The 72,089-nt window shown below is 41.5% G+C and overlaps 2 protein-coding genes and 1 long non-coding RNA gene across 3 annotated transcripts; all 3 read right to left on the bottom strand.

The window, feature by feature from the left end:
- Positions 1-7,715: 7,715 nt before the first annotated feature.
- LOC125248900 (olfactory receptor 1-like) lies at positions 7,716-9,601 on the bottom strand. The gene has a single exon (XM_048161063.1). The coding sequence runs from the start codon at positions 9,298-9,300 to the stop codon at positions 8,347-8,349; it is 954 nt and encodes a 317-aa protein (XP_048017020.1). The 5' UTR covers positions 9,301-9,601; the 3' UTR covers positions 7,716-8,346.
- Positions 9,602-14,429: 4,828 nt separating this feature from the next.
- Positions 14,430-17,538, bottom strand: LOC125249569 (olfactory receptor 1-like). The gene has a single exon (XM_048161884.1). The coding sequence runs from the start codon at positions 17,260-17,262 to the stop codon at positions 16,312-16,314; it is 951 nt and encodes a 316-aa protein (XP_048017841.1). The 5' UTR covers positions 17,263-17,538; the 3' UTR covers positions 14,430-16,311.
- Positions 17,539-64,178: 46,640 nt separating this feature from the next.
- On the bottom strand, positions 64,179-67,736 carry LOC125249751. Its single transcript, XR_007180626.1, has 4 exons — positions 67,565-67,736; positions 66,725-66,859; positions 66,195-66,322; positions 64,179-64,311 (listed from the first exon to the last, which is right to left on the bottom strand). It is a non-coding gene; the product is annotated as an uncharacterized LOC125249751 (long non-coding RNA).
- Positions 67,737-72,089: the final 4,353 nt, after the last annotated feature.

The following is a 72,089-nucleotide window of genomic DNA, read 5'->3' on the forward strand; positions in this document are numbered from 1 at the left end:
AGAGAGCTTACCAAAAAAAGAACATGAGGGAATAAATCTTCAGGAGAGAGTATGCCTAAAATAACAAACAGAACTGGTGTTACGTTCACCGTCTCGTCCAGGTTGTTTGACTGTCACGTGTTCCTTTGTGTTTTGCTCCCGCCACTCATTATTCACCATGGACACTGATTTCATCCCCAGCTGTTTCTTATTAGTGTGTGTACTTAAGTTCCTCCCTGTCTTCAGTCCAGTGTCCGGTATTGTTTTATGTTACAAGTGTTTCCGTGTATCCTGACTGCTTTATTAAACTACGTTATTGTTCCTACTCCTGCCTTCATCGTCTTCTCTGGGATACCACTGTAACAGAATACCGGACCCAAAAACGAAAGATGGATTTCTGCGGTAGATTCACGCTAGTGGCACAGAATAACCACGATTTTTGTTTATTCACCAAGGAATTCATCAGTGTTGCACTCTCCTGCCCCTTCGACGACGAAACCCTGAAGTCGTTGTTCTGGATTGGGGCCAACTGCCATCATCCCCTGGACCTCCCAGACACCTCCGGACTCAGCTGGATGGAAGCCATCATCAGGTGTCTGGAGAGCGTTCGTCCCCGATCCAGAGCACAGCCAGACCCAGAGCCCGTACTTTCCCCACGGACCGCGGAGTACTCGTGCGAGCCCCCCGCAGACGGAGAGTTACCACCGGCAGCTACAGGTCAGCCAGATCCCGAGACCCCGAGGACAGAGGTGACCAGCGCCCAGGAAGTGGAACTCCACCAGACGTCTGACCAGGGGTGTGAGCCCACGACATCTGCGGACGAGGGAGATTCGACTACGGAGAGGGAGGACTGGCTGATTGACTTCAGCGATGAGTCATCTTCATCCTCGTTACTTACCAGAGACATTATTATGGACTGTGCTCTATTTACAGATTTTCCATCTACTGTTCGCTCAGCCAGTCCTCCTACACCATCGCTGCTGGATATCGTCTGCCCTGCGCCGTCTCCGGGGAACCCCTGTGACGTCGAGCCGCAGGTCACACTCCCACCAGCAGCACATAAGCCAGAGGTTCCGGTGGCTCTGCCTCCAGCTGCCGTCCTCTACGCTCCATCTCGGCCCGTCGACCTGCCGGCTCTGTCCAGGCTCCTCCCAGCTACGGTTCCGCCGGAGACCCTCCGACTGACGGCTCCTCCGGCCTCCCTCATCCGGCCGGCTCCCCCTTGGTCAGTCGTCCCTCCTCTTCCACCACGGACTTTCGAGACGTCGAGGACTCTCCGTCCCTCCACCCCTTCGGCTACAGAGGGCTCCTCCTTCCCCTCGGAGTCGCCTCTATCCTCGGTCGAGCCGACGTCACCGCAGCCCTCGGGATCTCCAGCTACACCTCCGCTGATCGTCGCCTGTACATCGCCGCAGTCTCCTAGGCCAGCGACGTTGCGGGAGTTCGCCAGCTCTCCGTCTGCGCACCAGAATCCACCTGCCGAGTCTCCGTCGGTCATCCCCCAGATGCCTTCAGTCCGCCCTTCAGCATCTGGACTCCGCCCTCCATCTATTCACATCTATACATCTATCACTCATTATTCACCATGGACACTGATTTCATCCCCAGCTGTTTCTTATTAGTGTGTGTACTTAAGTTCCTCCCTGTCTTCAGTCCAGTGTCCGGTATTGTTTTATGTTACAAGTGTTTCCGTGTATCCTGACTGCTTTATTAAACTACGTTATTGTTCCTACTCCTGCCTTCATCGTCTTCTCTGGGATACCACCGTAACAACTGGAGCTAACTAAGGTTTAAAGAATCTACTTACCCTGCTCAAAAACAAAGATGAAAAACAACAACACAAACTTCCCTGAGCTCCCTCTTTAAACAATAAACAGGAGAAAACAATTGTACACAAAAATAAAAAGGCACTCTCTCCCTACGATTCCCAGGTAACCCAATAATAATTAAGAGTTAAATGATACAATACCTTCTAGTTACCCACACATGGATAGACCTGAAAGCAGGCTAAAGAATGATGCTAGCACACAGCAAAAGTATAGGCCCACACCTAACTCAAAACTGTTAGCACTCAGTCACACACAGTATACACAGGCAGACAATTCAATTTCCACTCTGAGGCTGGGGAGAAGTGTTGCTCAGCACAGGATCTTCAGAATGCACCATATATACAGCTCTGCTCAGACTCAGGCATGCTCACAACGAGTTGCAGCTGGTGGCAATTAACCTGAGTAAGAGAGTGAGGGAGAGAAATAGAGCACAACACAGCACAGGACACACACAGGGATATGACAGTGTGACACCAAAACACTCTGGGACGTAACAGAAGTGACACGTGGAATGTTGGGTGAATGCGATACTCAGGTGGTAGTTGGAGTTTGTAGGTGACCGGGTTGATCTGCTCAAGGATGGTGAATGGGCCAATGAACCTGGGACTCAGCTTACGGCATGGTTGGCATAGACGGATGTCCCTGGTGGACAGCCAGACCTTCTGTCCAGGTTGGTAGACGGGAGCTTCGGAGCGATGAAGGTCGGCTGTCAGTCTACGCCGACAAAGGGCACGTTGAAGCTGGTGATGTGCTGAGTCCCAGACCCTCTCGCTCTCTCGGAACCAGTAGTCGACCGCTGGTACATTCGATGGTTCCCATGACCAGGGGAACAGTGGGGGTTGGTATCCGTGCACGCACTGGAAAGGTGTAAGACCGTTGGATGGTTGGCGTAGGGAGTTCTGTGCGTACTCGGCCCAACCCAGGTACTGGCTCCAAGAGTCCTGGTGGCCATGACAAAAAGTACGGAGGTAGCGACCAATCTCCTGGATCTTCCTTTCCATCTGCCCGTTCATCTGAGGATGGTATCCCGAAGATAGACTGACGGCCACACCTAGGAGTGAGAAGAAAGCCTTCCAGACTCTTGAAATGAACTGAGGTCCTCGGTCGGAAACAATGACATTGGGGATTCCGAAGTAGCGGAAGATGTGGTTGAACATCAGTTCAGCAGTCTCCATAGCAGTTAGGTAGTCCCTTCAAAGGAATCAGATGACAAGATTTAGAAAATCTGTCCACTACCACAAATATACACGTACAGTCATTGGAAGCAGGAAGATCCGTAATGAAGTCTACTCCTAGGTGTGACCATGGACAGTTGGGAACGGGCAGCAGAAGGAGAGAAAACCAGGAACCAGAAGAGGAGTGGTGGTGAGCACTTTTCGTGCTCCTTTTGCACAATTCAGTGTCCTGAATTGAAGAGCATATTCGTTAACAGACATCTTTCCTTGCTTTAGATTATAAAGCTTCTCACCGATAGAAGAATCCCAGGAGGACTTTCCGAACACCTCTTTGAAATGACCGACGAAGCTGGAATAGGACTGGATAGCTGGATGATTTTGGGACCAGAAGGAATCGGCCCATTGAAGTGCTTTGCTGCTCAGCTGCGATATGATAAAAGCAACTTTAGATTGCTCGGTGGGAAACATGTGCGGTTGCATCTCCAGGACCAGCGAGCATTGGAGGAGGAATCCGTTGCAATCCTCCGCCGAACCAGAGTACCGGTTTGGCCATGGGACTGGCATACAACAGTGGAGAAGGAGTGATGGCGGGTGGCGTCGGAGTGGTCGCTGGATGCACGGTGAGTGTTCGACGTAATGCATCGACCAGGTCTTGGAATGGATCGGGTTGACTCATACTTGCGTCTACGGTGTTGGTCCGGTCTTCTGTTACAGTACAGATGGCTCGGAGACAGAAGATCACAATTTAGTTATTGGACACAAGCAGAGGTAACTTGGGAACACAGGAGACAGGAGACAGGTAAGTCCTCGAGGTAAGCATTCAGGATAAGTCCTTAGTTGCGAACGAGACCGGATGGTGAGTGACTGTGTGTGAGTGTCTTTTATGTGTGGGTTGATTGATGATGTGATTGCGTGCAGGTGTGAGTGATTAGTATTCAGGAGAGGGAGTGCGTTGCGATTGGTTGATGTTGGAGCCTGGCGTGTCTGTGACAAGAAAAAGGGGAAATGTCATTAATTAAGTGCTTTAAACCAACCTTTATTGGACATTAATTGCATTAGTATTACTTATTCCTTACTATACAGTATGGGGGGGAGTGTGCACTAATCAATATACAATTTGTACAGTATAAAAACCATTTTCCCTATAGAGAGTCCCTGTAAACCACATATGCCAACATGTCCTGTATATGTATGTGTTCTTAATGCATTTATAAACATTTTACGGAACACTGAATATAAATGCAATTAATGTCCAATAAAGGTTACACTTAATTAATGGCATTTTCCCATTTTCTGTGACCTAATCTAAAGTGAGAACTAGTTACGGTTAATATTGTTAACAAATCATATAAAACATCTAACTCTTCACATATGACCTAATTAAACAATAATAGTTTGGTTAATTACAGTGACCATGAATTAAAGAATATAGCCTATATTAACTACATTAATTAATTAATATAGTTAATTATTAATACACTACAATGTAGAGAGTAGAGACAATATATTAACTATAAACTAACTATAAATAGTTTGCAAATGATATCAAAAAAATTATTACTTTATCACTGTATTATAAAGTGTTACCCATAACTTGACATTTTTGCAAAAATAAAAAAATAAAAAAGAAAGGAAAAAAAAAGTGAAATACATTTATTTGAATTTTCCCTCTGTCACGATCACGTCTGTTCCTGTCACATCCCGGACTACATTTCCCATGATCCTCCATTGCTCTTCACCTGCACTCACTTCACAATCACTCCACACTAATCACCACACCCAGCTGCCACACATTACCTGGACTATAAAGGACTCACACACACCACCTCACCGCGAAGTCTTGATTACCCAGTGTATCATCTCCGAGCGTTTATATTCCTGTCTGCCTGTCTGTTACCGTTGCTGCCTGTTCCTGTTTCTTGACCCGTTGCTGCCTGTCCTGACCCTTGCCTGGTATACCGTTCTGTGTATGATATCCGCTTGCCTCGATCTACTGCCTGTACCCTGACTACGATTCTGCCTGTTCCTTGCTGTTCCTGTTTGCCCCTGATCGACCCAGCCTGTACGACTATGCTCACTTTGAATAAAAGCTTGCACATGGATCTCTGCCTGAGTCCCGCTTCGTTACAGAAGACTTCGCCGCCACCACGATCCAGCAGCTTTCCCAGAGAGCATTTGCACGGTATGGACATTATGCAACTATTATTATGGAGTACGCAGGGCACGCGTTCGTTAGAGGAATATGTGCAGGAATATCTAGACATTGCTTACCTCTCTGATCTTCCGGACTGTGCACTGATTGACTTTTTTTGTGATGGCGTCAACCAGCCTCTCCAGAATAAATTAAGACGAGAGGGACCGCGTTCGTCACTTAGCAGCTTCATAGACTATGCTTTATTGACTGTTGGCTCTCTGTTTACTGTGGGTGTCGCGGAGGAATGCGACACCTCGCTTAATCATGTAATGGCTGCCGCGCCAAAGGACACTCACAAGATGGCGGCTCCCATAACAGCAACACCAGTCAACGTCTCCGCTGATCGCCCAGAGCAACGTCACGTCTCCGCTGATCGCCCAGAGTCACGTCACGTCTCCGCTGATCGCCCAGAGTCACGTCATGTCTCCGCTGATCGCCCAGAGTCACGTCACGTCGCTGGTCCTGCCCGAGAGCGGAGAGGATTGCGATCCAGCACGAATGATCCTCCACTGACTACAGCACGAGCAGCTGGCATTCCGAAACTCTCAAGCCAGCCGGCCGCTTCGCTCTCAAGCCAGCCGGCCGCTTCGCACTCAAGTCAGCCGGCCGCTTCGCTCTCAAGCCCGGTGGCCGCTTCGCACTCAAGCCCGGTGGCCGCTTCGCACTCAAGTCAGCTGGCCGCTTCGCTCTCAAGCCCGGTGGCCGCTTCGCACTCAAGCCCGGTGGCCGCTTTGCTCTCAAGCCCGGTGGCCGCTTCGCACTCAAGCCGGCGGTCGCTTCGCACTTAAGCCCGGCGGCCGCTACGCTCTCAACTTCGTCTGTTTCAACGCTCTCAACTTCGTCTGTTTCAACGCTCTCAACTTCGTCTGTTTCAACGCTCTCAACTTCGTCTGTTTCAACGCTCTCAACTTCGTCTGTTTCAACGCTCTCAACTTCGTCTGTTTCAACGCTCTCAAGTTCGCCGGTTACTATGGACTCATGTTCACTGGTTGCGACGCACTCAGACGCCCTGGACGCGAAGGACAAAAGGGCTGCTTTGCCAGTGCTCACGGGCAAGATGGCCACCACTGAGTCCGCTCCAGAACCCGCTCCAACCAGTGAACCATCGCCTCACCCTCAGAAAAGGAGGAGGAGGAGGAGGAGAAAGGCATCCTCCTCTCCTCAAGATGCGGACGCCCTTCAAGAGGCCGCTGTGGGCCTGGAGACCACTCCAGAGGTCTCTCCTGCTCTTGCCCTGCCGGCGCCACCTGTGCTTCTTGCCCTGCCGGCGCCACCTGTGCTCCTTGCCCTGCCTGCGCCACCTGTGCTTCTTGCCCTGCCTGCGCCACCTGTGCTTCTTGCCTTGCCTGCGCCACCTGTGCTTCTTGCCCTGCCTGCGCCACCTGTGCTTCTTGCCCTGCCTGCGCCACCTGTGCTTCTTGCCTTGCTGGCGTCGCCCAAACGCCTTGCTCTGCCAGCGCCACCTGAACTCCTTGCTCTGCCAGCACCACCCAAGCTCCTTACCCTGCCAGCGCCACCCGAGCTCCTTGCCCATGAACCCGCCAGGGCCTCTGTGGATTTCCCCAAGAACTTTTTGGGGGGGGGCAGTATACCTAGGGGTGGGAAGCTTGTGGGTGGGGACCCTGCTCGGCCACTGCCGTCATCGGCCTTTGAACTATTTTGGCCATTAATGAACTCTGACCCGCCGTGGTCATTCACGGACTCTGTCTCGCCGTGGCTGCCCAAGCCACCTGACCTGCCGTGGCTGCCTGAGCCACCTGACCTGCTGTGGCTGCCCAAGCCACCTGACCCGCCTGACCTCCCGTGGTTGCTCAAGTCACCTGACCTGCCGAGGTTACCCAAGCCACCTGATCCCCCATGGCCTTCTGACACTCCGGACTCACCATGGCTGCCCGGGGCACCTGACCCGCCATGGCTGCCCGTAACACCTGACCCGCCATGGCAGCCCGGGAACCTGCATTGGAGACTCCGTTCCTGTCCGCCACTAGAGCTCCAATGCACCCACCCCCCCTCCCTATTGGTGTCATCTACGCCGCGAGGACGCGCCTTCCGGGAGGGGGCGTTATGTCACGATCACGTCTGTTCCTGTCACATCCCGGACTACATTTCCCATGATCCTCCATTGCTCTTCACCTGCACTCACTTCACAATCACTCCACACTAATCACCACACCCAGCTGCCACACATTACCTGGACTATAAAGGACTCACACACACACCACCTCACCGCGAAGTCTTGATTACCCAGTGTATCATCTCCGAGCGTTTATATTCCTGTCTGCCTGTCTGTTACCGTTGCTGCCTGTTCCTGTTTCTTGACCCGTTGCTGCCTGTCCTGACCTTGCCTGGTATACCGTTCTGTGTATGATATCCGCCTGCCTCGATCTACTGCCTGTACCCTGACTACGATTCTGCCTGTTCCTTGCTGTTCCTGTTTGCCCCTGATCGACCCAGCCTGTACGACTATGCTCACTTTGAATAAAAGCTTGCACATGGATCTCTGCCTGAGTCCCGCTTCGTTACACCCTCAATGACACTGAAAAAAAATAAATAATAATAACACTTTGGTGGCTGACATTAAAATTATTTTCAAGTGTCTGGATTATACAGACAATCTGCATTATTCCTTCACGGTGACTCCTTCACTCCCCACAACAGTTTGTGCATGCGATCCTGTTTCTTTAATGATTATAGTAAATACTGAACATTGAAGCATTGCTGTCCACATCTGCCTCTTCTGTTTTTATTACCATCATCTCTGCCATGTTTTTGCTGTTGTTCATTGTATTTATTAACTGTTATTAAAACATTGTCTTTACCAAACCTGCTCTTTGGTATTTCTGTTATTCCTGATAGAAATTTTAACAATAAAATAATTCAAATTTCCTGCTTAAATATTTTGTCTTTTCAGTTTGTTTTGTCTTGGGGTCAGTAACTAAGAACAAACACATACACTACACACACTTGAAATCAGATGGATGCATTCATAAATAAATAAACATCATTTTACTGCTGTTAACCAACACACACGTGTAATGTGTCCACTCTACATGTTTATTTTCTGCTTGTACAGTTTTATTTTCCACTTAATTGATCTAAAGTACATATTGTTGTAATTTTAGATCATTTAATTCACAGTGATTTAGGATCACATAGACAATCATTACAGTCATTTTGAAACATTCACTCTAATTTGTGCAGATCTGTTGTTAAGCATTTTTCGGATTAAGTCTTTGATTTTAGCTGTGGTTAAAACATAAATGATGGGATTTAGCATTGGTGGAAGAGTTAATGAAAGAGTTCCGCCGATGATCTTGGCATTAGCAGTAGATGCAGAAACAATATTGGATATTATGGGAAGAAAGAATGATCCAACTACCAAAAGGTGAGAAACACAGGTCTTCAGTGCTTTAAAACGTCCTTCCCAAGTTGTAATTTTACATAAAGCAATAAAAATGCCCAGATATGACAGGACTATAATGAAGGGTGGTGCTACAAGGAAAAAAGCTTGAATGAGGATTACTATAACATTATTAATGCTACTGTCATTGCATGGCATCCTCACCAATCTGTCATAGTCACAATACCAACTCTCTATCACGTTGGATTTACAGAATGAAAGTCTGGTTATCAAAGATGTTGACAGTGTTACAAGAAAGGTGTTAAATGCCCATATTACTGAAAACAATATAGCCATGAACTTATTGTTCACTATGGCATTATATCTTAGTGGCAAACAGATTGCAATGAAACGATCAAATGCCAGAACAACAAGAGTGTAAGTCTGCACAGTAATAAAGACGTTCACAAAAAACATGTTTGCCAAACAAGCATTGTATGAGATGTACTGTGACTCAAAAACAAAAAGCTTGATCATGTTAGGGATCAGTGCATTAGTTTCACCAATATCTGCCAAGGCCAAGTTAAACACACCAATGTACATTGGACTGTGCAGGCTCCGGTGAAGAGCTATAATGAGAAGGACTATCGAGTTACCAATTACAGAAATAAAATATATGATAAATAAGAATATATAGAAATAAGTGCTGTACGGTGCATCTGTAAGCCCAGTGATGAAAAAGTATTCTGGATGAACAATCGAGATATTCTGGGATAAACTCATGGCAGCTTAGCGTTTGTTGTTTTGCACAGGCTTAAAATATAAATTACTATGAAGAAATAACCAAAATATGGACTTTACTAAACTGTCATCTCACACTTTTAATATCTATTTTCAAATGTTGGAAATATATCTTCATGTAAACTTTCTGCATATTATTTGAATCACAGACTTGTCTAAATAATCTAAAAGTTTTAGAGCCAGAGCAAACAATGACCACGTCTGAATGCTTGTGAGCTGCTTTGAATTAAATTAATCCATTATAAATGCTCGTCTTCATTCTCTCATGTCGCAAAGATCATTGGACATCTGCGTCATTGAATCCAAATATATCTACTGATGCATCTCTTGAGAGCTTACAGACAACACAGTGATGTAATATTGTATTGTACTGTATATTGAAGTAAATGTTCTGGGCACAGCTTTAGTTTTGATAATCATTTTGTTCACTTGCCACAAAATTCCCCTTTGTGTTCTCATTAGTTCACATTGTTTTAAGTTCAGTATGTCTCTGAACTGCAAGAGATGCTTTTAAAAACTGGGTCATAACAGGTAAAGTGAGATATGGCCCAGAATACGAGAAAATGAAAGTGTCAAATGTTAAATTTAAATATGCTGTATGGTTTATTAAAAGAAATGAGGCAACCATGAGAGCAAACTCAATGACCAAGAAATTTCAGCAAAATAATGCATATGAATTCTGGAAAGAAGTTAAGGCTATTAATAATAGTAAAATACCATTGCCAACTAGTATAGATCATATTGTTGGTGCTGAGAATATTGTTAAATTGTGGAGCAAATATTATCGGGATATTTTTAACTGTATAGAGAGACAGGAATTTGAAGTTAGTCATGTTCCAAATGATAATGGTATGATTATTAGACCTGCTGAGGTCAGTTACGCTATTGAGAAATTAGCAGTTAAAAATAAAGCATGTTGCCCTGATCTAATAGCAGCAAAACATCTAAAGCATGCTAGTCAAAAATTATTAGTGTTACTAGCTTTGTGTTTTACAGGATTTCTAATACACAGTGTATTACCTGAATCTATGTAAAAGTTATATTAGTGCCAAATAAAACCGGTAAGATATCTAGTATATAAAATTAAAGGCCAATTGGCTTAGCAAGTATAATTTCAAAAGTATTGGAGCGTATCCTTATGGTTAGGCTTAAAGAATATTTAATAACTACGGATAATGAGTTTGGTTTTAAAAGTTTGCATGGCACTGATTTATACATATATTCATTAAAGGAAATGGTTAGTATTAGGCACAATTCAACAGTATTTATGTGTTTTTTGGATGCTTCTAAGGCATTTAATCGTATTAATTATGTGAAACTATTTATAAAGCTACAAGAAAGAGGGGTTACCCCCTTATCTGATTAGGATTTTACATTACTGGTATATACATCAATCCATACAAGTCAGATGGGGTAGGAATGTTTTGACACTCTTATATGACAAATGGAGTTCGGCAAGGGGGAATATTGTCACCTCTTCTTTTTAATTTGTATATGGATGATCTTTCTATTGAGTCAAATGAATATAAGATTGGATGTCTAATAGGTGATACTTAGGGATTTTTTAAACTTTTATCTAGTTATCGCCGATATCGATGCCCATTCATTTACTAATTTCTCTCTCTCTCTCTCTCTCTCTCTCTCTTTTTGATGTTGCAGTTCCCTTTCGAAAGGGAACTCGCATTGCATCCTAGAATGCTAATGGGGAATGCCTTAGCGGGAACTGGTGTCTGAAACGCTATTAAATCATAGCAATCGTATAGGCCGGCAACAGCCTATGATGTCACTACTATTGCGACCCGAAACAAGTCATCCTCTTTCGTCTTTCAGGGACTGTTTTGTTTGAAGCGCTATTCAAAGGTAAGAACGGCTGTTTACAGACGTTTCAGTCAGTGTGCACATCCATGTATGGTTACCTGGTAACACACTTGACTCGTGTGTCTGTGTGCACCCTAAAACACTGTTTATATCAGGCTTGAGGCTGGGTTGATGATGAGACTGCTCCATTATTAGAACCCTTCTGTTGGTCCAGCGCAGGGCTTGTTAGTAAGTGTTTATTCCTTTCAGTTTACAGCAGTATGGTGGGCCTCATTTATGTTAAGGCCTCCGCTTTCTGTTTTCACAGGTTGAGCTTTGTAGGTCGCCTCACCGTTGGTGAGAATTGTTATATTTTCAGTGACCTCAGCTCCCTATGGCGAGGAATAAAGGGAGTGTTTATTCACATGAGGTGCTTTTTATCAGGCCTGAGAATGGACTGATGTTGGGTTCTGTTACATTATTATTAACCCTACTGTTGGACCGGAATAAGGGCTTGGTATTGAGTGCATCCTTTCAGTCTACAGCAGTATAGCAGGCCTCATCTACATTTAGGCCTCCATTTACTGTGGTTACAGGTTGAGCTTTGCAGGTTGCCTTTCTGGCGTGAGAACCATTTTACATTTAGTGACCTCAGCTCCCTATAGAAAGGAATAATAGTGGGGCTTTTATTCTTTTATATCCCAGGCGCTTCACACCAGGCCTGAGGTTGGACTAATGATGTGTTGGTTCCATCTTTTTGGACCCGTCTGTTGATCCAGCACAAAGCTTGTTAGTGAGCGCATCATTTCAGACTGTAGAGTATGGCAGGCCACTTTTACATTTAGGCCTCTGCTCTTTGATGTCTCAGGTTGAGATTTAGGTTACCTCTCCCTCTGTGAGAGCCATTGCAAATTTAGTGACCTCAGCTCCCTGTAGAAAGGAATAAGGGGATATGTTATTCTATGTTTTTTTTTGTAGTGGGGCATTTAAACTGGGGCCCTGGAGCTCCCATTATTAGGAAAGGTTATCATGGCACCCTTACTATGTGCCTCTTTTCTTTATGAGGTCTTAATAGTGGGAAGCATTAAGAATGAAATATCACCTGTAGTGAATGGCATGGTCTCCTTTCGATCTGAGAGTTGTTTTTTTAGGCCGCTGCTCATCTGAGCTTCAGGTAGTTGATATGTCAAGTGTTCGCTAAAAATAAAGTCTCCGCTTTATTGAGCTCCAGGAAGGTCATGAGTGCATGTATGCCAGCCCTTTTTTTGGGCCGCCCCGATATTTGGCCTAGGCTTGTACTCAGGAATACGTCTTTTTTGACAGAGGCGGTTTAGCTGTAGCTTTCCACCTCCTAGCATGCAGTAGCCTGGAGTAGGCTACTCCTAGGAGAGCCTCTCCAGCTTAAGACTAGCAGCTAGTGATCCTAGTACGCCTCCTCTCTTTGTGAGAGTCGTCCCCGGCCAGGGCCTGCCTTCTGCATTAGGCTATTAATGTGAGTGGAAGGCCTTACGGCCTCCTCAATGTATCTAGGTTGAGCTGAAAAGAGCTCTGTGCCACATATGTGCCCAACACCAGTGATGCTCAGGTTGAGTGTGTCGAGTACTGCCTCTTTCAGGACGAGTTGAGCACGCTCCCTTAAAGCTCAAGCATTAGCCTCGGGCCTGTGGCCATGTTATGCTAGAGTAGTACGCCCTGACTGAGGCCTCCTCATCAGCCCTGTCGCACAGTTTTGTACTCCCCTTGCTTTATGGGTAGAAAACGATATGCTGAGTACACGGCTCATTATGGCAATGCAAACGAGTATTCCAAGCCTGCATACCTCTAGTGGCTATCTCTGCTGGAGTTAGATTTGCTACCAAGTAGTTGGCCCTCCTTGGGTCACCTTGAAAGCGATCCTCTGGGTTGAGCTAGGTTCCTGAGGGTTCTAGTTCCCTAGAACTGAGCAGAAGGTAATGAGGTAGCTCAGGCTCCATTGGAGCCTCCCTGATACTAGCCCTGGAGTTCTAGATCATTACCAAGTATTTGGCCCTTGAGCAGGCCACCTTGAAGGAGATCATCTGGGTCGAGTAGGTCCTTAGCACTTCCAGCTAAGATAGTATTCTGACTCCCTAGAGTTATATCAGAGTGTAGGCTCTTTAGGAGCCTCCCTGGTACTTGCATTGAGCTTGGTCAATACTCATCTCGGTTGAGTCTTGTGGGTACTCCTCTCGAATTGAGGGTCATTCTTTAGAGTACTGCGCTCCCGAGGTCTGATCTTAAGGTTGAAGGTCTCCTCCCTGGAAGATCAGTATTTAAGGCTGAGGACCTCGCCCCTGAGTTGGTCATTGAGGTTTAAAGGGTTCTTTTTTAGCAAGAACTCCCTTGATCAATCAGCTCCTGTTGGAGCTGGAGGTACGTCTCTCTTTAGGGACCCTATTTAGAGTACTCAGCCTTCAGAGTGCTCATTAAGAAGTGCTCTGTAGATCCTAGGTTGAGTAGAGTAACTCCCCTCGATTGCAAGGGTTCAAAGCACTATGCCGAGTCCTGCTCCCCAGGATGCCCATCTCAACGTCCGGTCTGAGTTGGTTACTGCCAGTTACTGCCAGTTTGCAGTCCCTCTTTCTGGACCCCTCCTCTGGAGGCTAGTGATTTAGAGATTCTGTTTTGGTAACAGACAGGTTGCTGGCCAGACTAGGTTACTAATTAGTAGGACCAGGTCGGCCTCCCTGGTGGTAGTCAGGGTAGAATATGCTCCCCTGAGAGGTGACTGGCCGGGGCTCCTTTTGGCTCCCTGGCCACATTCCCTTAAAGGGACCCCTTCTGTTGAAGTTGTTGGTTCCAAGCCTTTGAGCGGCCTTGGTAGGCCTCTAGATGTTTCTGGAGGCCTCTTTGAGGCTTATAGCTTGGGTGGTGATGCTGTCACTGACAGCCTATTAAACCCATAAGAGGAGTGATTTTGACATTTCTATTGAAATCGTCCATCTGTTTTTTGTTAGCCATTCTTTGGCATGCACTCCCCTCAGCATGGCGGCGTGGGTATTTCATTCCCCATTAGCATTGTAGGATGCAATGCAAGTTCCCTTTTGAAAGGGAACATCTCAGGTTACGCATGTAACCATGGTTCCCTGAGAACAGGGAACGAGATATTGCGTCTCCCTGCCATGCCTCGGGGCCGCCTGCTGACCAGTCCCTTCAGATGATAAGTGGATGACTTGTTCTCTAGGCGCCCCTTATGTGCATTTCGGGTCGCACCAGTAGTGATGTCATAGGCTGTCGCCGGGCCAATATGATTGCCGTGATTTGATAAAGTTTCAGACACCGGTTCCCGCTAAGGCTTCAGTTTCAGTTTCAGTTTATTGATTTATAAAGCACTACTAAAGCAACAGAGCGTTGACCGAAGTGCTGTACAATGAAGAAATTCTACATAAAAAAAGACATAGCACCAAACAAACCTCTAAAACAGTACACACAAAGGCGTTCCCCATTAGCGTTCTAGGACGCAATGTCTCATTCTCTGTTCTCAGGGAACCATGGTTATATGCGTAACCTGAGACATTTTCCAAGCACAACACAGTGAGACTAATGAATGTAGGACAGGGCTATATAAGCGGCTGTCGCACCATGGCCTCGCCTCCCTGCTCGCCACTCTCTTAAGCGGCAAGCAGAATAGAGAGGAAAAAAAAAAACAATTGGTTTTGTATGTTGTAAACTCCCACGAGCACAAACGTGAATAACTGATAATGCATTACAATTTGTAAAAAAAGTCGTGCTCTATCCTTGATCATTACTCCAAGTAATAAGACAGACAAGCTGCATTAATTGACACATTTTTAGACAATATTGGACCCACATCTGAATAGCAGAACTACAGAAATGTGAGTTAGCCGGTTAGCAGGAGACATACAGACCAGAGAGTACGTTACACAACATAACATACAAAACTACGAATTTTAAACCCTAACCCTAAACATCAATTATTAATCATATTTACAGTTTGAGATTCAGAGGAGCAAGCTGGTCCAAATAAACTAGGCAATGATCCATATTTTAAGACCAAGCGTTTTGTGAATCCTGCATTAAACTCCCAGAGGTTTGAGATTGAAAAAATTGTTGTAAAAATGTTTTGTTTGTAAACCAACCTTTATTGGACAATAATTGCATTAGTATTAGTCTCTTACTATACAGTATATGGGGGGAGTGTGCACTAATCAATATACAATTTGTACAGTATAAAAATCCTTTTGCCTGTAGAGAGTCCCTGTAAACCACATATGCCAACATGTACTGTATATGTATGTGTGTGCTTAATGTATTTATAAACATTTTAAGGAACACTGAATATAAATGCAATTAATGTCCGATAAAGGTTGCACTTAATTAATGGCATTTTCCCATTTTCTGTGACCTAATCTAAAGTGAGAACTAGTTATGGTTAATAAAAAAAAAGCAAAAAAAAAAAAAAAAAAAAAAGAAATACATTTATTTGAATTTGCCCTCATTGACAAAGAAAAAATTAATAACACTTTGGTGGCTGACATTAAAATTATTTTCAGGTCTCTGGATTATTTCAGGTTTGTTATGTTGGTCTCCCTGTTGTGCCACGGATGTGGTTTGTATACAAACAATCTGCATTATTCCTTCACTGGCCTTCTCCACACAACAGTTTATGCATGCGAGCCTGTTTCTTTAATGATTATAGTATATAATGAACATTAAAACATTGTTGTCCACATCTGCCTCTTCTGTTTCTATTACCATCATCTCTGCCATGTTTTTGCTGTTGTTCATTGTATTCATTAACTGTTATTAAAACATTATCTTCACCAAACCTACTCTTTGGTATTTTTGTTATTCCTGATAGAAATTTTAACAACAAAATAATTCAAATTGCTTGCTTAAATAATTTGTCTATTCAGTTTGTTTTGTCTTGGGGTCAGTAACTAAGAACAACTACACAGAAGAACAACAGAACACTACATACACTTGAAATCAGATGGATGCATTCATAAATAAATAAACAATATTTCACTGCTGTTAACCAACACACATATCTAAAGTGTCCACTCTAAATGTTAAGAGTATAGCAGACTGAATTTATTTTCTGCTTGTACACTTTTATTTTCAAATGAATGGATCTAATATTATGAAATACATATAAATGTAATTTTAGGTAATTTAATTCACAATGATTGAAGAACACATAGATAATGATTGCAGTCATTTTGAAACATTCCCTCTAATTGGTGAAGATCTGTTGTTAAGCACTTTTCGGATTAAGTCTTTGATTTTAGCTGTGTTTAAAACATAAATTATGGGATTTAGCATTGGTGGAAGAGCAAATGAAAGAGATCCGCTGATGATCCTGGCATTGATAGAAGGTGCAGCAATCATATTGCATAATATGGGAAGAAAGAATGATCCAACTGCCAAAAGGTGAGAAACACAGGTCTTCAGTGCTTTAAAACGTCCTTCCCAAGTTGTAATTTTACATAAAGCAATAAAAATGCCCAGATATGACAGGACTATAATGAATGGTGGTGCTACAATGAAAAAAGCGGTAATGAGGATTGCTATGACATTATTAATGCTACTGTCATTGCATGGCATCCTCACCAATCTTCCATAGTCACAATACCAACTCTCTACCACATTGGATTTACAGAATGAAAGTCTGGTCATCAAAGATGTTGACAGTGTTACAAGAAAGGTGTTAAATGCCCATATTACTGAAAACAATATAGCCATGAACTTATTATTCACTATGGCATTATATCTTAGTGGCAAACAGATTGCAATGAAACGATCAAATGCCAGAACAACAAGAGTGTAAGTCTGCACAGTAATAAAGAAGTTCACAAAAAACATGTTTGCCAAACAATCATTATATGAGATGTACTGTGAGTCCGAAAAAAAAATCTTCATCATGTTAGGGATCAGTGCATTACTTTCACCAATATCTGCCAAGGCCAAGTTAAACACACCAATGTACATTGGACTGTGCAGGCTCCGGTGAAGAGCTATAATGAGAAGGACTATCGAGTTTCCAATTATAGAAATAAAATATATGATAAATAAGAATATATAGAAATAAGTGCTGTATGGTGTACCTGTAAGCCCAGTGATGAAAAAGTCTGGATGAACAATCGAGATATTCTGGGATAAACTCATGGCAGCTTAGCGTTTGTTGTTTTGCACAGGCTGAAAATATAAATTACTATGAAGAAATAACCAAAATATGGACTTTACTAAACTGTCATCTCACACTTTTAATATCTATTTTCAAATGTTGAAAATATATCTTTATGTAATCTTTCTGCATAATATTTGAATCACAGACTTGTCTAAATAATCAAAAAGTTTTAGAGCCAGAGCAAACAATGACAGTGTCTGAACGCTTGTGAGCTGCTTTGGATTAAATTAGTCTATTATAAATGCTTGTCCTTATTCTCTCATGTCAGAAAGATCATTGGACATCTGCATCATTGAATCCAAATATATCTTCTGAGTCGTCTCTTGAGAGCTTTCAGACAACACAGTGATGTAATACTTGTTGAGTAATACTTGTAAACCTCTTGTTGAGTGTTTAAAACATACAAAAGCAAATATTAAAATTACACATAATATATATATATATATATATATATATATATATATACACAGTACAGTCCAAAAGTTTGGAACCACTAAGATTTTTAATGTTTTTAAAAGAAGTTTCATCTGCTCACCAAGGCTACATTTATTTAATTAAAAATACAGTAAAAAACAGTAATATTGTGAAATATTATTACAATTTAAAATAACTGTTTTCTATTTGAATATATTTCACAAAGTAATTTATTCCTGTGATGGCAAAGCTGAATTTTCAGCATCATTACTCCAGTCTTCAGTGTCACATGATCCTTCAGAAATCATTCTAATATGCTGATCTGCTGCTCAAGAAACATTTAATGTGTACAATTGTACAAAATATTTGTGTACAATATTTTTTTCAGGATTATTTGATGAATAGAAAGTTCAAAAGAACAGTGTTTATCTGAAATCTAATCTTTTGTAACATTATAAATGTCTTTACTGCCACTTTTGATTGATTTAATGCATCCTTGCTGAATAAAAGTATTCATTTCTTTAATTTCTTTTCAAAAAAATAAAAATTCTTACTGACCCCAAACTTTTGAAAGGTAGTGTATAATGCTACAGAAGCTTTGTATTTCAGATAAATGCTGTTCTTTTGAACTTTCTATTCATCAAGGAATCCTGAAAAAAAAAAGTACACAACTGTTTTCAACATTGAAAATAATCATAAATGTTTATTGAGCAGCAAATCAGCATATTAGAATGATTTCTGAAGGATCATGTGACACTGAAGACTGGAGTAACGATGCTGCAAATTCAGCTTTGCATCACAGGAATAAATTACTTTGTCAAATATATTTAAATAGTACACAGTTATTTTAAATTGTAATAATATTTCACAATATTACTGTTTTTTACTGTATTTTTAATTAAATAAATGTAGCCTTGGTGAGCAGACGAAACTTCTTTTAAAAACATTAAAAATCTAAGTGGTTCCAAACTTTTGGACTGTACTGTATATATATATATATATATATATATATATATATATATATATATATATATATATATATGTACGCAAATGTATAGGGTGTGTGTTGTCTCAGTCCTCCTTGTCTTCTTCAGCAGGCTTCCTTGTTTTTCCTTCCTTTGGCATTGAAAAACAAAATCAAAGATTAGGGCACATTTACATTTTTATTTATTTTCTTTTTGGATTTTAGTATTGGATCTGTTATTTCCACATGATGACTGGTCTATGTATATTGGCACTATAAACAAGCAGATCCTGTGCAGACCCACAGCATGCCCACTAGAAGCCATCCACAACTGAGTTCTAAGGATTACACAATCATTAGTTTCTTTGTTTGTCAGTTGGTGTTTTACAGTTTTTCTCAATTGCTTAAACACTATAACTGTCACAGACATGCCAGGCTCCAGCATCCACCAATCACAGCGCACACCTTCCCCTGACTACTAATCACCGCCACCTGCATCTCATCAGCGCACTCATCACCAGCACTATTTAAGACACTCACACACAGAGTCACATTGTTCGGTCTCGTTCGCATCAAGGAACTTACCTCTATGCTTACATCAAGGACTCCCATTGCTACTTACCTGCCTCCTGTGTCTCCGTGCTACCTCCTGTGCTCCAAGTCTGTGTGTGAGTGTCACCGCCAGCTTTGCCTCCAGTCTGCTACTGCTACAAACCTACAAATCACAAAGGACAGTATTATTACACATTCATTCATCATTCACTTCTACAACCACTATCTACTAGGGCTGCACGATTAATCGCATGAGATTGTCATGCGTGTCTCGTCAGTAAAGCCGGTTCTGTGATTAGCGGTAAATGTCCATCACCTGCTTTCAAATGGAGCGGCACTTAATATACAGAGCCGTAGTTCGCGGACAAGCTACGCAATATGGCGTTCATAATCGAAGGCGATTCATCTGCGATTATGAACGCGATATTGCGTAGCTTGTCCGCGAACTACGGCTCTGTATATTAAGTGCCGCTCCATTTGAAAGCAGGTGATGGACATTTACAGCTAATCACAGAACCGGCTTTACTGACGAGACACGCATGGCAATCTCATGCGATTAATCGTGCAGCCCTACTATCTACTCACCTGTTGTCACTGTAACCTCTGCTTGTGTCCAATAAACCACATAACTGTTATCTTCTGTCTCCAACTGGTACATATTGTAACAGAAGACCAGACCCTAACAGCAGGACACAAGCATGAGTCACTCCGATCCATTCCAGGAATTAGTGGATGCATTACGCCGCACTTTCTCCGTTCAACCACCACCGCCAGTGCCAGCACCAGCACCAGCCATCACTTCCGCATCCACCGCCACTTCTTCCTCACCGCCAGTTTACGCCAGTCCCATGGTCAAACCGGTGCCCTACTCTGGTTCGGTGGAGGATTGCAACGGATTCCTCCTGCAATGCTCCCTGACCCTGGAGATGCAACTGCATGGAATACTCAAAGGTAGCGTTTCTAATTTCACAATTATCAGGAAGAGCTCTCCAGTGGGCTCCATTTGGTCCCAAAATAATCCTGTAACCCAGACTTATTCCAGCTTCGTAGATCACTTCAAGGAAGTATTTGGAAAACCTTCATGGGACTCTTCTATTGGTGAGAAGCTCTATAATTTGAAACAAGGGAAAATGTCTGTTAACAAATATACTCTTCAATTCAGAACCCTCGCTGCTAGAAGTGGATGAATGAACAAGCGCTACTAACTTCCTATCGCCAGGGATTGGATCCTCGAGTGCGGTTGCATCTCACTGCATATGAGAATACCATCGGCCTAGAATGATTCATCCAGCTGTCAATCCGTTTCCATTAGTATGCAGTCGTGTCTCGAAGAGCACCAGGGTCAGTCACAGCTCAACACCTTCCTCTGCCGGCCAGATTCCATCAGCACTCCAGAACCAGCCACCGAACCCATGCAAGTGGAATCTACACGTCTAACACCCGCTGAATGGCAGAGAAGGCTGACCCAGAACCTATGTTTGTACTGTGGCTCGCCTGGGCATGTAATCTCTGCATGCCCAACACGTCCTCCACGCCCCATGGTGAGTGCCATCATCTCTACTCTCCAGACTATGAAACCACTCACCACTACTGTAACACTTACTGCTGCTGATGTTTCCATTCCAGTATCTGCACTCCTCGATTCTGGGTCAGCAGGAAACTTCATCTCTGGCACCCTCTGCTGTCAGCTCGGCCTCAAGACCAAGAACACGCCGTCAACCTACCAGATCCACTCAATAACCGGCAAACCTGTGAGTAGAAGACATGTCAGTCGTAGCATTGGACCACTGCAACTTCAAGTCGGACTACTTCATGTTGAGGATATTCATCTGCTGGTTCTGGAGGGTTCCACTGCTGACGTGATACTAGGGTGCCCGTGGTTGGAGCAGCACAACCCCATCCTCTCTTGGAAGACGGGAGAAGTCCTGAAGTGGGGCGACACCTGTTTTCCCAACTTGTTTCTCTGTACTGCCAGTTCCACAATCTCCAAGTTCCAAGTCTCTCCCTGTCTGCACCACTTCCATTGAAAGTCCCCTATTGAAATGCTCAGTGGACATTCCATCATGTTACGCCCCCTTCAGCAACGTTTTCTGCCCCAAGAGAGCCTCCAAGCTGCCTCCACACCGACCATGCGATTGTGCCATCGACCTGCTTCTGGGTGCGTCAGTGCCAAGGGGTAAGATCTATTCCCTATCCATCCCGGAGGAGAAGGCCATGGTGGATTACATCGAGGAGGCTCTGGCTCAAGGCTATATCCGACCATCTACTTCCCCTGCTGCTTCCAGCTTCTTCTTTGTGGCTAAAAAGGACGGGGGCTTGCGGCCATGTATTGATTACCGGGCACTTAACTTACTGTCAAGTTCAGGTACCCCCTTCCTCTCATCCCAGCGGCCCTGGAACATCTCCGTGGTGCCACTGTGTTCACCAAGTTGGACCTCCGCAGCGCATACAACCTCATCCGGATATGCGAGGGGGACAAGTGGAAGACTGCCTTCGTCACACCCACCGGCCACTACGAATATCTGGTGATGCCTTATGGCCTGGTCAACGCCCCTCTGTATTCCAGGACTTCATCCATGAGGTGTTCTGGGAGTTCCTCCACAAGTTTGTGCTGGTCTACTTCGACGACATCTTGATCTACTCCCGGAGCATGGCCGACCATCGCCGTCACGTTGCGGAGGTCCTGCAACGCCTGAGAGAATTCCAGCTCTTCCTTAAAGCCGAGAAATGTTCCTTCCACCAGTCCTCAGTGCAGTTCCTTGGATATAACATCAATCACAGTGGCATCCGGATGGACGAGGGGAAGGTGGCAGCCATTAAGAACTGGCCCAGACCCACAACAGTGAATGAAATCCAAAGTTTCCTCGGCTTCGCCAATTTCTACAGACGTTTCATCCAGAACTACAGCTCCATCAACAGCCCGCTCACAAGCCTCCTCCGCAATAAACCCAGGTCTCTGTCCTGGACTCCAGCTGCCACAGAAGCTTTCGACATCCTCAAAAAGGCCTTCAGCACCACTCCTCTCCTGGTCCACCCTGACTCAGACAAACCCTTCATTGTGGAAGTGGACGCCTCCACCACAGGAGTAGGAGCGGTACTCTCACAGCAGCAGGGGAATCTGAGCCGCCTCCATCTATGTGCCTTCTTCTCCCGCAAGCTCAACCCGGCGGAAGTTAACTACGATATCGGCAACCGAGAACTTCTTGCTGTCAAGTTGGCCCTCGAGGAGTGGAGGCATTGGTTGGAGGGAGCTAGACACCTGTTCCTGGTAATAACTGACCATAAAAATCTGGAGTACCTGGAGTACCTTCGCTGCTAAAAGACTCAACCCCAGACAGGCCCGTTGGGCGCTGTTCTTCACATGCTTTAACTTCACCATCTCCTACCGACCTGGCTCCAGAAACATCAAAGCAGATGCCTTATCAAGACTTCATGCTCCAGAAGAAAACACAGAAGAACCTGAATCCATCCTCCCTGAGCAGATAATTGTCAGACCTATCACCTGGTCCACCGAGACCCTTCCCTCCTCCAATGCCTCCACCAACACTCCGCCGGGTTGCAGTATATCACCAGGACACGGCGCACTCCACTTATTCACTCTGCCCACTCTTCACTCTGCACTGGCCACCCGGGGGTCAATGAAACCCTCTCGCTGCTGAAGGAGCACTTCTGGTGGCCCAACATGGCAGCCGATGTCAGAAGGTACGTGCAGGGATGCAAGGAATGCACCATCTCGAAGAGCCCACGCCATCTATCATCCAGCAAACTTCTTACTCTGCCTGTTCCTTATCGACCCTAGTCACACCTAGGAGTTGATTTCGTCACTGACCTCCCAGCCTCCATTGGATGTACCTGCATTCTAGTTGTGGTGGACAGGTTGTCTAAATCTATAATTATATAATCTATTATTACCCATTCATCATTCACTTCTACAACCACTATCTACTCACCTGTTGTCACTGTAACCTCTGCTTGTGTCCAATAAACCACCTTAACTGTTTTCTTCTGTCTCCAACTGGTACATATTGTAACAATAACCAGGCTTTTAAACTAAAATTTCAAAACCATAATGCCATTTATCAAAAAGCACACCCATTTCCCTAAAATATAAACACTATTCCTGTAACGGTGGCTGTTTCAGAGGAATGAGAGTAGGAGTAGGATGCAGCAAACATTTATTCAAACAAACATAAATACTAGTAAATCAGGCAAAACTGATAAATCCAGACAACACCAGACAGAGAACATGAGAAACACTGGGGTATATATACACAGGGGGAAAACAGGCTTAACAAGAAACATACAAGGCTTAACAAGAAACATACTCGTTACTAACGTAACCTCGGTTCCCTTTGATACGGAACGGAGTACTGCGTTGTCTGCTGTTTAGGCAAGACGCAACGGGGAAACTCCTGTTTTCACAGATTCTGAAGCCTTTTTTAATCACGCAGTGAAAACTGCATGACCATTGGTTCATGGAGTTTAAGAAAATGAACCAATAGTGGCGCTGGCTGTGCGATCCAATGGCAAGCAAGCCCGCTCGAGCCCGCCAAAATGGGCGGGGTCTCAGGCTATATAAACAGCCATCTCGCCTTGGCAAACTGATTTAATTTGATTGAAGCGACGGCATGACGCTTCCTATGAATACGAATAGCATGGCAAGTTATGAAAGTCCCTTTCGATACTACACTCCATACTGCGTCATCTGCTGTTTAGGCAAGACGCAACGGGGATTATGCAATCACGCCATGCTATGAAGGGGGGATGACAGAACATCCGAGCGAAGCACTGAGAGGGCTTGTATGGATGCACATAGCATAATATATCCCGGAAGATAGGGAACTTGAGGACACTGTAGTCATCTTCCCGTTTCTATATATTCTAGGAGCCCCCTGGGGCCTAGAGCATATTATATAGAGAATGGGAAAAAATATGTTATTACCCGGACTTTGGACATAAGCTGATCACATTGGTGGGGCTTATGCAGAGAGAACCTGCGTTGGTAATGCAGAGACGTCTAGATTATAAAATCTGACAAAGGTGGACGGCGAGGCCCAGTCGGCCACAATTTTCCACAAATTTCCACAATGGACACACACACAAGAAGAGGCCATGCCCCTCGTGGAGTGCGCTCTAACACCTATGGGGCATTGTAGGCCCAAAGAGGAGTAAGCGAGCGCTATAGCATTGACGATCCATCTGGATTACCTGGGCTTTGTGACCAGAAGACCTTTCGTACGACCACCGAAGCAGACAAAGAGTTGTTCTGACTGACGAAAAGAGACAGAACGATCGATGTAAGTCCTCAGGGCCCTGACTGGACAGAGTAGGTTCAACTCCTGATCATACTGGGAAGGAGGAAGTACAGAGAGAATGACCATTTGTGCCTTAAAGGGTGTGGATAGGACTTTCGGAACATATCCATGACTTTAGAGGCGTTAGGACCAAACTCAAGACAAGAGGGGCTCACAGAGAGCGCCTGTAAATCTCCCACTCGCTTTACCAATGCTAAGGCTAGCAATAAGGTGGTTTTTAGCGTTAGAGGACATAAGTCATAAGTCTGGAGTGGTTCAAAGGGAGGGCTCTTAAGGCCGCTGAGAACAAAAGACTGGTCCCGTGTGGGAACTGTGCGGGGGCGGAGAGGGTTCAGCCTCCTAGCCTTTTTTAGGAAACAAACAACAAGGTTGTTTTTCCCTATCAACTGTCCCGCTACAGGAGCATGGGAGGCTGAGAAGCATGAGATAGTGTTCAGGACATCTTCAGGGAGGTTTGAAAGCTCCCGTCTAGAAGCCATACATGGAGATCCCACAGCTCGGGTTTGGGGTGCCAAATCATCCCTCCTGCTTGGGAGAAGATGTCTCGTCTCAGGGGAATCGGCCATTGCTCCATGGACGCCAGGTCCGAGAACCATGGTTGGCTCCTCCATAGGGGAGCCATCAGGAGGACTTTGTGGGCACCTTCCCTGATTTGTCTGATAACCTGGAGAATCAGAGTGACCGGGTGAAAAGCGTACAGGAGGAGGCTGGGCCAGTCGTGGGCCAGTGTATCCTTGATTTTTGAAAAATAAAATGGGCAACAAAAGTTGTCTTCTGAGGCGAAGAGGTCGACCTCTGCCTTCCCGAAGACATCCCAAATTTCCTGAACTGCAAGGGTTAGAGCGACCATTGCTCTGAGGGAAGGTTGTTCTGGGACAACATGTCTGCCCCTTTATTCACTATGCCCTGATTATGCACTGCTCTGAGTGAGAGCAGGTTGTGCTGGGCCCACTCTCGGATGGATCTTGCTAGAGTGAAAAGGGGCTTGTATGAGAGCCCACCCTGGCGATTTATGAAGGACACCACTGTCATATTGTCTGATCTGACCAGGACGTGGTGTCCCGCCAAGAGAGGGAGGAAAGATTGGAGAGCTAGATATACCGCCATCATTTCCAGGCAGTTGATATGAAGCTCGCTCTCTTGGCTTGTCTAAGCACGGAAGGCTGGGTGACCGACCAGTGTGTGCGGCTTCTGTGTGGGACTTGCCCAGACATTGCACGCACTCACTGTGCTCGTCATCAGCATGCAGAGGGCTCTGTATGTGCCACAATTGTGGCGTGACATCTGAAACAATGCTGCAGAAAATTTGTTAAATGAAAAATGCTCTTTCAGCTTCCAACTGTGGCCGCAGAAGGAAGAACACCGTAAGCACGCTCTCAGCACTGTGGGCGGCTCGGGTGCGAAGCGCTGACCAGGCTACTTGGCCCCGCTGCACCGCCATTGGTTCGTTTTCTTGAACTCCACGAACCAATGGTCATGCAGTTTTCACTGCATGATTAAAAAAGGCTTCAGAATCAGTGAAAACAGGACTTTCCCAGTTGCATCTTGCCTAAACGGCAGACGACACAGTACGGAGTGTAGTATCGAAAGTGTAAGGTCTGCACAGGATCAAAAATTAGCAAGCGAACCATAAACTGTGTTTAACTCCCTCGGGTCGGCGGTCACGCTGGCGTGACCACCGCGTTTTTTTTCTAAAGAGACTCAAAATACTCTGTCAATGTTGCACATACAATTAAGAGCTATACACCATTTTAATCTTTGGAATATCTTCTTTTATTTGTGTACACTCAGAGTAAAAACAAAATGTTGTGCTTTTTGTAAAATAAAGAAAACTAACATGATGCGTGATCTCTCGTCTCCCTCTGAAAGAACTCCAATCTGATAGTTCTCAGAAAATGAACTGTAACTTAGTTGAGATGAGATGTCAGGTTTTAAATCATGTAAGTCAAATCGAAAACAAACCTTCTGTGTTTATGTAATCTGTATGAAAAGAGAGCCATGTCTGAAGTCCGTGATTCAGCTCATTATCCGCTAATGCGGCCACGCCCACGGAGCCAGCGCTATTCAAACGCAAATTCAGAGTCAATACATGCATACATCGTCTCAATCGTGTATTTATTGTCTTGAAAAGTGTTTATCTGGATGATATAGCGATCTCTGGCCTCTGTTAGTTCCTGGAGAGTCACATGGTTGTTCTTCTTTAGATTAATTTGTGGACTAAAGGTGTACAGAGAGCCCTCCGGCTGCAAGTATGAATTGAAAACAGTATCCAGCGCTCATAGTGATGACAATAAATATTGAATATTACTCCGGTGTATAGAAAATTGACATAAACATATGAGAATTCATCAATATTTCTCAAAATGTGCATGCTTTTAAGCTAAAAGGCTATATGAAATGCCATAGAGGTAACATAATTGTTCAGACACTTTGCATCACAGAAATACATTATATTTTAAAGTATTTAATAGAATACCATTATTTTAACCCTCTGGGGTCTGAGGATTTTTGGGGCCCTGGAGAAGTTTTGACATGCCCTGACATTTGTGCTTTTTTCAGTTGTTCATAAACATATAAATGACAAAAGTGTCATTACACTGTATTCAGCACAAACTAGGCTACAATAATATGTGAGGAACATGTATGTACATGTTTGTGTTTTTGAAGGAATAACGTTTATGCGTGGTTATTGAAAAAAACAAAAAACTTAAGTCGCTGAAATAAAGCCAAAAATGATATATTAAATCTGTGTTCACAAGACTTCTGGGTATTGGAGGTTGTAGACTAGAGTTTTTGCTTCAGAATGATGTAAAAATTATTCTGCCTACTCCTTCATATAAAACAATAGAGAGATTTAAATTTTGTAAGACACTTTTTGTCAAGAAACACAGTATGCGTGGAGGCGTGAATCTGCATGAATAATGGGCCATTTACACCTGAGAAGACAAAAGAATCACATAATAATGACCTGAAATGACTTGCATATTAATGAGGCCTTTCAGTCAGGTAGGCTGTGAAAAAAACCCTCTGTAATAATGTCTCAGCTCATCATAAACAGCAATACTGTGAAATATTATTACAATTTAAAATAATGGTATTATTATATTATATTCTTTAAAATATAATGTATTTATGTGATGCAAAGTGTCTGAACAGTTATGTTACCTCTATGGCATTTCATATAGGCTTTTAGCTTAAAAGCATGCACATTTGGAGAAATATTGATGGATTCTCATGTTTATGTCAATTTTCTATACACAGGAGTAATATTTATTGTCATCACTATGAGTGCTGGATACTGTGTTTTCAATTCATACTTGCAGCCGGAGGGCGCTCTCTGTACACCTTTAGTCCACAAATTAATCTAAAGAAGGACAACCATGTGACTCTCCAGGAACTAACAGAGGCCAGAGATCGCTATATCATCCAGATAAACACTTTTCAAGACAATAAATACACGATTGAGACGATGAATGCATGCATTGCCTCAGTATTTGCCTCTGAACAGCGCTGGCTCTGTGGGTGTGGCCGCATTAGCGGATAATGAGCTGAATCACGGATTTCTGACATGGCTCTCTTTTCATACAGATTACATAAACAGAATATTTGTTTTCGATTTGACTTACACGATTTAAAACCTGACATTTCAACGTTTTTTTAGACATAAGTCAAATTTTTTTGTGATTAGTATTCACTAAGTTACAGTTAATTTTCTGAGAACTATCAGATTGGACTTCATTCAGAGGGAGACGAGAGATCACGCATCATGTTAGTTTTCTTTATTTTACAAAAAGCACAACATTTTGTTTTTACTCTGAGTGTACACAAATAAAAGAAGATATTCCACAGATTAAAATGGTGTTTGACGGCGTATTTTGAGTCTCTTTCACACTGGTTAGAAAAAAACCGAGGGAGTTAAATTGTAATAATATTTCACAGCATTGCTGTTTTTTTCTGTATGTTTGATATACACCATGAGCTTGAGACATGATCAATGTCTCACAGGTTTTTTCACAGCCTACCTGACTGAAAGGCCTCATTATTATGCAAGTCTTTTCAGGTCATTATTATGTGATTATTTTGTCTTCTCAGGTGAGAATCACCCATTAGTCATGCAGATTCACGCCTCCACGCATACTGTGTTTCTTGACAAAAAGTGTCTTACAAAATTAAAAATCTCTCTATTGTTTTATATGAAGGAGTAGGCAGAATAATTTTTACATCATTCTGAAGCAAAAACTCTAGTCTACAACCTCCAATACCCAGAAGTCTTGTGAACACAGATTTAATATATTTTTTTGGCTTTATTTCAGTGACTTAAGTTTTTTGTTTTTTCAATAACCATGCATAAACGTTATTCCTTCAAAAACACAAACATGTACATACATGTTCCTTACATATTATGGTAGCCTAGTTTGTGCTGAATACAGTGTAATGACACTTTTGTCATTTATATGTTTATGAACAACTATAAAAAGCACAAATGTCAGGGCATGTCAAAACTTCTCCAAGGCCCCAAAAATCCTCAGACCCCAGAGGGTTAGGCCTTAACTCATTGAACATTTGTTTGTAAATCTCGCATTGGATCCAGCCTGGTGGACACTAAGAACTCACTGGACACGTTTTATGGCTATTTCTATAGATTCCTGAACATCTCCCTTGTGATTTAAGACGATCGTGGTCAACTCGGATCGAATTACTGCAAGCCATGTGTCCACATACCAGACGGCACTAAAAACTCCAATACACGTATATGCACACACAGAGACACACACACAAACATCCATGAAGATTATATGTACAAAATATGACTATGCCAAAGTGTACCTGCAGTTGTACTGCAAGCTATATGTATGTATCCCTAGTGTATAAGCTTAGCTATGACTGTAGTTGTGTAGTGTCATTTTAAACAATAAAATTAGAGTATAAGCTGTATCTTCCCTTTTATGCTTTGTCACCTGACAAGTTTGGTTTCTTTGTACAAGCTTGAATTATGCCTTATTCAACAATGTATGTCACATTACTGTAAAATGCATTGTTCTATTTTTAATGGTACTTTGAAGAAAATACACTCCGATCTGATACTTCATAAATTATGCAAATTGAGCCGCAAGACAAGACAAAGAAAAGTTTTGCACATCAAAATTGCACCCGTATCATTGGTGGACGTTCCCAAGGAGGCGTTCTGGTTTGTTGTCCTTAAAACAACAGTGACACGCATCTCTTCATTACACAAGCTTTGCTTTTGTCAAGCCTCCTTCATCCTCCATCATCCTTGCCTCAAACAACTCAGTAGGTATTATTATTATTATTATATTATTATTTTTTTTTTTTGTTACATTTAATTTAGTGCCACACTTTAATATGTGAATTATATTATCAGAAATCTAAACACATTTAGCGTCGTCAGGCTTTTGTTGGTGCTAAATGGATAAAACAACGGAGCTGCACACTCAGGTTTATGGCTGCTGTAAATTTTACCTGCCACAAGATGGCACTGTTTTCGACACTCTTGATGCTTTGTAACTTTTCCCCGAAACATTTAGAGCAGTGGTTCCCATTCAGTCAGTCACGTTCGACGTTACGCCGATACTGACATAATGGGGGGGTCTCGCTTGGGAACCCAATCACCTCCAAAGGATACAAAACAAGCCAATGGGAATTGGCTAGTGAGATTTACATGCCGGACCACACCCCCGGCATCCGGGTATAAATAGGGCCGGCATACTCACCTTCATTCATACTTTTGCTTCGGAGCCGATCGGATCGGATCTCTCTTTCACCTCTTCAGAGTGCAAATTCCTCTAATAGAGCAAAACAGCAATTTTAATTGCTATAGGACTAGATCCTAAAAACAGCACTTTTAATTGTTTTCTTCTGTTTTATTCTGGTGGTTGCTCAAGTCTCTCCAGCTGGTGGGAAGGCATGCTCAGCGGTGGGTGTGACGGCGCACTACCCACAGGACGGTGCTGCACTCATTCCTGTGTGCTTCAGCTGGTGGGTATTCTAAAAGAGCGAGCACGGGCGATCAGCATCTTTTTCAAGATGTCTTTTTGTCTGTGTGCTGGATGCGGTCGTTTCCTGACCTCCTCTGACGGCCACGATCGCTGTCTCACGTATTTAGGTAAACTGCACACTGAGTCAGCGCTCGTGGATGGTACATGCCCTCACTGCAAGGGCATGTCCATGTTGGCGTTGAGATCGCGACTCTCCTTCTTTAATACGGATGCTAGAGTCCCCTCTGTTACTACCCCAGCACCAGCGGCTGCAGTGACCGTCTTTTGGTCCGGTTAATACTCTGGGAGATCTGAGGATCACAGTGGTGATTTCAGGTCCCCAAACGCCCCCACTAACCTCCCACTCCTCCGCAACACCATGTGCCGTCGAGTTGCCGCTGCTGCCGCGGGGGCCTCCATGCGGGTTCCCCGCATCACTTTCGGCGCTCCGGAGGAGGACCAGATGTCGATTGCTGCATCGCGAAGTGGGCTGGACAACTCAGAGAGCGATGACGACTCCGAGCTTCCGCCCTCAGGGACGGTTACTAAGTCGGAAGTGGACTCTGAGTTAACGGCCATGCTTGCCATTGGTCTCGTGTGGAACCCTCCACCATGTCCCGAGCGTTCGCGGTTGGATGATTGGTTTCTGGGTTCCGCCCCAGTGCCATTCTTCCTGGAGGTGCATGAGGAGCTCCAGAAGATGTGGATCCGGCGACGAAGGTCACGACACGCGGCCTGGGTCAGACAATGTCCACCCTGGTGGTCCAGGAACGGCATCTTTGGTTGGACCTGGCTGAGATGAAGGACGCTCGACGCCCCCATCTCCCAGGCCGGCCTCTTCGGCGACACTGTCGAGGACTTCGCACAGCAGTTCTCGGCAGTGCAAAAGCAGACAGAGGCCATAAAACACATCCTGCCCCGGCGTGATGTTGCCACCAATCCGCTATGGGCCGCGCCTCTGTCTGCTCCTCACCGAGGGCGTCCTCCTGCAGCTCAGGCTTCCGGGAGATCGAAGCCATCCCATCCACCTCGAGCCTCCCGCAGGAAAGCCACGCCCCCCGCCCAGGCTGCCAGGTCTTCTTCCAAGAAGAAGAAGGCTAAGAAGCAGCCCTGAGACGGGAGACCCAGAGATGATGGAGACTGTTCTACAGGAGACGGTGACCGAGAATCCTGTGTTCTGTTTTCTTTCTGTTCCACCGCTGGCCCCCAGCAGACCCCACTCACGGCCTCGACTTCAGGACGCACTGCCTCCCGAGTTGGGCCACAGTGCTCCATGCTGCCCCCCTGTGGGTACTTCTGCTGTCTGGATGGTTCCACTCGTACGGTGTTTGGGGGCGTGGCTACGCCTTCCCAACCCATCCCGTTGGCTCCTTCGGACAGTCAGACTCGGCTACGTGATTCAGTTCGCCAGGCGTCCCCCCCAGGTTCAGCGGCGTTCTGTTCACTTCGGTGATGGGTCCAAACGCCTCTGTCCTGCGGGTGGAGATTGCGGTTCTTTTGGCTAAGGACGCAATAGAGCCTGTCCCTTCAGCCGAGATGAAGTCTGGTTTTACAGCCCGTACTTCATAGTACCCAAGAATGGCGGGGGGTTACGGCCAATCTTGGATCTGCGTGTCTTGAATTGGGCCCTTCACAAGCTCCCATTCAAGATGCTCACGCTGAAACGCATTCTCACATGCGTTTGCGCCCAGCATTGGTTTGCAGCGATCGACCTGAAGGACGCGTACTTTCATGTCTCGATCCTTCCTCTGCGGTTTGCGTTTCGAGGGGCGGGCATATCAGTACAATGTCCTACCCTTCGGGCTGTCCCTGTCCCCTCGTGTCTTTACCAAAGTCGCAGAGGGGGCCCTTGCCCCGCTCAGGGAAGTGGGCATTCGCATTCTCAACTACCTCGACGACTGATTCATTCTGGTCCACTCGCGAGAGCAGTTGTGCGAACACAGGGACTTGGTGCTCAGTCACCTTAGCCATTTGGGGCTTCGGGTTAACTGGGAAAAGAGCAAGCTTTGCCCCGTGCAGAGCATCTCTTTTCTCGGTGTGGAGCTGGACTCGGTCAACATGACAGCACGTCTCACCAACGAGTGTGCACAGTCGGTGCTGAACTGCCTGAATTCGTTCTTGCGGAAAACAGCGGTCCCACTGAAACAATTTCAGAGGCTCCTGGGGCATATGGCATCCATAGCCACGGTCACGCCGCTCGGATGGCTTCATATGAGACCGCTTCAGCATTGGCTTCACGACCGAGTCCCGAGGTGGGCATGGCACCGTGGCTCACTCCGTGTGGTCATCACACCAAGTTGTCGCCGCACATTCAGCCCGTGGTTGGACCTTGCTTTTCTGTGTCCCTAGTACAAGTGTCCAGGCATGTTGTTGTTACAACAGATGACTCCACCACTGGCTGGGGTGCCATATGCAGTGGTCAGTCGGCGTCAGGCTCCTGGACAGGACTCCAACACCACTGGCACATAAACTGCCTCGAGTTGCTAGCAGTACTTCTTGCTCTGCACCGGTTTCGACCGCTGCTGCAGGGCAAGCATGTGCTGGTCCAGAAGGACAACACATCGACGGTAGCGCACATCAACCTCCAGGGTGGTCTACGTTCGCGTCGCATGTCACAACTCGCCCGCCATCTCCTCCTGTGGAGTCAGCGCCAACTCAGGTCGCTGCGCACCTCCCACATCCCGGGCGAGCTCAATCGTGTGGCCGACGCTCTCTTACGACAGCTCACGCTCCCAGGGGAATGGAGACTCCACCCCCAGGCGGTCCAGCTGATCTGGGGCCGATTCGGGGAGGCACAGGTGGACCTGTTTGCCTCTCGGGAATCCGCCCACTGCCAGTTGTTTTATTCCCTGACCGAGGGGACCCTTGACACGGATGCACTGGCACACAGCTGCCCCGGGGCCTACGCAAGTATGCGTTTCCCCCCAGTGAGCCTTCTCGCACAGACACTGTGCAAGGTCAGGGAGGACGAGGAGCAAGTTACGCTGTACTGGCCCAACCAGACCTGGTTCCCAGAACTCATGCTCACCGCCTTCAAGAGAGTTGGGGACCTGAAAGCATTTTCGGTCAATGATTCGTGCCTGGAATTCGGGCCGGACTACTCTCACGTTATCCTGAGACCCCGGCCTGAATATGTGCCCAAAGTTCCCACCACTCCCTTCCGGGACCAGGTGGTGAACTTGCAAGCGCTGCCCCCGGAGGAGGCAGACCCAGTTCGTGCCCTGCGCATTTACATGGACCGCACGCAGAGCTTCAGAAGCTCTGAGCAGCTCTTTGTCTGTTTTGGAGGTCAGCAGAAGGGAAACGCTGTCTCCAAACAGAGATTTCCCTCGGGAGAGGGAATGCGAGCACTTTTTCCGCTCCTCAGTTCAGTTCCACGTAACGGTGAACCCTGTGGAGTTCCTCCGGCGGAGGCATCCAGCAGTAGGTCCAGTACTCGTGTGTATGCCTGGATTGGTTTGCCCATGTACTGGGCTAGATGCCCATATGCTGTGATTCTCCGCGGGTAATCCCATATGTTTTTGTCCACGGTACGGTTTCCCTGATGGTAAACCTGTGAATGGTAAACCTAAATGATGATCAGTGTGAAACATGAATCAAGATAACCCAGGATTCCGTTTCCCTGAGGTTAACAATCCCTCAGGGTAAACTATTTAAAGTTTGAAAAGCCCTCATGTTTGTTTTTTCATTCTAATGAAAAGATAAGTTCATACATTTTTAAAAACGTTTAACATTCCTTTCTTTTTCTTACCATTAACATGAAGATCCCACAGTCAATACAGCTGGTCAACTGTTGTGGAACATTCTAAAACAATACAATATTATTAAGTTATTTCTGAAAAGATTTGTTGTTTATGTGTGTTGTTTTTAGCTTATGTGTTTATGAAATTCTTATGAAACTAACCTTATTTTTGACCAGCTTCCATTGTCCTTGGGTGATTCTGCTAATTTACAGCAACAAAATCCAAAACTTTAATGTATAGCCATAAAAATTGCATAAAAGAGACAAGTTTAATTAGTTCTATAGTCAAAATTACTACTTAATGCATTGCAACAACATTTTAAATTCAGAATACAAAAGAAACATAAATACCTCCATGGACAACAGCCTTTTTGAAGTGAATTTGAAGGTGTGCATTCAACCTGTGCTGTCTGGTTGGTTTAAAAACACTGGGTAGTGGAAATTGTTGCAGCATGTTTTACATCGCTGTAAATGAAGTAAAGCACAGCCTCTCCGAATCCTAATATGCCTCTGAAAATCCACATAAACATTGGTCAGTACTGGAAAATGTAACCAGTGAAACAAAATACAGCGCCAACAACAAAATCACAAACCATGAATATGTAACCAAACAACGTGAAACAGTCTATTTGTAGAATATCAAAAGACGCGATAGTGACTTCATCGCAAAGCCCATTTACAAAAAGATTAGAGTCATGTTAAAGGTGCGAAAAGACTGAGGATCTTTTCGTCGACTGAGAAACCAAAGACTGTTACTGAGTTTTTGAAATGAGTGCATGCGTAAGAACAACCCCCCTACTTCAGAGCTCATTTCGAGGGAACGCCTCCCAAAACTCGTGCACGAGTATTGGAACACGAGTGTTTACCACCGGCATTCGCTGTGTCGTGTTAGTGGATTCATTATGTCGGACTCACCGCAGGTAACTCATAATCTGCAGTTGTTACTCCTGTCTTCTGACAAAAACATTGCATGCGGCGCCTGTAGAGTGTGGAAAGTTACTGGAGCGCGCAGCCGTGCTCGTCTCTTACAAGGAACATCATGGCAGTGATTGACAAGCCAGAGGGCCAATCCGCGCACGTCTTTCACAAGGAACGTAATGGCAGTGATTGACAAGCCAGAGGGCCAATGTTTTTAAGGCCCTAGCTCGTGCACAGATGATGTATATTAATATTATTCCTTTCAGTGCACCTAATAAATAGTCTTTTATCAGTTAGTAAAGACAGTTTCAAGTAACATTGCAAAAATGTATAAAACAAAACATCCTCTTTAGCACCTTTAACTGTTTACGATTAAATACACAACAAATAAACGTTATCGATTAAAAAAACACAACACAAATAAAGCTTTTTACTGTGTTCTCTTCGTCCGCCATGATTGTTTTTGTTGCTAACTCTGCCCACATCCGACGTGAGACTGTTACTCCGCCCACTTCCGGCCTAAGACTGTTAGTCTGGCGCTGTTGTCCTCAGACTATCATGACATATGGTTCTGCGTTCTGCATTTGGTTGTTATTGGCCTGGAACACATACATGTAGGCCTACCCCCGGTTGGGAATCACTGATCTAAACATTTGTAAAATACTCCACACAACCACTGGTTTATGACAGCTTTATTTTCGATACAGTTCTTAAAGGGGCTCTATGTAAGATTTTTACTTTCATAAAGCATAAAAATACCCTGATATGTTTGCAGATATTTAGGAAACATGCTACCCAGCAGGCACCGGACGTCAATATAACGTCAGATTGACGTTGCATTTTGGTTGAAAATGAAAATCTGGTTGACGTCATAACCAAACATCAGACTGACGTCAATCTCCAACGTTGGTAAGACGGTGCATTTTGGTTGAAAATGAAAATCTGGTTGATGTCATAACCAGACATAAGACTGACGTCAATCTCCAACGTTGGTAAGACGTTGCATTTTTGTTGAAAATGAAAATCTGGTTGACGTCATAACCAGACGTCAGACTGACGTCAATCTCCAACGTTGGTAAGACGTTGCATTTTGGTTGAAAATGAAAATCTGGTTGACGTCATAACCAGACGTCAGACTGACGTCAATCTCCAACGTTGGTAAGACGTTGCATTTTGGTTGAAAATGAAAATCTGGTCGGCGTCATAACCAGACGTCAGACTGACGTCAATCTCCAACGTTGGTAAGACGTTGCATTTTGGTTGAAAATGAAAATCTGGTTGACGTCATAACCAAACGGCAGACTGACGTCAATCTCCAACGTTGGTAAGACGTTGCATTTTGGTTGAAAATGAAAATCTGGTTGACGTCATAACCAAACGTCAGACTGACGTCAATCTCCAACGTTAGTAAGACGTTGCATTTTGGTTGAAAATGAAAATCTGGTTGACGTCATAACCAAACGTCAGACTGACGTCAATCTCCAACGTTGGTCAGACATTGCATTTTGGTGGAAAATTACAATTTGGTTAATGTCAGAAACCAACGTCTGACTGACGTCAATCTGCTACGTCCAACATATGTTGCATTTTGGTTGAAAATTTAAATTGGGTTGATGTCAGAATCCAACGTCAGACTAACATCAATCTCCTACATCTGAGACATTGCGCTTTGATGGAAAATAAAATCAAAATCGGTATCTGTCAAAAACCAACAACAAATTGTCAAGCTGTCAAATTCCAACTTTAAAGAAAGATATGGTTAGTATGGATTTTGTTGGCATGACATTAAACCTTCAATTTTGTTGTAAAATAAAAAGTATGGATGCAAAAGCAATTGTTAGAGTTCTGGAACAATAAAGATTTCAAACAGAAAGGTAGGCTGGCAACAGGAATGACCTGCCAATTAACAAATAGCATATATATGAATGTTTGTGTGATTTCTGTGCGACAGATGCAACAGTTTCACTAGAAAACAATAAAAACATTACGCTAAAACAGTGCAGTGTTGATCACAGCTGACCCAATATTTCCTCTTTCTTTTTCTCTTTTGGAGACAACTAATCGTGCTCACTGCTTGAAGACTTCATTTTGTATTGTTTTGCGATTTTTTCCGCAACGCATTCATTAAAAATCATGCGAAAAAAAAATCGCAAAACAATACAAAATGAAGTCTTCAAGCAGCAGTGAGTACAATTAAGTTGTCTCCTCTCTTCTTAAAAAGAGAAGAAAGTATTGGGTCCATTCAATCCCGAGATTGCATAGAGAGACAGGAGAATTCACCTCATCATCCGAGCGTTTCAAAGATTACTTCAGGATGTCAGTGGCTCTGTTTGATGCTTTACTACTGGCACAATCTGTCTTTATATTCGGTCTCTTGTATTCCTCACGTTGTATGTCATTCAGTGCTGCTGTTTTGTGCTGTTGACAACGTGGATCAACTTGTCAGCTGGCATTCTGGATTTTTGCGTTCGCGTACGGTGGCTCTGAATTGTCAAAACGTCTCTCAAAATGCGTGCCACGGATGCGAAAAATGCAGAAAATCGAACCTGATGCGAATATTTTTTTGACGGACGAAAGTTTCGGAGGCAGTGTGCAAACGCAATTGACATAACGTGAGGTCGAATTTATTTTTTAACGTGCGAAAGTTTCGCATGCGAATTTCGGACTCAGTGTGCATTGACCATGTTTGATTGGAAGTGGATGTCTTGGATTAAACGACTTGAACGTTACAGCAGAATATTACATCTGCATAGCCTAACTAATGCGCTTGAAAAAATAGAAAGGAAAAAAGCATCAAATCGAACGAATTTCATAATTAAAAGCCGGAAGATTTGTTAAAACAAACAAATATAATAATGAAAAACCTACGTGTTAAGTTTAAACTTTATCTAAACTGTTTTTCAGGGCTAACGTTTGTAACGATGGCTTTAATGACTTACCCTGCATCTCAATCAGCTCCCTAGGTCGTGAATCAGTATGAAAGTGAATGTGGCTGATACCCTGATCAGTGCCCTGACTACTGAACTAGGGAGCTGATTGAGACACATGGTTAATGTGGATTTTTATTTCAGGAATATCCCACTTTCTATTTAATTAGCTTTACCCATCGTCTTACATAAACACGTCGATGTATTCTTCTTTTCAATAACGTTGATGTATTACATGTAATATCATTAGGGTGTAATAAACACTTTTACATCATACATAATCAAATTTCCAGATATACTCACCACAGTTGAAGCTGGCTAAGTGCACTGCAAGCCTCCAGATAAATTGATTCCCCCCAAAAAGACCGCCAAGAGTTGCAAAATGGCACAATCCGCTTGTTAAGTCGTTACGTAAGGAACGCCGTTTCCGGGTCCAAGCCTCGACTCATTTCATTTGAGAATGCCGTGTGACGTCAGACTTAACAACCAAATAGCGCGGCATCACCGCCATGACCCCATGGCTTGGGCATGGGGTCATGGGGGTTTGCAATTTATAAAAAAAAAAAAAAAAAAAAAAAAAAAAACGATATATATGAGATGATAACAATTTATTAAATTCAATTTGAATATGTGGCTATCCACAAAATCCATACACTGCAAAGTTGAACCATCATCATTGATGGACAAGATCGATATTAAATGATTTCTAATTTTACATTTATATATATATATATATATATATATATATATATATATATATATATATATATATATATCCAAGTAAAAAGCAGCAATCAATCTGATTAGCGATTTTATTTTAAAAAAATAATAATAATATAAAGAACAGACCAAATTAAAAAGCAAAGGAATTAGTTATACATTGAATAAAACATTAATTACAAGACTGTACAATAAACAGTAGTAATGTTTGCATTGTCTTCATGCACTTACTGTACTTTCCAACACATATATCAACAAGTTTATGTTGTTATAAGCAATGTTTCCAGCCCAGAATCGACTAATCAATAATAACTGTTTTGATCATTGTCTTAACGGGTTTGGGCTAAGTGTTTGAATTGCATTATATTGTAAACAAGATTGGATATTAATTAATAATAAACATTATGGGTCAAAATAAAGTCATAACACACGATTACAAGCACATTGTAGGGTATAGTGTCAGACAAAAAAAAAACAAAAAACTTCTGTTTACTGTCAAAACTGCCAAGTGTCAATCCATTGACAACAACACAGTTGGAAATTCATGTATATATTTCATTCCTGATAGCTGTTGTCAGCTATGACCATTGAAAATGACCATTGAAAATGACAAATGAATAATGTAATATTCACTTATCACTAAAACTCTGTTTTGTTTTAGATGACATAACCTTTATGCCCAATCAGAATTCGGTCTGCAATCCTTTTTGTGAATTTCCTTTGTGCATAAATGCTGCCTCCAGAATCATTACCTGAAAGGTGAGGCTGTCCACAATTACAAATGTGATATTTATTTTATACAACAACCTCACTATAAATCTGAGCGGTCTTTATTTGATTTGATTTGATTTGATGAACAAACACTTTTCATCAACAAACAAAAACTTCCATATAATCTTATGAACAAAAGTACACTGTAAATTGACATTGGTTAGAGACATATGTTACGTCCACACAATTGTAAGTTAATGTTGGCTTGAGACATTGACTTGAAGTTGATTTTTTGTTACTTTACTTGATGACTAAATGTCAGTGTTTGACATTAATTTGATGTTGGCTTCAGATGTTGGCTTAAGTTTGAATTTCAGTTAGTTAATACTACAACCTAAAACCAACACGATGTCTAATGTCAAATGATTTTGGAATTTGAAATTGTTCGGGAATTACCATTATGATGGTAAGGAGACGTTGGGTTTTGGTTGCCATACCTGATGATTAAATATCAGTATTCGATGTCAAAATTGACGTTGACTTGAGACGTTGGATTTTGGTCACCATACCGACTAACTACTTGCCAGCATTTGATGTCAGTTTCACATTAATTTTAAATGTTGGCTATATGTTGGATTTTGGTTACTTTACAATCTAACCTTAAACCAACAAAATATCAGTGTCTAATGACGTAAGTATTGTACATCAAATTAACATTTTAGTATTAGACGTTGAACTGATATTGAATTTTGGTCACCTTGCGTCTCAACCAAGATGCAACCAAATATTGAAGTCTTATGACGTTGTGTGCTAGCTGGGTCTCTTTAAAAAACAGACTATGCATTATTTGATGTAAAAGTCAGCTATATTTGTGTTCTGAATACACAAGAGTTTTTTAAATGTAAAAATACACCTAAATATAAAACTAAGATGATGTACTTTAAAATTACAAAGAAGAATGATAAACAGCTAGTATGGACATCAAATATTTAATATAATGAGCTACATTTGAGCTACAACCGAATTTAAAATGACAGGAAAAAATATGTACAGTTATTTTCAGCAAAATTATTTTTTTACAGTGTACCTCATGACTAAATCTCAGATTAGTCTCATCAAGATGATGTTGTTTCCATACATTTGTTAGATTTTAGTTAGTTATTACAACAACCTAGAACTAACAAAAGTATGTCTAATGATGTTAGAATTTCATGTTATGTGGATGTTACCATTGTGACGTTTAGAAGACATTGCGTTTCGGTCACCATACCTCATGACTAAATGTCAGTGTTTGACATGAATATGGCGTTTACTTGACGTTGGATTTTGGTTAGTGCAACCTAAAACCAACTAAAGACGTCTACTGATGTTAGTATTTGTTGTTGTGTGGACGTTATCATTATGATGTCTACGAGTCGTTGGGATTTGGTAGCCATACCTCATGACTAAATGTCAGTATTTGACGTCAATATGACAGTGGCTTAAGACGCTGGATTTTAGTTAGTTAATTCCACAACCGAAAACTAACAAAAGATATGTCTAATGAAGGTAGGGTTTGACGTTGAATAGACGTTACCACTTTGACGTATAGAAGACGTTGGGTTTTGGTTGCCATACCTGACGACTAAATGTCAGTATTTGACGTCATTTTGACGTTGGTTTAAGACGTTGATTCGATGTTGGATTTTGGTTAGTAAATTCCACAACCTAAAATAACAAAAGATCAATGTCTAATGATGTTAGAGTTTGACGTTGAATAGACGTTACCACTTTGACGTATAGAAGACGTTGGGTTTTGGTTGCCATACCTGACGACTAAATGTCAGTATTTGACGTCATTTTGACGTTGGTTTAAGACGTTGATTCGATGTTGGATTTTGGTTAGTAAATGCCACAACCTAAAATAACAAAAGATCAACGTCTAATGATGTTAGAGTTTGACGTTGAATAGACATTACCACTTTGACGTATAGAAGACGTTGGGTTTTGGTTGCCATACCTGACGACTAAATGTCAGTATTTGACGTCATTTTGACGTTGGTTTAAGACGTTGATTCGATGTTGGATTTTAGTTAGTAAATTCCACAACCTAAAATAACAAAAGATCAACGTCTAATGATGTTAGAGTTTGACGTTGAATAGACGTTACCACTTTGACGTATAGAAGACGTTGGGTTTTGGTTGCCATACCTGATGACTAAATGTCAGTATTTGACGTCATTTTGACGTTGGTTTAAGACGTTGATTCGATGTTGGATTTTGGTTAGTAAATGCCACAACCTAAAATAACAAAAGATCAACGTCTAATGATGTTAGAGTTTGACGTTGAATAGACGTTACCACTATGACGTATAGAAGACGTTGGGTTTTGGTTGCCATACCTGATGACTAAATGTCAGTATTTGACGTCATTTTGACGTTGGTTTAAGACGTTGATTCGATGTTGGATTTTGGTTAGTTAAAACCACAACCTAAAACCAACAAAATATCAATGTCAAATGACGTCGGTATTGGACGTCAAATTATTGTTGTTATTAGACGTTGGTTTGACATTGAATTTTGGTTACCAGACGTCGCGACCTAAATTTAACCAAATATTAACATCTTATGACGTTCTGTGCCTGCTGGGTAAGTTCACCTACTTGTTTCTCAGAAAAACAATGCTACAGCCAGACATTCTACTTTGAAAATGTGTGTTCCGTGTCAGAATGCCTGTCTTTGTTTTGGTCTGTGCGAAACTGTGTGCTGCCAGTTTATCCAATAGTATTTCGACATCACAGGTTGCCAGTTGGTGGAAAATACCGCATATTGCAGCCATGGAAACCAGCAAACAAACTGGGTCAAAAAATTGCAGATTCTACTTGACCTAAAAAGCCTCTGCATCCATCTAAATATCTCTATGAACAACAGCATATTAAAACAGATAAATCAACTCATCAGCTTACAGTGTGTAAGTCTCCTCAGCTTTCATTGTGAATTGTGCTACCTGTCGTTGCTGGCAACCCACGTCTTTGAACGAGGAGGCGGGCCAAACAGTATTTTGAATTTGGACTGCAGTACCTATTTTGAACACTGGGTGTCATTCCTACATAGAGCCCCTTTAATACAGCTTATTTTATTTAGTTTTTGCTATAGCAAAAAAATATTGCCTAAATTTAAAATCGTTTAACAAATATTTTAGAAGTAAAAATACATTAGGTCTAAAAGTAATTCAAGTGTAATCATAAGTCCTGTCCCATTGCTTGGGGGGAAAAATGTTAATTCTCCTGCCAGAGATGGGCTCGCGTTCGGCGTAACTAATTTCACATGCTACCCAAACATATGCATGCACACATGGGCGACATTTAACTCTCGAGGCAGGGGGGACATTTTTATTTATTTATTTATTGCAGAAATTATTCTCAGAAATTTTAAGTTTGCTTGTTGTTTATTTACTAATTTATTTAACAATTCACTTAATTTTATTATCACGGGAAATGACATGGACGATATGTGAAGCAGTGTCCATTATTTTGCGAGCAACTGGTGATGAAGAAAAATGCCACGTCGCTGTCACGGATCCCTTGTCTCCCGGACTCCAAATCCCATGATCCTCTTGTCTCCACACCTGCACTCACTTCCCTCGTCATCTCCTCATCGTCACGGATCACCTGCACCTGTTCCTGATCATCATCACCTCCTATATAATGGACTCACTCCCTCCACTCCTTGTCTGTCCTAAATGTTATATTGCGTATGTTTGGTGTTCCCTTCCGTTGTTCATTAAAGAGACCCATTGTTATTGTGGAGATCCGTATTTGCCTCGTCTGTACACCAGCTACCGTAACAGAAGGACAGACCGTTAACCGCTGGATATCCACAAGTTACAATGGGAATTTTCCTAATTCCTGAGCTCCCCGAACCTCTCCGGGTGGAGGAAAGACTTTGCCATTTGCGGCAGGGTGGCAGGCCGTTGGAGAGGTATGTGGAGGAGTTTTTGGAGGTTTCCTATTTGGTGAGCTGGACCGATGCCTGTATTAACGTTGTGTTTCTGATGGGACTGGACCGGGACGTAGTTCGTTATAACGAACCAGCCTGTAATTTCTCCTTAGTCGATTCTCTAAATTTGATCCTCTCCTGAAATGGTTCTAACTTTGAAGTCAGTGAAATTCAAAGTATCCAGAGTCCCGGCCCAGCCCCATCAGCAACGTATCGGGCATCGCCAGCTCACCTTACCCCAAAACCCTGCACATACCGCTTCAACGGTCCTGCCCACTCCTGGCCGCCAGCCGCCGCCGCCGCCGCCGAGCCCTCAGCTCCAGCCGCCGCCACCGAGCCCTCAGCTCCAGCCGCCGCCACCGAGCCCTCAGCTCCAGCCGCCGCCACCGAGCAATCTGCTCCAGCCTTTCACGGGCCGTCAGAGGATGCTGGCTGGTTGATAGACTTTGTTTCAGAGCCCGTCGCTCCAACCCTCAATGAGCCCTCAGCTCCAGTAGCGGCGGCCGAGCCAGTATCTCCAGTAGCGGCGGCCGAGCCAGTATCTCCAGTCTCAGCCGCCGAGCCCTCCGCTCCAGTCTCAGCCGCTGAGCCCTCCGCTCCAGTCTCAGCCACCGAGCCCTCCGCTCCAGTCTCAGCCGCCGAGCCCTCCGCTCCAGTCTCAGGCACCGAGCCCTCCGCTCCAGTCTCCGCCGCCGAGCCAGCCGCTCCAGTCACCGCCGCCGAGCCAGCCGTTCCAGTCTCCGCCGCCAGGTCAGCTCCATGCTCCTCCACCCACATATCCATGATATTTCTGGGACTCCTCGCAACTATCCTAAACCTCCCCAAGTATTTTTTTTGGGGGGGCCAGGTACCCGTGGGTGGGGGACATGTGGTGGAGACACATGTGGGTGGGTCTTTGCCATGGCCACCCAAGGCTCCTGACCCGCCATGGCAGCCCGTTACACCTGACCCGCCATGGCAGCCCGTTACACCTGACCCGCCGTGGCTGCCCGCTGCACCTGACCCGCCGTGGCTGCCCGCTGCACCTGACCCGCCGTGGCTGCCCACTGCACCTGACCCGCCGTGGCGGCCCACTGCTCCTGACCCGCCGTGGCTGCCCGCTGCACCTGACCCGCCGTGGCTGCCCGCTGCACCTGACCCGCCGTGGCTGCCCACTGCACCTGACCCGCCATGGCTCATGGACCCGCCCTGGAGACCTCCACTCCTACCCATGCCTCTCCCTGCACCGGCATGAGGTCTCCAGGGCGCCCACCCCCCTCCCCGGTGTTTCTCCTACGGCGCGAGGACACGCCTACCGGGAGGGGGAGGTACTGTCACGGATCCCTTGTCTCCCGGACTCCAAATCCCATGATCCTCTTGTCTCCACACCTGCACTCACTTCCCTCGTCATCTCCTCATCGTCACGGATCACCTGCACCTGTTCCTGATCATCATCACCTCCTATATAATGGACTCACTCCCTCCACTCCTTGTCTGTCCTAAATGTTATATTGCGTATGTTTGGTGTTCCCTTCCGTTGTTCATTAAAGAGACCCATTGTTATTGTGGAGATCCGTATTTGCCTCGTCTGTACACCAGCTACCGTAACAGTCGCAATATTGAAAATATTTCCATTTTAAACCATGAAGGCGATCCAGTTGATATCACACAAACAATGTGCAAACTTTGCGTGAGAGTTATGTGGGTGAAGAAGTCTCAAACTCTCATTTATTCAATTAGGCCTATTCACTACAGAAACTGAAAGTAAAAACGGACTGAGCTTTTGGCATCCGACGCTTAACGGTGCATATTCTCTTAGAGACAATGAGAGATGAATCTAATTTATTTTCTTAATATTTCTCTTGTGACCCATAATGAGAAAAAAATATATAGTATTTTTCGTGAATCAAGAAGTATTTTGTGTTAAACAAGTTGTTCTTTAAATGAGGAGTAAGCTATCTAACTAATATTTTATTGTCCTTGCAGCGCATCGGTTATGCGGTGATGAGCTATGATATCACGGGGGAAAATTAATTGCAATATTAATTTAATAATAAAAGTAGCATGAAAAGCCTTGCATGCCCGTCCACTATATGCCACTGTGAAGGGATAAACAGCGTTCAGGCACAGCATCAAATCGATTAACTGTTTTATCCAAATCCACATGCATAGGCTGTTCAGTGTTCAGTACAGCAATGTCCGAGTCTCTCCTGTCTCATGAAGTTTCTCATGTGTTTTCAGTCGGCGCAAGCAAGAAACGTTTAGCCTACTAGACTGTGGACTAGCTTTGCCTCTCTGTGCAGTCGAATTTTTATGACCATGGACGGTGCGCGTTTGCATGTGCCGGACGCGTATTTCTGCGCTCATGGGCAAAGGAGTATCTTTGAAAGGCCTGCGCGCTCATGGGCAAAGGAGTATCTTTGAAAGGCCCGCGCACTCAGGGGCCAAAGGAGTATCTTTGAAAGGCTCACACGCTCATGGGCAAAGGAGTATCTTTGAAAGGCCCGCACGCTCATGGGCAAAGGAGTATTTTTGAAAGACTTTTTTTCTCAACTGTGTGCGAGACAGAGGGGAACGTGGGAAATGAAGTATACCCAGGCCAAATTAGTGGACTGGTGCTGACGGATCACATCGGGAAAAATATGGGGGGTATTTGAAAGGTTTCCCCAAACACTGTTCAGAAAGTCTTTTCATTGTGTTATTATTTGTCTTTGTCTTTTTGATAAAGTCAGGTCCTTCCAGGAAGAAAAAATTTGAAGGAAAAAATAGAAGAATAAAAAAAGTAGAAGTAGGGGAGACCAGGGTACGTTGTCACACTCTTCATAACTCCAAAACTAGAGGCTCTATCTCAAAAATCAAATAGCCACTTTGTGTGACTTCTTCTTCTATAGTCAACTTCCTGTTCATATGTGGTCAAGATCGCTCTAATCTGAGGTTAGCACAATTTACTTTTTTTTTGGCTTAAAAAGTAAAAAAAATGCACTTTAAATTTTATGCAATACAACTTTGTTAGGTATGAATGTTAAAAATTATTATTTTGCACAACATAGAGGAGACAATAACGTGTCTTTTGATACTTTAGCTGACAGGCTATGTTGAGCGCACCTTGAGATTTAGCCAACATTAGCACACATGTCAGTTTGGGGCAAGTTGTCTCAATGACTTTACAACACAAATAAACAGTACAAATAAACACATAGAACATGCTCAAAAAAGAGGTTCAACATGTTAAGTCAGTTATGTGCAGAGATTAAACATGTTAAGTTAAGCGAGTTATCTGCAGTTCCCTTTCGTGGGAACTATCGACGCTACGTCGAATGACGTGATGGGAACCCTCTGTGTTTTGTGTTCGTACCTGTTCCTGATCCGTGACGTCACCCGCCTCTGACGTCACGTCTTTCTCATTGGTTGGATACAGAGGTGCTTCACGAACACAAAACACAGAGGGTTCCCATCACGTCATTTGACGTAACGTCTCGTTCCCTTACTCAGGGAACAGGGGTTACACTTGTAACCCGAGACGTTTTCCATTCAGTTATCATGGATCTATATGCAAGCCAGAAAAAGTTTGAGATTTCAGATCTTTCTCTTTTCTTCCTTCAACTACATATTAACGTTACTTATTTTACAAAGAAAATCCTGGGAGAATATACCCACTTAAATCAACATTAAACAGAGCAATGTCTGACATTATATAACTAAATAAAAATGAAATAAAACAACTTAATGTCAAACATGCATGTCATCACATACTCTGATTGGCTCAGTTCAGTTTGCATGAACTGAGCCAATTTTCAGCATCCAATTCAAGGCTCTGATGTTTACCTACAGAACAACCGCTGGCAAAACGGTCTCGCCGAGCACACATTGATACCACGACGGAGACGAAGAGGAAGTGATGGATCGAGCCGGTAAAATGAATGTAGAGTTGCTAATCTCACTTGTGTCTGAACACAAAGAGCTTTATGATAAACGCAGTAGCGACTACAAAAATCTTGACAAGAGGGAGTTATTGTGGAGAGGGATTGCAGACCAAATTGGTTTCAATGGTAAGTTTCATTTCACTTAAAGGGGCTCTATGTAAGATTTTTACTTTAATAAAGCATAAAAATGCCCCAATATGTTTGCAGACATTTAAGAAACATGCTAAGTTCACCTACTTTTTTTCTCAGAAAAACAATGCTACAGCCAGATATTCTACTTTGAAAATGTGCGTTCCATGTCGGAATGTCTGTTTTTGTTTTGGACTGTGCGAAACCGTGTGCTGCAGTTTATCCAATAGTATTTCGACATCACAGGTTGCCAGTTGGCGGAAAACACAGCGTATTGCAACCATGGAAACCAACAAACAAACTGGGTCAGAGAATCAGGCAATAACGTCAGCTGCACGTTCCCGCTCTCTTCTCTGTCACGGTGACACACACCCGCGCGGGAGCCTCCTCTCTCTCTCTCTCTCGTCTCATTCGCTCCGATTAAGTAGTGCTTGTATTGCGCATAATTTTAGTCATTCCCGCAGGTTTCGCGGTCACACCAAAAGCGCGCGCACTACTGATCTATATAAGTGAAGCGAATACGTTGTATAACTTTAATGGTAAGAATTATTTGCAATAAAGACTACAGAAATTAAGGTAACCAATGCAAAATAACACAATGTGTTATTTTACATTTGATTACTTTAATTTCTGTCGTATTTCTTACCTGAATAAAAACCCAGTTAACCCGAAAAACTTAGTTTCATAGCTCTCTTTATTCTATTGCATTTATTTGAGCTGTTTATATTTTATTACTGACTTTTACTTGTTTTTTTTTGTTTGTTTTTTTATGAAAATAAAACTCTGCATTGAAGACAAGTAGATTTTTGTTTGTATATGTTGTCATTTAAAGTTCTTAGAAAGAAAATCGGAATCGGCAAAAAATAGGTATCGGCCGATCACACTAACAAAAAATCAGAAATCAGAATCGTAAAGTATGTAAACGTTTGACTATCGCCATTGTTTGTGTGCTGTAGTAGAGGAGGTTAAACAGAAGTGGAAAAGCTTATGCGATACATACACAAGGAAAAAGCATGAGGATGATTGCCGGAGTGAACAGGCTGCTAAAAACAAGAAGCTGTGGTTTATGATGTTTATGAAGGCGATGGAGTTCCTCGTGACATCAACTGAATTTCGAAGGTATGGACATCACAACACATAGCTGTGTGAGCCATACGAAATGTAATGCATTGACATTGACAGTGATTAACATATCATGGCATGTTCCTTGCACACTGTGTGATCACACCTGTAGTTCAGTGTTCTGTGTATAGGTTACCTCTGCTGAATTTGTGTTGCCAGATGTATGGTACATTACAAATGTAGTATAGACTCATGGTAATTTTAATCAATAATAATAATTTTAACAATAATCAATCAATCAAAATAATAATTTTAACAATGACCTCAGGAGTATTTGGTCAAGATTGCTTATTAAGTGTGGCCCACAATATGAATGATTGTTTCTGATGTAAACTGAATTTATCAATACAGTGTTCACAGCAATATTTCTTCTGAAAACATGGGTGAAGTGGTTGACCAAGTGGTGGTCCAAAATGATGTGAGTGAAAGTGAGGACGCACCAGCAAGCACGTCTTCAGGATCATCCATCACCAGCCCAACTGTGACGAAGTATGTAAACAAAAGAAAACGGCCAGAGACGCCAGACTTCTTGGAGAGGTACCTCTTATCCAAATAAGCCAGGGAAAGCAAGAAAGAAGAGCACAGAAGAGAGAAAGAGGAGCATAGAGAGCAACAAAATGAGCAACAGAATGATTACAATTACTTGTTTGCTCTTGGCTTGATACCAATACTAAGGAGATTGTCCCCAGTCCGACAGCCTTCGGTCTAACTCAAAATACATCAGCTGATGCATGATGCTGAGTTTGGCCAGCCCTCTTCTGCTTTTTACCCTCACCATTCGCCTGTATCCTACCATCAGGGCACCCCACAGACCCCTAAAAACTATGGGTTCCCTGCCAGTTCTTGGGTAAACCAATAAATGTGTATTATATGCCATTTTATTTCTGTATTTATATTTATTTTTTTTTTTTTTTTACATTCAAGAAATATAGGTGAAAGTGTCTAGTTAATAAATGGGTAACACTTTACAATAGTGATCCTTTATTAATGAATAACACTATTACTTACTAATTCATTAATCAGAGTGTCTTGTTAGATAATAGTTACTAGAGTGTTAATACTCACTTGTTCCTGTATAGTTAATGAAGGATCAGTATTCTAAAGTGTTACCCATAAATGTTTATTTGCACTACCATTCACTTGAACTACAGTCGTTATGACTTATTTGTTTTATTTTACCATCTCCTCATGTCATGTACAGGTGCTGGTCATATAATTAGAATATCATCAAAAAGTTTTATAGATTTATAAAGATTTATTTCACTAATTCCATTCAAAAAGTTAAACTTGTATATTATATTCATTCATTACACACAGACTGATATATTTCAAATGTTTTTTTCTTTTAATTTTGATGATTATAACTGACAACTAAGGAAAATCCCAAATTCAGTATCTCAGAAAATTAAAATATTTCTTAAGACCAATACAAAAAAAGGATTTTTAGAAATCTTGGGCAACTGAAAAGTATGAACATGAAAAGTATGAGCATGTACAGCACTCAATACTTAGTTGGGGCTGGCCAATTAAGAACAGGGATACCATGGTCCTTAAACCAGGTACTGGTAGCTTTGGCACTGTGTGCAGGTGCCAAGTCCTGTTGGAAAATGAAATCTGCATCTCCTTAAAGTTGGTCAGCAGCAGGAAGCATGAAGTGCTCTAAAACTTCCTGGTATAGGCTGCGTTGACCTTGGACCTCAGAAAACACAGTAGACCAACACCAGCAGATGACATGGCACCCCAAACAATCACTGACTGTGGAAACTTTACACTGGACCTCAAGCAACGTGGATTGTGTGCCTCTCCTCTCTTCCTCCAAACTCTGGGACCCTGATTTCCAAAGGAAATGCAAAATTTACTTTCATCAGAGAACATAACTTTGGACCACTCAGCAGCAGTCCAGTCATTTTTGTCTTTAGATGCTTCTGACGCTGTCTGTTGTTCAAGAGTGGCTTGACACAAGGAATGCGACAGCTGAAACCCATGTCGTGCATACGTCTGTGCATAGTGGTTCTTGAAGCACTGACTCCAGCTGCAGTCCACTCTTTGTGAATTTCCCCCACATTTTTGAATGGGTTTTGTTTCACAGTCCTCTCCAGGGTGCGGTTATCCCTATTGCTTGTACACTTTTTTCTACCACATCTTTTCCTTCCCTTTGCCTCTCTATTAATGTGCTTGGACACAGAGCTCTGTGAATAGCCAGCCACTTTTGCAATGACCTTTTGTGTCTTGCCCTCCTTGTGCAAGGTGTCAATGGTCGTCTTTTGGACAACTGTCAAGTCAGCAGTCTTCCCCATGATTGTGTAGCCTACAGAACTAGACTGAGAGACCATTTAAAGGCCTTTGCAGGTGTTTTGAGTTAATTAGCTGATTAGAGTGTGGCACCAGGTGTCTTCAATATTGAACCTTTTCACAATATTCTAATTTTCTGAGACACTGAATTTGGGATTTTCCTTAGTTGTCAGTTATAATCATCAAAATTAAAAGAAATAAACATTTGAAATATATCAGTCTGTGTGTAATGAATGAATATAATATACAAGTTTAACTTTTTGAATGGAATTAGTGAAATAAATCAACTTTTTGATGATATTCTAATTATATGACCAGCACCTGTATATTCCTGTCTGTTCCTGTATTCTCCTGTTGGATTTTCAAGTAAAGACTTACTTAACTCTAATCTCCTCGTTCGTGTGCTTTATACACCGGTGATATTGTAACAGAATACCCGACCAAGACAGTAAGCGACGTGTTTGTATATGGGATTTTCTTTTCGCTTTTCGTGTTTAGTGTTTTATGTTTCCGTTTTTCACTCCTGCTTGCACTATGTACCCAGCTGTTACACTCATGTGCCTTGAGCAGGGTGAAAGCTCCCTCGAGAGACATTTAGAACAATTTTTGGATCTCACACATCAGACCACTTTCCCGGACTACTGCCTGTGCATGTTCCTGTACGTCGGACTAAACAACACCACACGTGCACAGCTGTCCGGGGAGGGTCCTCGAGGGAGCTTCACGTCCTATGTGGAGTGGGCGCTGGCATCCTGCGGATCACCATTCACCATTGAAGTTGCCGCCAGCCCCACTCCCCAGCCAGTGCCCAGCCAGAACCACCCAGACGGTGGGGATTTAAGACCCGAGCCCACCGCAGGTAGCACGATGGAGACCGCCGTGATTGAGCCACCCACGCACACAAGAGTGATCGGGGGTAACATCGCCACGGAGCCAGAGCAGCATGTACCTGACCAGGTGTGTGAGCCGGCTGAGCCATCCATCACTGAGGGAGTGTTGGTGGACCTCGAGGTTCCAGTAGTGAGCCCCGCCCACCCCCCCGCTACTGAGAATGAGTTTTTTGCTGAAACTGCTGGACTTAAGGTGTGGAGGGGACATTTTTCTTGCTCCTGTACTGTCTCCTGTCCAGCTGGTCCAGTCCAGCATGCCTCTCCCACCTTATCACCAACCTTCCTGTGACTCACCACTGTTCTTGGATTTTTGCATCGAACTCCAGGTTGTTTCCCAGCTTACAGCCATCAGTGCCACCCAGTCATCTCCGTCTCCCTTCATTCCCTCGGTACCACCTCCTCTCAGTAGTGTGGTACCATCTCGGGGCTGCCGGAATCACAAGGAGCCCGAAGCTCCGCATCCAGCTTCGGATGGTCTCGAGCTGCCTCCATCCATCGCCCTGACTCCTGCACCTGCGCTCCTTCCACCCTTGACCTTGGAGTTGACCATCGGCCTTACGACCACACCGGACTTCCTTGGCACGTCGGCTCCACCTGGGTCAGACATCACTTCGCCTTCGTTGCGGACCTACGGACCGTCCGCTGCTCTCTGGTCCTCCAGCCTCAGGCTCCGTCTCCGCCCTCGGTCGCTCCAATGCATCTTCAGACCTCCGGATCCCCTCCTCGATCTCTGGAGATCGTCACTGCGGCTCCGTCACGGTCGCTTGGATCATCACCACCTCTACACCACCTCAGCTCGTCGACTACGTGGTGGGCGTCATTGACTGTGGTCCTCCCCATGGTGGTCGTCTTCAACACCCTTCCACGGCTCCTCCCTCCATCAATGCTGCCATGGGGCACTACCCTGGCTGGTGCCTGGCATAACATCCTGCAGCCCCTGTTCAAGGCCATCTCCCGGACTCGCATCCTGAGCCGCCTCCTACACCATCATCAGCATCCTATCTTCATCTTCCCCTCTCTCTATGGCGCGAGGACGCACCTTTCCGGCAGGGGGCGTAATGTTACAGTCACATGGACTTTCAGTTTGTTTGTTGTCATCTGTCACGTGTTCCTTTGTTCTAGTTTCCCGCCACAATCTGTAACCATGGACTCTAATCACATTCATCACAGCTGTTCATCATTTGAGTTAATCAATCATTGTATTTAAGTTCCTGTTTGTCTTTAGTTTGTTGTCGGGTATCGTTCATGTCTACACTGGTGTATGTTCCTGTATTCTCCTGTTGGATTTTCAAGTAAAGACCTACTTAATTCTTATCTCCTCGCTCGTGTGCTTTATACACTGGTGATATTGTAACAGGTGTGCTAAAAAATGTGAATATATATGAGAATGAGAATATACTACTCATAAAAAAATATTTTACTCATAAGAATTTCTAGGAGTGCCAATAATTGTAGCCAACATGTATTGGAGAAAAACATTTATTTCATAATGTGAGTTTCCCCCCATTTTCAATTGTTTTACTACGATGAAAGGTTTGGTTTTTTGTGAACTTTTTGAATGAAAGATCAAAAGGATAAACAATGCAGATTTATTTTAAGAGCCGCCTTTGCTCATATTTACTAAGGGTGCCAATATTTGTGGAGGGCACTGTACATAAGGAACAAATCTTATTTAGATAAAGTGTGTCATCAAATGTAAAAAAAAAACCAACAACAACATAGTAATAATTGCTTACAAAAAATTGTCAGCAGTCTTTAATCCAATAATACACACAGGAGCAATCACAGGGAGCGAACAACCACAAACAAACAAACAAACAAACAACAACAAAAAAAAAAAGTCACAGAACAAACAACAGAATGAGGGCTTATATACATACAGAGATAACATAGAAACAGGACAGGTGTGATTAACTAATTAACTACTTAGGAGATCAAATGACAGCAAACAGAGGCATACAGAAACTGAACAAAGCATTGAAGGACTGAACCAAAACACTGCAACTAAACAGAACAGAAGTATAACCCTGATAGTCATTTCAATTGCTGGTGATTTTTTACTATTTGTTGTCTTGGGAACAGTAACTAAGAATATAAGCAGTACAGACATTTTAAATCATTTGGATTAACAAATGAAGGACAAATAAATAAATGGCACATCACTACTGCATAGTTGTATACATTGAGATATTGTTCATTGACAATTGTTTTTTTATTATCATACAGACCACTATGAGGCATAAGCATGCAGTTTTCATATGAGTAATATAATATCTAATGATTAAAAGAATCAATGAATGCACATTTTATTCATTTTGAAATAATTCTAGTTGGTGCACATCTGTTTTTAAGCACATTTCTAATTTTTTCTCTGATTTCAGCGGTGTTTAAAACATAAATTATGGGATTTACCATTGCTGGAACAGTATATGTGTAAAGACGCTGAGGCGGTTAGAATCCATACGCAGATGTTTAATGATATCCACAGCAAACAAATCCAAATCGACAGGCAGATGACAAAAACGTGAGGCAGGCAGAGGTAGAAACACAATGAGGCAGTCCAATCCAAGTAACAGAACACGGGGCAATCCAAAAGGCAGAAACAGGGCAAACAGGGCAAAAAGGCAATGGTCATACACAAGATGGCAAAACAATAATAATGGAAACGCTCAGTAAGGCAGGTGAACTGGCAATACTTCGCGAAAGTATGATAGCATAGCCATGCTTAAATGTCCACCAAACAGGAAGTAACCCATGAAGCAGAGGGAGCGAGAGGGCTCCCTCTGCTGGCGTGGCGTTACAATATGCCAGAGATGTGCTGATGATTCTGGAATTTGGAGTGCTATAAAGCAATAAAGAAGTAAGGTATGTGAAGAATATTGGGAGGAAATATTTTCCTACTAACAACAGGTTTTACAGAATGAAATTTGGGTGATCAAAGACACCATCATGGCCACAATGAAAAATTAAATAAAAAATTGCTGAGAAAAGTAAACACATATTGGTATTGTTCACAAAAACATGATATCTCAATGGCAAACAAATTGCAATTAAACGATCATATGCCATAACAATAAGAGTCAGACTCTGCATGGCACTAAAGAGAAACACAAAAAACATATTTACCAAACAAGCATTGAAGGAGATGTACTGTGAATCAAACAGAAAAGTCTTCATCATGTTCGGAATCAGTGCATTGATTTCACAAATATCAGCCAAGGCCAACACGCCAATGTACTTTGGACTGTGCAAGCTCCGGTCAAGAGCTATAATGAGAAGGACTATAGAGTTCCCAATGACAGTTATAAAATGATAAATAATAATATATAGTAATAATTGCTGTACGGTATACCTGTAAATTCAATGATGAAAAAGTATTCAGGATGGACAATGGAAATATTCTGGAAAAAACTTGCATTTGCAGAACTCATGGCAGCTTTTGCATTAGGTATTTTGTACAAGCTGAAAATAGAAATTACCAAAAAGATATAAGAAAAATCTAGAGAACTTACAAAATTGTCATTTCACCCTTTTAACAAATCTTGTCAGTGTTCAAAATATAACTAAATAAACATTTGCATAATACAAATACTGCATAACTGTAACAAAGCGGGAAACAGGTTTGAATCCAAATGCAAGCTTTATTAAAAATGTAATGGATTTTCATGAAAAATACAGTACAAATGAATGAATTACAAGTAAACAGGTGAAAAAGACATAGGCCTAGTATTAAATGTATTAAAAAATATACTTGAAATGCAAGTTGTTAATAATACATTTGTATTCCCAGCATGCTTATTAAAAGTGCATTAAAAATATTTTGAATTGCATTTTAATATATTTCTAAACAGTATACTAGAAGTACTTTGGTAATAAATGCTTAGTTACAGTTTTATATATTCTGAAAACAAGCATATTTTAATACATTTCTAAACAGTTTACTAGAAGTACATTGGTAAGAAATATATGGTTCGATACATTTTTAAAAAATATGCTAAACACATGTATATTTTTATTGAAGTTAGTGTATTTACAGAAAACATATAGTTATGTTACTCTTACTTAAAGTATTTTTTTTAAGGATCTGTCTGTGGTCAGCACGTCTATTTTGATTCCTTGTTCTTGTGTTGTGTTTACAGCCCTCTTGAATCCTACTGGCTCCATGGCCACAGAACTAAGATGCTTCTGTAACCTGAAATGCAATACCATGCTGGATCAACAGTGTGTGTGTTTTCATTGTTCAAAACAACCAACATATTTTATTTAGTACTATTAAAACCATTTTATATTGATCATAACATTGCAAAAACTGCCATTAATGTTACTGTACTTCACTTTAAAATACTGAACACCTACTAAGGTTACTTAAAATTAATAACATACGGGATGTAGAATTATGTCATGTAAACTGACCTGCACCAATTCAAAGTGAACAATCTTGTCTGTTGTGTCTTCCATTAAACTGTATGTGTTGTATTTCACCGAAAATCCAGGGCTAAAAGAACCACAAGTACAAAACATTTCAGTGTTGTTAATTTCTAAAATTGTCCAAAAAAAAAAAAATTACTACATTTATTTGCCTGTCTGATCTCCCATCTCCGGTCAAATGAACTGGATTACAGAGTTCTTTACAGAGTGTCACGTGGTAGTTCCTGAAGTGACCTGTTGCTTTACTGGTATTGACTGTGGAACATTAGCCAAAAACACTCCTGCTTCCTGGACCTCCAGCTCAGCGCAATTGTCTTTTGCTAGGGACTCTAGATTTCCACGAGACGGATACTTAGGAGTAAAAAAAAAACCCAAAACATTTTAACACGTCTATAGTAATAGGAAGATAGTGATAAACATTCACACGTTATGAAACACATTGACGAGAAAAAAAAGGTCAATGCATCTAATATAGTAAAAAAAACATACATACCTCTGTTTGCTGTAAAAACATATTGGGCACAGTCGACGCTTTCAGAAAATGGTGATCTCCTGGGAGGGTTTTAAAATCATTGTCGAAAAAATGATCACTGCACACTCTCTTAAATATTAGAGCATGTGCGTGTGTGTTGATATCCAAGTGCAGCACGAGCAACCACTGTTTCAATCGCTCAGGATTGTGTATAGGAAATCTATGAAAAGTCACAAATTTCTGTCCTGACGAAAATTTTCTTTTAGGCTTTCTAATATTTCTAACACCCAGGATACACACACGAAATGGCCATTTTAAACAATAAACAAGACATTTGAATATGTATATATGGTCCTCCTTCCGCACATTTGTAAATACTGACTCGATATTTCTGCCTACGTCAAGCGTGACCTTTTCAACGTAGTTGCGTATTACGTGACATCACGAATGCGCATTGCAGAACAGAACAAGGCGAGCATTTGTGCTTATAAAACTTAAACTTTTTTTTTTTTTTTTTTAAATGACCGATCATTTCGCTAGATAAGACCCTTATTCATTGTCTGGTATCGTCTGGTATCGTTTAAAGCCCTTTGAAGCTGCACTGAAACTGTCATTTGGACCTTGAACCGTTTGGTGCCCATTGAAGTCCATTATTTGGAGAATAATCCTGGAATGTTTTCATTGAAAACTTAATTTATTTTCGTCTGAAGAAAGAAAGACATGGACATCTTGGATGACATGAAGGTAAGTAAATTATCAGCAAAAGTTTATTTAAAAGTGAACTAATCCTTTAACGAGCGCTAAAAGAGTAGGTGCTAAACAGTAAATTCTAATTGAGTATGAATGAGTTCTGGACATAATCCGCCATGTTGACATTATCATGTGACCTACGACATTATCACAAGTGCAACAACTTAAAAGATATGAGTGACAGGTTTAATTCATCTATCTGTAAATATCTTGATATTGATTAAACTTGCTTATTTTGTGGTCTTGTTGAAGAAAACAGCTGCCCAGTAATTTTGTAATTGTAGTACAACTAATATATTTTGGGTTAATTTAAAGTTCTTATATTTTTAACTACTAATGTGAGTTTTTTTTTTTTTTTTTATATATATAAAATAATTTCTTTATTTTATATGCAAAAATGTTTATCCACAAGCAAAAGTGGCATAAATCTCCTTTGTTTTCCTCGTTTTCTTGTTGAATTAGCTCTGGTTTCATCCCTCAGACTTATAAATAATAAACAAATAAATAAATAAAATAAATACTTTTATGCATTATGATGTATTGAAAATATTTAACCTCGTCATCATGCTTTATGTATATGTATATAATCTCAAACAATGATGTAATCAAACACATATATATATTTTTTTTTGTTTGTTTGTTTGTTTGTTTTCATTATTATTGTTTATTGTTAAAGATACAACCATGGTATTTTCCCTGATCTTGTATGTAATTATAGGCAGGGATGGGCAGTATTTATGATACATGTATTTCAAATACGTATTTCAAATACAAAATAATATTTTGTACTTTGTATTTGATAGGGTTGATGAAAATGGCTTCGTATTTTGTATCAAAATACTTTTGTGTTTTGTATTTTTGTAATTTTAAAATACTTTGTAAAAAGTCTACATGATGACATCATAAATTTGCGGCCTCTGATTGGTGCCTACTCAATAGTTTGCAGAGATTTGTGATCAGAACAGAAAATTGATCAATATGGAAGAAGGTGGTCAAGAAACATGCAGGCTGTCAGCTTTCCATATTTTATTTTATTTTATTTTATTTTATTTTCATAAATTGCTATAATTTTTAACAGTTCATGTTAAGATTTGGTCTTTTTTTTGGTAGCCTAGGCTAAATAGTATACCAATTTACATAATGTTCTTGAAAACAATTATACCAAGCAGCAGCCCCCCTTATTTATGATTAACAATCAAAGGATTAATTAGTTAGAAACAAGTTACTATGAATACAGTTGCCGTCAGTTGTCTTCAGTTCTTATAAATGACTTGTTTGTCATTGAGTCAGTGTTGCTGATGCAAAGTAGGCCCTTCGTTACCAAACACCAAGTAACTAAATTAGGATACAATTATGAGTCATTTGCAAACATTACACTGTTGGTTACTTTAAAACTAACATTCATCTGGGAGATCACAGAGATATGTGAATATTTGATCTGTTAAAGCTACAATTTGTACATTTTCGCCGCTAAAGGTCGCTCATTCAAAACAAAGCACCAAAACACCTTGATTTCACAGAATCATGGGAGGTGTTGTTTTCACGTCTATAGCTGGTGGAAAAGAATCGGGATGGGACTCAGGCAGAAATCATGTTCATGGATGAGATTATTAACGTTACTGTAAACAGAGCATGGCCGAGTGCTGTGAGAGCAGTAACGAGGCTGCTGGAACAATTGCAAATGAGAGACCTTTTATTATGCCACAGTTGCTGCTTCCGCTTCTTCCGGTCATGTGCATGTAGGGTAAAGCAGCACTGTTTATCATATTAGATAGATTTATGTGTTGAAAGTTGTTATAGTGCTACTCTGTGCTTTCGCTCTACGGCTGCTATGAGACACTTGTTGCACACTGCAGTAAGCTAGATCGATATTAGTCATGGTAACACATGGTACTCGCTATAAATCTAGTACTAAAGTGTCTTTAATGTTACCATGGTTTCAACAAAATAAAACCGGAAATCAAGGGAAATGATGTCATTGATAGGCGACACACGGACACAGTGTGTGTCCTGGTTAAAATGTAAATATTCTTGGAAACATTTGGGATAATGCCACATTTCGCAAAGTCTGGGGCGCGCCCCACTGGTGGGGAATAGAGACATGATAAGTGGGATGTGACAAATGAGAGGAAATTTGGTCATTTTTGTGGCCATATCTATCAAGCTTTTAAACGGTCTCACATATGGGAGAACGTTCAGTGAAATCACTTAAAGGTGCTAAAGAGGATGTTTTGTTACTTGAAACTGTCTTTACTAACTGATAAAAGACTATTTATTAGGTGCACTGAAAGGAATAATATTAATATACATCATCTGTGCACGAGGTAGGGCCTTAAAAACATCAGCCAATCGTTTACGCGATGATGGCCCTCTGGCTTGTCAATCACTGCCGTGACGTTCCTTGTGAGAGACGTGCGCGGATTGGCCCTCTGGCTTGTCAATCACTGCCATGACGTTCCTTGTGAGAGACGAGTGCGGCTGTGCGCTCCAGTAACTTTCCACACTCCACAGGCGCCGCATGCAATGTTTTTGTCTGGAGACAGGAGTAACAACTGCAGATTATGAGTTACCTGCGGTGAGTCCGACATAATGAATCCACTAACACAACATAGCGAATGCTGGTGGTAAACACTCGTGTTCCAATAGGAGTGTTTGCGAGTTTTGGGAGGCGTTCCTTCGAAGGAGGGGGGTTGTTCTTACGCATGCGCTCATTTCAAAAACTCAGTAACAGTCTTTGGATTCTCAGTCGACGAAAAAATCCTCTCTATCACCTTTAACTGCCAGATTCAAACTGTGCTTTCGCGCTTTGGCTGGCGCTGAGCCAGAAACAGACGCGCTCAGCAGCGCTTGTCATTTATCAAAACTATGCAGTGTTTTCAACAACATAATATTTATTTTAGGTTTCAAACATTTAAATATACATAAGTACTAGTAAAACAATACATTTAGAATTTGTAAAGTACACACTGATGTGTATGGAAGCAGCAATTTAAATATAATTTGCCAACATGTTTTATTCATATCAGATACACATAGTGTAAGTAACTATAAAGTTTACTATTTTCTCATAGATCACCGGCCATTTACTTACATGAATTTCGGGAGAAATTGATGAATTTACGTGCTGTAACTGACAGAACTCTCTGAACAGCTGCGCAAACAAACATGGCGGCGCCCATCGCGTTATAGTTCAAGATAATTTATTAATGTTTTTAAACGACAAAGCACTCTCGCTACACATGCTTGAGAATCGGAATATCAGATAGTTGATGACATGCCATGGTAAGTAAGTTTGTGAATATTTTGAATAAAACAGGAGAAACAAAATAAAAGCGTTAGGCTACATCTGTAAAGCATGATGTGTCGCCATGGAAACGGGAAACGTTCAAAACTAATGGTCGCGTAAAAAAACTCAGCTAGAATAATATTTAATTTATAATTTATATATAATAAATTATAATGCAAAGTAATAATTGCACTTTTTTCTCTATTTGAACGTTTTTAATGCTGTTATTTATTTTATTATGTTTTCAAAATGTGATGTTAATAAAATAAATGTTAATATATTTTAACAGTTAAATTTAAAGCCTAGTTTATTATCATTTTGTTGGGGCGGTTGGGAACAGGTGGGGCTCGGATCCCTTCCCCACCCCCAAAGTGAGGAATGGCAGAAAAAGTTTGAGAAACACTGGGATAATGTAAGTACACAAGTCAACAAATATATAACATTGTTCTAGTGGTTTTGGATATTTTAATCTAAAAATCCTACATATTTGTGCCTTTAACTGGTTGCATATGTCAGATTTATTGCATGACTCAGACAGAGAAAAGCTGTCGCTTTCAAACATTGTTTACTTAATTAACTGAGTCAGTGTAATGGTTAAGGGATAGATCAAATAAGCCAATTGATGGAAAGTTTGCAAAGAAAAGTCATGCTCCCTTGTAAAAGTACAAACCCGATTCCAAAAAAGTTGGGTCACTGTACAAATTGTGAATAAAAAAGGAATGCAATCATTTACACATCTCATAAACTTATATTTTATTCACAATAGAATATAGTTAACATATCAAATGTTGATAGTGAGACATTTTGAAATGTCATGCCAAATACCATGAAAAAATGAAAATGAAAATACCATGGTTTGGATTTCATGAGAGCTACACAAAAAGCTGGGACAGCAATAAGAGGCCAGAAAACCCATATGAAAAAAACCTGTATGTTTCATATACAGCAACCATATATGTTCCTTACTCAAATCAGCCAGAATTTCCTTATGTGTTTCATATAAGTCCAATACATGTCATATACAAAATCAGACCGATTATGGCCACTTTCATACTAAAAAGCACACATAAAACTTATATGGGATTTTTAGGTCATATATGAATACTGCAAATTTCTTATATGAGTTTTACATGACAACAGTATGTAATATTATATGATTTTAGTAGAAAATGTGTATGAATATCAATAAATTTCCTATACAAATCATTTAAAATTCTTGATTGAATCATATGAAAGTCATATAGGATTCATTTAAATTTTGCATTATTTGCTCATATGAATTTTATACAGATTATATATGTTTTAATAGGTAAATTGTGTGTCTGTTCTTCAAACTTTATACGTTTCCACCCAATTCCTCATATCTCTACATATAATTATCTTACATGATTTCTATAAATATTACAATATCTCTGCATATACAAATCATATATGATTTCAGACAATTACTTGCACAAATTTACATTAGAAATACTTTTATTTCAACACAATCAAAGAGACAATCAAATTATACTCCACAAGAGTAATTTAAAATTACAACTTGATATCAAACTGAACTTTGCATAAGCAAAACACACACACACCCCAACAACAACAACAAAATACCGTGAACACACTGTCACGGCTATAAATCATCAAAGACCATTAAAGGTGCTAAAGAGGATGTTTTGTTTTATACATTTTTGCAATGTTACTTGAAACTGTCTTTACTAACTGATAAAAGACTATTTATTAGGTGCACTGAAAGGAATACTATTAATATACATCATCTGTGCACGAGGTAGGGCCTTAAAAACATCAGCCAATCGTTTACGCAATCATCCAGTAAACGATTGGCCCTCTGGCTTGTCAATCACTGCCATGACGTTCCTTGTGAGAGACGTGCGCGGCTGCACGCTCCAGTAACTTTCCACACTCCACAGGCGCCGCATTCAATTGTTTTGGTCAGGAAACAGGAGTAACAACTGCAGATTATGAGTTACCTGCGGTCAGGGACGTGCACAGGAATTTTGAGGGGCAGTTGTTCTGACCTAAAAAAAGGGCACTCCCTGCGTGAGTGAGACGCAGGGAAATGAAATGCAGCTGAACGTTTGCTCTATGAAAGACATTGACAAAGACGAAAACTAAGGACATTTAATCTATAATTTTACTTTATTTTAGTTAGTTTTGCCAAACACACATTACAGTTTTGGTCAGTTATCGGGGGTTTTTTTTGTAATGCCTCGTTTTTATTTTTATTTCAGTTAACGACGATGTTTTTTTCCCACCTAGTTTTCGTTTTTTCGTTCGTTTTCGTTAACGATTATAACCTTACTCACTTTCCGTCAACGTTAAGTCATCTCACCCGACAACCGCGACAATCTCCTTCTAGTGCCGCTCATGCAGGCTCAGCTCAGGTGCCGGTCGCGTGCAGCGCTGCAGCCACGTAAACAGAGTTTGCCCTTCCCCTACTGACTTTCACTTTCGGACGGGTGCCCGAATATGGAAGTGAATGAGGCTTTGCGATCTATTTTTTTATTTTTATTTTTTTATCTAGGCCTACGTGAAATTCTGCATCCATTGTACGATTTTTTTATTTATTTTTTTCCACATCGGAAGGGCAACGTGAGTCGAGAAGGGCATATGGGCAGTTGCCCGGGCAACCTGAGCAACCCCCCTGTGCACGTCCCTGCATAGCACAGTAAAATAATTGAAATTATAATATAACATAAATTAGTATCAAATCAGGCAGATGCGTTGATGGTGGTCAAACTATTAATGCAGCGTTACATGTATAAATAACCCTTAAATAGCCAAAACTTTCAGGTTTGTGAACTTAGGCTAGCCTACCTGAAAGAAATGCACGGGATGCATCCATCTAGGGATTTTTTCTTTTTCGCTTCTCATCGCCAGACAGCAGTTGCATTTTCGCGGGAATAGTTGTCACAAGTTTTCAGCCAGCAGCAAACTCGAGGTGAGGTGGGGCGGGGCGCGCGAGCGTGCGTGTGGGCATGAATGGCGCGTCTTGGAGTGAGGGCATAGACTCGACAAAGCCGACCTGATATAGTATTTTTTAATTTGTTTTATTCAGTAAATATATTTGTTTGACAGGGAAGCTGTGCGCAAACAGGAATATATATAAATTTTTTTTTTTTAAAAAGCACCCTAGAAAAAAGGGCACTTTCTCTCGAGGAAGAAAAAGGGCAGGTGCTCAAGCCCCTTTTTTGTCTATGTGTGCACGTGCCTGCCTGCGGTGAGTCCGACATAATGAATCCACTAACACGATACAGCGAATGCCGGTGGTAAACACTGGTGTTCCAATACTCGTGCACGAGTTTTGGGAGACGTTCCCTCGAAAGGAGGGGGGTTGTTCTTACACATGCGCTCATTTCAAAAACTCAGTAAACAGATCCTCTTTATCACCTTTAAGGTTTTCAGATATTTTTGTGTATTCTTCCCTCTAATTTCAGTAAGTTTGGCATTATTTGCTGTACCAATGCTGGTAGACACCACATGAGGACACTTTCTGCAACGTTGCTCCTGTGAGACAAACAAATAAAAGGCAAAACATTGCTGATGTTAGGAAGCAAAGTGGCCCACAGTCCCTGACTACATATCAAGTTAGACAAATCAACAGCAGCATGTTTGGGGATCTGGACTTCCAAATGGAACCAGAAAGTTGTGAGTTTGACAGGAATTGCCACAATTGTGGCACTGAGCAAGACACTTAAAAGATTATTTCACTTTGAAATGAAAATTAGCCCAAGCTTTACTCACCCTCAAGCCATCCTAGGTGTATATGACTTTCTTCTTTCTGATGAACATAATCTGAGAAATATTATTAAATATCCTGATGCATCCGAGCTTTATAACGGCAGTAATATTGATCAATGAGTATAAGGCTGAAGAAAGTGCCTCCATCCACATTCATCATAAACATACTCCACATGACTCCAGAGGGTTAATAAAGGCCTTCTGAATCGAAGCGATACGTTTGTGTAAAATATCCATATTTAAACAAGTTATGAAGTAAAATATCTAGCTTCTGCCTTCTTTATTCAACGTACAAAGAAAGTGTAAAACTCTTGCAGCTCACAAAGCTTACGCTACATCCTACACCTTCCCTATTAAACTTACGGAAAAAGTGTAACTGACATGATCACAATTTACACTTTCTTCTAGGGATGTAACGATTCACTCAACTCACGATTCGATACGATTCACGATACTGGTTTCACGATTCGATTTTCTCACGATTTTTTTTAACAAAATGAGATTTAAATGAGAAAGTGTCTTTTTATTATTTCTCAGACAAAATGCTGTATATTTCTTTGTGAAATTGAAATATCTTTATAACAACTAAATTGAAATTTTAAAACAAATCCTAAATCAAATAAATAAATAAATAAATAATACAAATAAAAGAAATCTCTTCATATGAGTACATGAACAAGACGTTTATTTGCTCTATTACAGGCTGAACTATCTGTAGCCATTTAAAATTAGAGGCAACCACTGCATTTTAATCACAATCCCAACAAAGATGCTGTTTGAGCAGTTTTTAATTTAAATTAGATTGTATAATTTTTAACATCTGAAGCAAAAACAGAATGTTCAGACTTTAGCTTTGTGAAATTATGCTACATAAAACTTCATAAGAGCAGAAGGGCTGCATGAGAACGCAAATTCACTGTCTGACAGCAGGTGGCGCTTATGGAACAGCGGCAATACAGCGCTTCCATGGTTACCACTCTAAACAAACAGCGCTGTGCGCTAAAACTATTTTAAAAGCCATTGTATGGAAGTAAGATGAAAAGAAAATACCATCTAAACTTTTCTCAACACAGTCAGTTCTCCTCAGCTATACATTCATATAACCCCCCGCCCCCAAATGTATCGCGATTCATTTAGCATCTCAACCGACTTGAATCGTCACATATTTTAATCGATTTTCAACCGGTTCCAGATGCATCGTTACATCCCTACTTTCTTCGTAACTTGAATATGGATTGTGGTCTGGCGGAAGCTAAATATTTTACTTCATAACTTGTTAAATATATTTCTCTTACACAAATGCATCGCTTCGCTTCAGAAGGCCTTTATTAACCACCGGAGCCGTGTGGAGTATGTTTATGATGGATGGAGGCACTTTCTTAAGCCTTATACTCATTAATCCCGTTCACTGCCATTATAAAGCTTGGATGCGTCAGAATATTTATTAATATTTCTCAGATTGTGTTCATCAGAAAGAAGAAAGTCATATACACCTAGGATGGCTTGAGGGTGAGTAAAGCTTGGGCTAATTTTCATTTCAAACAACTAATCCTTTAACCTAAACTTAACTCCAACTGGATCACTTTGAATATAGTAATAACAACAACAGGGTTTCAGCACTTCATTGACTAGATAAACTAGTACACTACCTGTTCTGCTGGAAGGGCTCTGTAATTACTCTGTGGCAAATCCTGTCCCATCATCCAAGTTACGTGACTGATGCTGACAAACAGAGACTTCAGGGCCATCTTCACTTCATTTATCAGATTTGGTAGCTCTAGCAACAAAAATATAGCAAAATAAATGATAAAGCAATCTACACCTATTTACCAACTCGACTGCCTCCTATGTGTACATATGGTCATTAAGCTGATGAATTTAATGTTAATGATGCATTTTGCAAAGCCATCATGCCAGATGTTAGAGGTTGGATAACTTTCAGGTTTCTTGTCATATACTTGATAATGTAATTAATTATCAATAATTATTAAGTTCTTTGTCTTAACTTTACATAGCAAGTTGAATAATAATATTGAAACAATAGCAGTTCTACAATAATTTAAAAGTTTTAAGTGTAAAGACAGAAAAAAATCTACTAAAATAAACCACCAAACAGTTTGATAGCTGGCTGCGGATTCACCAAACAGTAAAATAACTAAATACGTGCATTTTTTCTTACTTTTTTGTTGTCATTTCTCAATTTTTCCGTTTTCCTCCATTATTTCAGCCTCTTCTGAGTCTCTGTCGAGGTTGTGCTTGATACTCATCAACAGACATTCATTTGTCTTGTCCTTCATGTCCTTTTCCTTTGGGTCTGTCAAGAAACAAGAAACAAGAGATGGAAATGATACGCATTCATCTTCTTAGATATTTTGTCTTCTTACCTCAATAAATGTAAACAGATGAATATATAAAATGACTGTACCTGAAGGGGAGGGAGGCAGATGTTAATACGTTTTTTAAGGGTCCACAATTATGCATGTGTTATGCACATACACACTAGTAATTAATGATTAACTTAACATACAGGCTAGTAAGGGCATATTAGCCATTATTTAAGATTTATTAAACATTTGAAGGATCCACCTTCATGCAAAAACAAACAAAAATAAGCTAGTAATTAATGATTAACTGGATGTACAGTAAACGCCCTTTAGTCATTATTTAGCAAACCATATATTATTTTTGATTCAGACATTACCATAAATCATATGAATATCTCAAATTGACACAATCAAATTAAACATTAATAGGCAGTTATTAAACACACTGACACTCATATATCACTCTTTATCTCATTTCATGACACAATTATCACGTTTACTCGTGTTAGCTTTAGCCCATGTGCTAATCAGTTCAGCTCGCGCTGTGTGCACGCGGCCTACTCAAAACGGCTCAGAATTAATCATTTTAGAAACTTCGACATGTTATTTACATTATATTCGGATTAATATCTGAAATTTCGCTCACTAAAGCAAAATAGAATCATATCTTTATTCACACAAGGAAGATTACTCACAGTGCTTCAACACGCTGGGATCCGCACCGTCTCTCTCTTCTCTGTCTCCGACGACAACACTTCAGGCTGACGCGTCGACTTCAAAAGCTCCACTTTTAGTGCACTCAATCACATTTCCAGTTAGATCAGTGGATTTTCAGGAGAAACTGTCTGTGCTGATCTGCTCTGACTCTCTCTCTCTCATCTGCTCACGCTGAAATATGGGAAGCCAAACACACCAAAAGTGGTACGAGGCAGCGGGGTGTTACAAAGCTCGCGCCGCGCTGACATGTCATCTGCGCGGATCAGTGGACCGAGCCGCGCGACCGACTCGTCAGCGCAGCGCGGACGTGTTTTCTAGCGCCACCCAATGGGCAGCGCGGCGCGAGCTAATCTCATCCAATAGTATCCAGCTGCAGACCCGCAGCACCACAGTTTCAGAACCGCAGTTTCATGATGTCTACAGTATTTAACAACAATACTTTTAAATAAAGTCATTTTTCTGTTCATATAGGCCTAATATGCATAAGATATCATGATGTACAAAGAGCAATATTTTAAAACAGCCTATATGCTTAATGTCAATGAACGGATACAAACACAGTCGTGTATAGGCTACTGCGAGAATAGGCTACAACTACGCCGTTTATTTTTAAATTATTTTCTCCACGTTTTAAATAGGCTAATACAATGACACAGAGTTTGAGAAGATTTATTTTTTTTTTTTTTTATTAATTCAAACATATATTAATACATGTGTAACATTTGACTGTATATTTGATCGTATTATTTCCTTCATGTTCAAATTGTTACACATAATACTTACATTATGTAACGTAGGCTATTTAATGTCAAATAAAAATAACCATTTAAAAAAAAGCCTTGAACAAGTAAAACGTGTGTTGAAAACAAATAGGATATAAAACATTTCTAAAATAATAGGATTAAAACATATTTAAACTGCTCAGAATAAAATAAAAACAAGCAAAAAACAAATAATCACGATACATAACACGATACATATCTTTGACAAATGCAAAAAAATCTTTAATGATAAAATGTAAATGATTCAATAGCCTAGCAGACACTTAGTAATACAAATACTTAGTAATATAAATATATAAATATAAATTCGTTCACCACATCATGACAGAAATATCATACACTCACCATATACACCTTCTGATGTCTCATTGGCTTAAATGCATGTTTCACTTGTTCAAGGATTTGGAATGATTAAATACATGTAGGCTTATATTTTGACATTAAATGCCCTTAAATGCCTCTGTGTCTTTATGCTATTTGTCAGAAGTTCACAACATGAACATAAGGAAATAATATCACATACAGTCAAGGGAGACATTTTACTATATGGTTACACATTTATTAATATATTTTCAAAATTATATGGTTAAAAGTATTTGTTCACAGTTTATACATTAGTTCATGCCTTAACAAAACATAGTTTGCATTATCGATTAACTTGGTAAAAACTCCTCTTTGTACATCATGATATCTTATGCATATTAGGCCTATATGAACAGAAAAAATGACTTTATTTAAAAGTATTGTTGTTAAATACTGTAGACATCATGAAACTGCGGTTCTGAAACTGGTGCTGCGGGTCTGCAGCTGGATACTATTGGATGAGATTAGCTCGCGCCGCGCTGCCCATTGGGTGGCGCTAGAAAACACGTCCGCGCTGCGCTGACGAGTCGGTCGCGCGGCTCGGTCCATTGATCCGCGCAGATGACATGTCAGCGCGGCGCGAGCTTTGTAACACCCCGCTGCCTCGTACCACTTTTGGTGTGTTTGGCTTCCCATACTGAAAGCAGCGCCGGCGCGACCAGTGGGCGGGACTTATGAATGCGCCGCTACTATTGGCTCTTAGGGGTGTCTCTCACTGCAGCACGATCAGTGATTGGATGAATCTCTTTTTCTTCTAGATTTTTTTTCCTTTTCTTAACTTTTTTTCTCTTTGCTGGTAGCATAGGTTACCCGGGATACATCAATTAACCAACTATTGTTTAAAAATTGCTATATGGCTAGCTTAAAATGAACCCAAAATAGTTGGGAAATTAAAAACCAGATGCAATTAGAGACAACAATAATACACAAAAGGTGAATGTTTATTAATAAGCTTTAATATTTTATTAATATAAATTTAATAGTTTAATAGTTTATTAATATAAATTTATTAATAAGCAATTTAATAAATGTTTATTGTTTAATAATTATTCATTGAACATTAATAAATGTTCATTTCCAACATACTTTGGGTTAATTTTAATTAAGCAATACAGTAATTTTTAAACCATAGTTGAGTTAAATAAAACTACCCAGCAGGTTGGGCAAACATTTAACCCTACCGCTGGGTTAAAACAACCCAATTGCTGGGTTTGTCCATTTTCAACCCAACTTGGGTTGTTTTTAACCCAGCATTTTTTAGAGTGTAGTTCATTTGTGCTTGTAAACTTCTTCCTTGCTGTTTTTTCCTGCATAGTGGCTGAATTCTTGATTTTCTTGATATTTCACATTTGCAAAAACTTGCTGTCTTATAGTCACACTAGTGTAATGTGTCTGTTTTGCACTCTTGATATTTTAGAGCGTGACCCCTTCATTGCTGTGCACTTTTTTCTGCACAGTGGTTAATTTAATTAATTAGATTTGTAATTAAAATGTTAATTTAGTAATTAATATATGTGCTTGCCTGTAGTTTATATGTGTTTCATCTGAGATTGAAAGTCTATGATTATACATTATATGACTGTGATTGACAGGCGTAGGACTCCACTTAGGACAAGATAAGAGCGAGGACATGAGTAAAGTACAGCCTTATACTGATGCACTATGTTTTATACACATCTTAAGAGATATGGTGGACATTCATAGGCCTATTAAATTTGTATTATTTACCTGTTTTTACATCATGAAAATCTGTAAGACTTTAGTTATATGTTGGACATATATGACATATAGGATTGAAAATACATAAATATTATGCAATTTGTATATGCGTTTTTTGCAGCATATATGTCCCTTATAATATTCTGTTAGAACATATAAGAATCACATATGTTTTTAACAAAACTTTTCCATATGGGAAGTTAAATGTACATATAAGGAACAGCTGGAGGACCAATTTGCAACTTATTAGGTCAATTGGCAACATGATTGGGTATAAAAAGAGCCTCTCAGAGTGGCAATGTCTCTCAGAAGTCAAGATGGGCAGAGGATCACCAATTCCCCCATTGCTGCGGCGAAAAATAGTGGAGCAATATCAGAAAGGAATTCTCAGAAAAAAACTGCAAAGAGTTTGAAGTTATCATCATCTACAGTGCATAATATCATCCAAAGATTCAGAGAATCTGGAACAATCTCTGTGCGTAAGGGTCAAGGCCGGAAAACCATACTGGATGCCCGTGATCTTTGGGCCCTTGCATCACATACAGGAATGCTATTGTAATAGAAATTACAACATGGGTTTCAGGAATACTTCCGGAAAACATTGTCGGTGAACACAATCCACTGTGCCATTCGCTTTTTGGGAAACTGGGACGCCATGTCATCCGGACTAAAGAGGACAAGGACTAAGTTGTTATCAGCGCTCAGTTCAGAAGCCTGCATCTCTGATGGTATGGGGTTGCATGAGTGCGTGTGGCATGGGCAGCTTACACATCTGGAAAGGCACCATCAATGCTGAAAGGTATATCCAAGTTCTAGAACAACGCGCGCTCTGTGTAAACAAGCTAGCAGATCTCCTCAATGTCTAGTTGTGAATCAGTTAGCGGTGATTGAGATGTCGAGTTAGCCAAAATACGTGCCTTTTGCTGTAAAGGGTGTAAAGTCAACGATGGAGAGCCATGTTTTCTGTCATTTGATGAAGATTTCGTTTACGTCTGTCTATGGCCTCTCTCACTTTCTCTCTCTCTCTCTCTCACTCACACACACACACGTGCACACACGCACACACACACACACACACCCTCTTTCTCAAGCAAAAATTTAGCACCTCCGTTCAATCTTTCTGATTTTAGTAAATCTTTGTAGAAGTGCCTTATAAAATATTAATTCAAATACTTTAAAATAATTTTCAGTCTGGTTTAATAGCATTCATATATATATATATATATATATATATATATATATATATATATGTCTTTGGTCAAATTAAGCTGTAAAATAAATAGTTTATCCCTTTAAATGCAATGGATTTTGAAAGATATCAACAAATAACGGGCAAAAAACTTTAAAAGCGATTTTCTCAGGTTTTCAATTGGAAAAAGAGGGCAGACGACCATAATTCAAATGGGTATATCTTTAAAACTATTCAAGGTATGACTTTGACTAGGATATCATTTTAAAGCTTATTGTCTCATCTTTCCATTAATACCATTTTTTCATTTTGCTGGATCAGGTCACATATGCTCCCATCCAGACGTCGTCTCTTTCAGGGAAGACCTTGCATTTTGCAACATGACAATGGCAGACCACACACTGCATCAATTACAACAACATGGCTGCATAGAAGAAGGATCCGGATACT

Source organism: Megalobrama amblycephala, linkage group LG16 (genome assembly GCF_018812025.1).
Source record: "Megalobrama amblycephala isolate DHTTF-2021 linkage group LG16, ASM1881202v1, whole genome shotgun sequence".
In the NCBI taxonomy this organism is placed as follows: domain Eukaryota; kingdom Metazoa; phylum Chordata; class Actinopteri; order Cypriniformes; family Xenocyprididae; genus Megalobrama; species Megalobrama amblycephala.

Bases quoted from the DNA above. Each gene is read 5' to 3' on its own strand.
- LOC125248900 (XM_048161063.1), bottom strand. From the start codon at position 9,300: ATGAGTTTATCCCAGAATATCTCGATTGTTCATCCAGAATACTTTTTC.
- LOC125249569 (XM_048161884.1), bottom strand. From the start codon at position 17,262: ATGAGTTTATCCCAGAATATCTCGATTGTTCATCCAGACTTTTTCATC.